The 72,089-nt window shown below is 40.7% G+C and overlaps 1 protein-coding gene across 1 annotated transcript; it reads right to left on the bottom strand.

Moving 5' to 3' along the window:
* Positions 1–12,059: 12,059 nt before the first annotated feature.
* Positions 12,060–49,295, bottom strand: RGS5 (regulator of G protein signaling 5). Its single transcript, XM_080919196.1, has 5 exons — positions 49,168–49,295; positions 28,514–28,624; positions 21,944–22,005; positions 14,089–14,255; positions 12,060–12,594 (listed from the first exon to the last, which is right to left on the bottom strand). The coding sequence occupies exons 1-5, from the start codon at positions 49,209–49,211 to the stop codon at positions 12,433–12,435; spliced, it is 546 nt and encodes a 181-aa protein (XP_080775322.1). The 5' UTR covers positions 49,212–49,295; the 3' UTR covers positions 12,060–12,432.
* Positions 49,296–72,089: the final 22,794 nt, after the last annotated feature.

Consider the following 72,089-nt stretch of genomic DNA (forward strand, 5'->3'; position numbering starts at 1 on the left):
CACCCTATCTGCTTCAGGATACTCAGGATATCAAGCATAGAAGGAAGGCCACAGCTCTGCCTGCCTGGTGGTTTTCAGCACATGCTGAGCGAGCATTTGCTCCTGTAGTTTGTCCTTCACTTCACCTCCATTTCCTCGCCATAACAGCAAGAAATTTCTATCTCCTCCACAAATTCTCTTCATTATAATAAAAAATAACAACAGAATCCAACCGATGATATGCTGATTTCTAAGAATGATTGGGACAGCTTCTATCCTGAAAAAATAAAATACTTTTATTTTCTTCAGACATATTTTTTAATTGTCTAGTAAAATTGCTTTGAATTTTATGAATAAACTTTAGGTAGTTGTCAGATAAATTTAGTTAATAGTACCATTTGTCTCATTAGCAAAATAGCAACAATTAATACCTTTCATCCCCCCATATCCTATCTCATAATTAAAAATATCAATTTAACAGAATCTGCTCAACGATATGCTAATTTCATCTCAAGGAAACCTAGCTTGTCTTACTTGGTAGTGACTTAGTATCAGGAATTCAGAATAAGTCCAAAGGTGTTTGGATTGAATACCTGAACCAGAGAAATATTTTGCATCTGTAGATTTATGTTAAGTCAATATATGATTGGACAGGGAGAGGAGGTGGGGAAAAGGTGAGGAAACAAAAGGGGAGGAGTCAGGGAGTAAAGCAAAAGAGGAGGAGTCAAGGGAGGAGAAGAGAGGAAGAAACGGGAACAGGAGGCCTGGAAAAACAGCAAATTATAAGGGATCTCCTAGGAGGGGAATAGAGGGTGTAGTGATAAATCTGCCCAATATAGATGCGCAGCTTGTGTTCCTAATTACTGAATTGTGTTTTCACTGAATGGGTTTATTGGGGTTGAAAAGGATATTGCAACACACATCCAGTACTGTTTTGAGAAACTCTGTAATGAGAATAAAGTGTGACTATGGAGTATTGGTGGTCAGTGACAATAGCATTAAGTGTCCTGTGCATAGGGCAGGGTGGCTAGATCAGTTGTCATCTCATATAGGCTTCCAGGGTTGATGACTAAGAACAATATCATGGACCACCATGTGTGGGAGGTCCAGGGAAAGAACATCAGAGACCTGCTTTGACATGATGGGGCCTGGTAGTAGAGCAGCTTTAGACTAGAAATCACAACATACACAGATTCCCAACTCATTTCTGCTTACAGAATTCACAAAGAGAGATTGCTTACTCTCTTGAATGACTTCGAATCGAGTGGGGGAAAAATACATCTGCTTTTTCCTACCTTACACAATCAGTTAAGTGGCAATTGTGTCTGGCTTCCTTTGATTGACTCCCTAAACAAATATACTTTAAACACATAATTTACCCCTGTCATAGTTCTGACCCATTTTTTTGGAATATGCAATCAAGTAACACATTGGGGTCACAGTCTAGACAGTTAAAGAAACATTGGCCTTGGCAAGCTATTAAACCTTTCTTCTCAGTTTTAAGGATTGCTAATACCACCACCTCTTACTTGTTCCTAGAGGCTATTTTGATGGTAGACAGAAAGCACTAGGTAAAATACCTCACATATAATATAACCAACAATTTTACTCTTATTACCAGGATTATTTTAGGAAGGTGCCATTGAGAAAAGAGAGTCCAATTTGGAGGAGGTGTGGTCTCTGTATGTAAATGACCTTGTGCCTGTGTGTTTACAGAATGTATGGAGAGAGCAAGAGAAGGGGGTAGGAATAAGACTGGGGGTGAGGAGGGGGTGGGGCTGTGTGCCCTGCATCACCAGGTCTATAATAGAAAGTCCATAGCAGTGATACTGAAACGCACTGAAATTCACTTGCTGGGCTGACTACCTGAGGATGGGGGATGGGATTCATGTCACCTGCAAGCTCCCTTCTCTCCAATCAATCCCAAACTGTGAGCTTCAGCATGTCCCTTGTCTCCTCCTTTGACACTCCATCTGCACATGGATCTTCTCAACAAAAACTGGAGTCCCAGATAGCAGAGACTTAGAGTTCCTTATGTCTGTATCTCTAGTTAGCACACAGCCTACTACACAGCCAGGACTCTTGGCACGTACTTATATCCTTGGTGTAACTGCAAATAGGTGAGCTTAGGACAAACTTTTAACATGCATAAAAGTGTGGAGCTCTGGGCTTTGCTCCTTCAAGATTCAGAATCAATCTGAGATTAAGATTCAGAATCAGTCTGAGATCATTGCGCTTATTCTTATAGACTGCATTCCCTAAAGTTTTTTTTTTTTTTAATTTTTATTTTTTTATTCTCCATGTGCCTTGTTCCAGTGATCACTCATGATGCAGAAAATTGAGCTGTTTGACTTTTGGAGCTTAGGAATGTTCTTTCTACTGCTGCTGATTGATTGCCATTGCTCCAGTTATACAAACATGGTGTCTGCGAGAAGTCAGAATGTAGCGGGAAGAAACAGAGTTCCTAAACTCACAGCAGGAACACGGAGTCTGACCAGTGCACTGCGAAGGAAAACAAGAGCATGTTTGACATGGCAGCTCTCATGGAAAATCTCTGTAACCCCTTGGCGCTTTCAGCATAGATCTTACTTCCTATGCTTGGAAAACACATGAATTTCTTGGATTCCTGTAGGACATTCTGTGAGGATGGTGATGATCTTCTAACAGAGGGGTGAGGTAGTGTCCAAGAGCCATTATTCTGCTGGGGAAAGCAGGAGAAGCACTCTGATCATAGAGCTCTGGGCACCGAAAGAAACACACCTAAGAAAACCTGAGCCTCTTTCCTAGTAAAATGGACTAGTTTGAAGTTTAAAGAAAGAAGGAACAGAAGTGATGGAAAGACTGAAAAAGAATACGTGGTGTTTGTTGCTGCCACTGACTTATCTTGGCTCTTCTCCAGCTGTGGGACTGGGTTACTGGTAACTTTCTTTGAGTCTTAGTTCTTCATTTAAAAAAAAAAGGAGCAAAAATTCACATTGTAGAGTCTGAAGAGATGATTAGCAGTCAAGAGCCCTTGCTGATCTCGAAGGGGGCCCGAGTTTAGTTCTGTAGGTGCATGGCATCTGTCATCACCTGCACTCATGTGTATACACCCACCCATAGACACACATACCAAAACATCACTAAAAATCATAAAGCAAAGTCTTTAAAAATTTATGTTGTAAAGCATCTGACGTAGCATCCACCAAGAATATAGACTGTTAATTTTTGAATAATAAGGAAAGATGCTGTACATATTGAATTCGTTAGCAGCACTCTGTAGAATCTGACATAAAATGAGCTCCCTATCAGCTAATCCCAGCCAGCACTTGTGAAGTAGAAACAGGGGATGTCCAGTTTGAGCTAGATAGCAAGAACCTGCCCAAAAAAGTATAAAGAGGAACAAGAGAGGAGTAGAGAAAGAAAGAGAAAGAGTGAGAGAGCTCTTCAGCCACAGGGCCCATCCTCTTGTCCTCTGTGGACTCCATGTTGGGCCTCTGTTAATTCTGCTGGTACTAACAGTGTAGTTTTGCAAAAATTCTTTAAATTTCTAAGTTTCATACTTATTATGCACAAAGTAAGCATTTTGAATCCTACTTTTCACATCACCAACTTACAATGGTGACCAAGTGAAATATAGTCAGGAAAAACAGCATAGGTAGTAGTTGTAATGAGGTCACAGGGTGTCCATAGCTAAATAGCCAAGGCATCTCCAGCAGACATCTGGTAGATCAGTTAGCTGCTCACAGTTTTTTTGTAAGCTGTTGAGATTATGTTCCTGGGACATAATGAATGAAAAACCGCTCTATGTGTATTGTAGCACACAGTTATAAACTAGCACTAGAATGGAAATAAAGACCTTTGTGCACTCTCCCTCTCCCTTCCCCTATCTCCCCTTTTCTCCTTCCCCCCTCCCTCATTCTCTCTCCTGCTGATAACTAATAATGTTTCTCTCCCTCTGATTATGCCTTAATAATTTGTACCAGAAGGGTGGTGCTCTAGTCAACTTTAGCTGTCAACTTGACAAGGTCTGGAGTCACCTGAGAAGGGAGGCTAAATGGAAGAACTGCCCAGATCATATTGGCCTACAGGCCAATGTCTGTTGAAAGCTGTCATTTGTTAGTTGATACAGGAGGGCTTAGCACATTGTAGTCAGCACTCTTCCCTATGTAGTTGATCCTTGGCTATAAAAGAAAGTTAACTAGTACAACCACTGTGGAAATCAGTCTGGAGGTTCCTCAGAAAATTGGACATAGTATTACCTGAAGACCCAGCAATTTCACTTCTGGGCATATACCCCAAAGATGCTCCAACATACAATAAGGACACATGCTCCACCATGTTCATAGCAGCCCTATTTATAATAGGCAGAAGCTGGAAAGAACCCAGATGTCCTTCAGTAGACGAATGGATACAAATATTGTGGTATATTTACACAATGGAGTTCTACTCGGCTATTAGAAACAATGACTTTATGAAATTCCTAGGAAAATGGATGTATCTAGAGAATATCATCCTGAGTGAGATAACCCAGTCACAAAAGAACAGACATAATATGCAGTCACTGATATTGGATACTAGCCCCAGAAAGCTCTGAATACCCCAGAAACAACACACAGACTCTATGAAGCTCAAAAAAAAAAAAAAAAAAAAAAAGAAAGAAAGAAAGAAAGAGAGAAAGAAAGAAAGAAAGCCCAAAAGTGGAAGCCTCAGTCTTTCTTAGAAAGAAAAAGACAGTAAGTTTATATTACCCTTTCATAGTGGGGTACACCTAGACCTTAAATCATTAATAACTCAAGAACTAAGAAGCTAGCCTTGTGGCAATTTTTTTGTAGTTAAAAATCATTATGTGTAATCTTTACACACCATGAAAACTTTGACTATTTCCATGTTTTGTTTTGTTTTACATGTACTTTATGCTTATGGTAACTAGTAAGATTTCAATGCATACTATCAAACATTTAAAATAAATCAAGTACTGACAATATATTCATATATTTTTATGCTAAAATGCTTTTAATAATCTGTACACGTATCTCTGTATTTTTTAAATTAAGTTGTAGGGAAAAAAAAGTAGAAAGCTAGCTAAGCTTCGGCTCATTTTGAGTGAGCCAACAAGCAACTTTGCTCCATGGTTTCTGCTTCAAGAACTCCTTGAGTTCCTGCCCTAATTTCTCACAAAATGACCCAGAAGTATAAACCAAATAATTTGTTTTCTGCCTTTGGTTGCTTTTGGTCACAGTGTTTTATCACAATTACCTAAAGGAAACTAAAACAGATAGAAAAAGAAGCAAATTGGCCTACTTGGGGAGCCCAGAAAAGAGATTTATTTCACAAGTTCCAAACCTTTCATATATTTAATTAATTTTATTTGCTCTGGATCACTTCTCTGAGCTACAGAATACCCTTTTGGCAGCAGAGAAAATGATTCAGCTCAAGAGTTATTTGTACTGTCTAAGGTCCTGGAGAGGAAGAACATAGCCTACAACTCAAACTATGTGAGTCTGAGCCAGAGAAGACTGCGTCGTCAAGAGGGAGATGATGGATGGTTGGGATGAGCTCACCATTCTCCCAGCCATAAGGTCGTCTCTGGATGTCTGCACTTAAGTTCAAAGAGCCCTGGATGTAGTCTGTATCAGTTTGTGCCTTCTTGATCTTTGAGGTCTTCTTTTAGTCAACTGTGTAGTTTGAGGAATAATTATGTAAATAAATGTGTCCATTTTGATTTCCTGTCTTCATCATCATAGGCAGATTCTTTACTGAATGCTGATTAATAAAATAAAAGACCCCCTTCATACAAGCTAAAAAATATATAGGCTGTTTTACTTCCTTCACTTAGAATTAGTCATTCTAAAAGGCTACACGGGGAAGTCACAAATCCCCAATGCCATTAAACCTTTTTTGAAGGAAGCAAGAACTGCCTCAAATGAGTGAGATTAGCCTTCTCTCCATGTTTACCCCCAACTGGGAGGTAGAAATGATATCAGAATGAAAAGTCACGCAGCAGTTACCTGCCAGAAAAAGAATCCAGACGATTCATTTACTTCTCTCCCTTTCCAGTTTCTACTTAGAAAATTGGCCGGGGGGCATGGAGAAAAAGAACGTGACAGATGCCTGACCTACTTATTTAGAAGAGGAGTTGGTGTCAGAGCCCAGGGAGTGCAGTGCAGACACCTTAAAGAAGACAAAGTAGGAGCTGGACCCAGAGGAGTCTGTGATTATTTACAGCTCCACTGTCTCCCATCTGGTTTTAGCTTAGCCTTTGCTATTCCTCTCTGAATAGATATTTATCACCGTGGATGTCAGTGTGTGTATGAACACCATTGCTTCTTGAGGGTAAAGCTAGATGCCATCCTAACTTTACTTTCTTTCATTTCTCTGTCTTCCTGAGAAATCAGAGGATGTGGCATCTGCACATTTTTGTGGGTGGAATTTTCCTAAATTAAAACTTCTCATTTGCTAACATTCTGCTAAGAGTATTCTCTGTCTGTTCTGGAGGGATGACATCCATTGTGGTTAGATATGGTGGCAGGGATTAAGACAGTGTCTCTGGAGAAGGTGACATTTGCTTGCTAAATTCTCTGAAAATGTCTATGCATTAATAGGGTGAAGGCAGAGGAACAACATCAGAGGCCTTGAATAGTAGAGGGACTGGCATGGTGAGAACTTTGAGAACTTTGGCTCCTGACTTGCCAGCTTAGAGAACCATGAGCAACACCAGAAGACTTATGATGTTCCTCATTGAGTGACTGTGGTAAACATTTTAGTTAGAATAACTCACTCAAAGTACAAGTGATTTCTGAGGAACTCCACATGAAACTAGGTAGTAATGTCATTGTATATTGATTTAAATTATTCAAAATGGCAGGCCCCCAATACTGAGGAATCTTGGAAGTGAATTTGTATTTTGCAGTTACTATTTCCTTAGGTGATTTGCAGTTGAGTCCATGGCAGACTCCAAGTCTTTATGACCCCAGCCGCTGCTCTCTCAGCTGAAAGGAACCTTTGTAGAGAGAAGAGAAATGAGCCTTAATCCTGTCTGGGTACATGAAAGTGACAAGATTTTCCAAACTTGCATTTTTAAAAATAATTTATCACCTTCTCCCCACTCATTTTCAGTCAATTGCTAGAGAAACTCAAATAGCTTGGGTTTTTAGTTGTTAAATTAAGAACTCAAGGTAAATGTTCTCTAAAAGGAAATAATGGTACATTAATGTCTGCTTGCCCTACGCATTGAACCCCTTGCTTCTGCTCTAATACCCTTTTAAGTGTCTTTCATGTTTTCCTGGAATTCTTCTCAGGCATGATTCACGGCAGACATCCATTTCCCACATGTCACAGATCCTTTGGTTGCATGAGGTGCATTTCTCTGAGCACAGTTGTCATCATGCCAACCAACTCCATGGTGAAGACAACTTGGAAATATGGTCTCAATGAGTGAGACCTGGTTACTTGGCGAGAAAACCTGTCTGACAAGCATGTACCAAGAGCTCAAAATCTTGCCTTTTAATAGAATGATAAACCATATCTTTCATTGTTTTAACAATTAACAGTAAGAGAATAGGAAATTAACCCAAAACATGGATAATTTGGAAACATCAAGAACTGGCCTGTGAAGATTTATTTAAACACAGACTGCACCAGAGAACCTGAAAAGAGAAACCACGAAGGAGGCTGCTGTGTTGGGATAATTGGAAGATACTTACTGTGGTGCTTTGAGTGAGAAATGTACCCCCCCACCTCATTCTCACTCCAGAAGTCTCAGGCATATGATCACTTGGTCCCCAGTTGGTGATGCTCTGTGTATAGTTGTAGAAGTTCCTTTGTTGAAGGAAGTTTGAGGTGGGCTTTTCTAGATTACAGCATTGCTCTGTTGGTAGTTTGCTCTCTCTGTTTGAGCTTGTGGTTCAAGATGTGAGCTTTCAACTTTCTGTTCCAGTAGCCAGGCCTCTGCTTGGTTATCATGAACTCTTATTTCTCTGAATCCATAAGCCAAAATAATAAACTCTCTATCCCCCCCCCCCGTTTGTGTCTACTCATTGTGTTCTATCATAGTAATAATAAAGTAGTCACACACCAAAATTCAGAAAATGTAAATTTAGAAAAAAATAGAAGACTAGGATACCTTCTAACTTAGAGAGCCTGCCTTAACTTTGTTTACCCAATTTGGATACACAAAAACATTGGGTTTCACTTGGATATAGGTTTATTTGTCCTGTTTTTCTCAAGTTAAAGCCAATAACCCCCAGGTCTCAAGGAATTACATGTAGTTCCTCTGATCTAGGCTCTAACAGTGTCACTTGAAGTGTCTGTGGTCTTTCTTAATACTTTTTGTCGGGAACTCTCAGAAACTCACCCAAGATGATTATAATTAGGAAATAATAAATGGTATTGAAATGATTTGGGGACAATTATCTATAGAAAATGCAGTGGGCCTTATGGGGACTGGGAATAGAAAATAATTTCTATTGCTTTTTAGGCCTCTCTTCTTCTTTGTCTTTCCAAAATTCTCATCTTTGCTTCTCCTTGGAAAAATCTGATTTTATTTATTTGCTCTTGCTTCTTGTTTTCATTTTTACATAAGCTCTGCCTTTCTATCTTGTCCCAATCTCACTAGCTGTGATCTTAACACTCAACTAAATGATCTTAGCATCAAATTTAAAATTATGGGATTTGACCTGTTCACAAAGATTTATGTTGGGTTTGGTTTTTTTTTTTTTTTTTTTTTTTTTTTTTTTTTGCCAATATAAGGAAAGAAGAGAATTAATATGTACATTGGATATCACAGGATTTAAATTGTACTGTTCCACTACTCAACCTATTTATGTGACAGCAACTGGGCCACAAAAGGTTGACACCACTACCCAAGGAGAAGTGGTCACTAGAAGATTTGATATTTTGTATTTTGTGTTTTCTGAGTTTTGTTTAACAGCCTCTGTTGGGATTGAATCTTGTTGGTAGGAAACCCTTCTATAGATCAAAGCTTCACATGTGAACATGATGAGGGGCGGGGAGGTATGATCCTTGTCTAGGAAAAAATGCTTCCTGAAAGAACGAAGTTAAGAAGAACTCATGGGATCATTAAATAGACACATATTTAACACAAAATGTGATTTCTGTTATAGGTTAATATTTATTTTTATCATCAGTAAGAGTGTGTTACATACTACACAAAGTATTAGATATAATAATCAGGAAACAAACACTATTGGTCCAGAATTTAAAATTTATGAGAAAAGTGCTAGCAAAGGACTTAATAAACCCCTCATCCCATTTCATTCTACCTGCCCCAAAAGAATAACCTCCCAAGTTACAGAATCAAAAAAACCAAAACTGTAGTTCCCTCACATTGCGATGACTTTATGTCCTGGAATGTTTGGCAAGAATTGCCTAGAGTTCTCACCTCCTGTCACATATTTCCCAGCATTTCCCTTTATTTTGGTCTATGCCTTTGCCTGTACCTCTTCCTAGGTAGGAACTTACATGTTCTTGAACACATTCACTATTACTGTGAGCCATGGTGTTTCAGAGAGGGAGGAGGGTGGTAGGAGGGAAAAGGAATATCAAAATGAGGGAACTAAACTGGATATGAGCAAGATGGCTACATAGCTACTCTACTTGATATGTGTGATTATCATTAAACAGTGAATGGAGAATAAAACTCCAAAGCTCTTGACTGTGGGATATCTTCATCAATCTCGGCAATAAGCTTCCATTTAGAGTCCCAGATATCTCCTCAGTGGGGACAGTAGACACTTGTCAGTTCCAGGATGGCCTTATTGGGGCTACAGAAAGCTTCGTCTTCGGTTATTGATTGCTTTCATTAGCCGCAGGACTTATTTAATGGGAGTAGCTTTGAAATTGTTGACTTTGTGTTGAGAATGTTAAATGAATGCCGAGATGCAAGTGGAATGGAGTCTAGACACCAAGACTTACAGCCCAAACCTGCCTAGAGTTGGCTAGCCCTGGGGTTTGGATGCTTGGATACTCCAAATTGAATCCTCCACTCTACTGTCCAGCACCCACAAGACTAATGGAGAAGAAGCTTTCTATAGTTGCCCTTTTTCTCTAATTTCCTGCAGGGTCTGAAGATGCACTTCCCTGGCTTGCCTCATTGTGAGCCCTAAAACACCTTCTTTATCCCCACAGGAGGACAGCAAGATGTGGTTCGATTATCCGTCACCCTGAGCTGTTCCCCTGTGTTTTCTAGCCAGTGGGCTAGTTTTCCTAGGCCCGAGCGCTTACTCCTTTGCTATTTCCCCTCTCTGCTTTATTGTCCTTCTCCTTGTGTCCAATTATCTTCAAAACCTGCTAAGTCCCCAGGAAGTGAAGGAAATGCCTGCTAGAGATTACAGTTTCAGGAGTGAAAGTCATTCCTCCAAATTAACTGGCCACTTAAATTATTCTCAAACCATCTCTTGTATGATGGCATAATTTGGTAAATCCCTAGAAGGGGGTACTTATTAGCTTATCAATTGATTTGTTAGTGGATGCCTATTGCTCTTCAGGAGATAATTGACTCCTCATTGTAATGGATCTTACACAGAGGAAGCATCAGTGAAGTCTATGTCTTTATGAGATTAAGAAAAAAAAACTTTTCATTAATTTACCTCATGCATTTGAAATGAAAATGAGCTAAAAGTTCAGTATATATAGTAACACATGGTGGTGTATGAAATACAATCAAAGAGAGTAAATATTTCCATACATTTGGTTCTGACTTTTGAAAGGTGTCCTCTAGATAAGAGAAAGTCTGTATGGGTGTGTGTGTGTGTGTGTGTGTGTGTGTGTGTGTGTGTGTGTGTGTTTACATGAACAATCCTACTATAATGGACACACATGGGACACAGACTCTTGAGACTGGTGGTCTCTATATCTATACTGATTTAAAGATTAATCTGACTCTCAACCCAAAACTATATCAGACTCAGACAGAAGCTGAGATTAGGGGCCAGTTCCTAGGTGAATTATAGGCCTCCTTCAAGAACAAGAAGTAAGTACTCCTGTCCATTGACCACAATTTAAACCCAACCCTTTCCTACATCCCAGAGCCATTTTCAGCCTGGCCGTGCTCTCCTGGAAGGGGGAGGCACAGCAGCTCTGGGCTCACACACTGAGTAAGCTTCATACTTTCTCAGGCAATTTACTCAAGGGAAACTGTTGAGCAGGGGAAGGAGGGGGAAGGGATGCTAAACAAACAACATATTCCTTTCCTGGAAAGGTCATCCCACATTTCCTACTTTCTCAGATTTAAAAGAATGTATTGTTTTCTTGTTACCATGGAAACTACTACTAACATAGAGGTTTGTTGCTCTTTTCTTTTTCCTCCAAAAAGTTTCTAGTCCAATTTTAATACATTTGGCTTCTCCTTTGGAGCTGGACTACTTATCTCCCATTGGCTGTCTTATATGTTAGAAGAATATATATGTGTATATATGTGTGTGTATATATATTGCTTTAAATTTAATATTACATAGAGATAGAGATACAGTAAATGTCTGGATATATAATGCAGCCATTAGACTGAAGAAATATGCCTTCCTGCATTGTTTTGTGGCCTCACAGCACTGCCCTAGAGGCACTCTTCCAGCACTCCTCACCCTCCACTGACAAGACTAGCCACTCACAAAGTTAATTTGTCAGCATAGTCAATTGAGGTCTCTATAACAGAAGCCATTTGGTGAGTTGGTTGGTAAAAGCTGGTTGGTTCTTTGGGTATTTTCAGACATTTGGATAGTCCAACTAATGTGAATAAAATATTTCAATTTAAAATTATTTTGTCCATTGCTTAAGAAACAGCTCAAAATGATTTTGGAGTATTTAGCATTTCTGATTGTTCAGGAGAGTCAAAGGCTGGTATTTTCCCTTCGTGATTTGGAAGCCTAAGGACAAAATTGAAATGAATTCTCTTTAGAAGCACACTATATTCATTGTGTCTCTTATTGAGAATGTCCAGCTAACACAGAGGTACTCTAGAAAGGAGAGTAATGTTAAATAATCTGTTTGCTTAAAAACCCAATGGTGGCTTACTGCTTTTTACTAACCAAATTCTGAAGCCATTAGAGGATAAGACTTAAAAAAAGAAGCAAGACCAATTCAAATTCCCATGAAAGGGGACACTTACATGTTTTTCTTCTCAGCCTAGTTTAAAAGCAATCTATCACCTATTCTTTGCATGAACAGCGTTATGTCAAAGAGGATATTTCCGTGACTTAGACTGCCAGCAACTTTGTGAACCTTTATTGCAAAGCATTCAGAAAGAAGAAAAGAAAGTGAAGGCCCTTAGACAGCAGAACAATATAACCAAACCAACGTGAGCAGAAGAGTTAGCAACACTATCTGTGGTTTGCCTAAGTTTGGGTATCTTGGAGCAAAGCTGCTATGGAGAAAGGTGCAGGTGCCTCAGGGATGCTGTGTTGCTCTAGAGAATGGAACTCAACTCATAGGGTGACTTTTTGATGCCTGACCAGATTACTACTTGATTAACTCCTTATAAAACTCAGAGCGCACAAAGCGGGGCAGAGAATCCTTCTCCATCAGAGCATAGATCCTCTTCTGAGCCAGGTCAAAGCTGCGAGGGGAAGGTTCCACCAGGTTCTTCATGGTGATGTCTTTAGTGAAGTGGTCGATGTTCACCTGTGGGCCAGGAAACAGGGCCACTGTGTCAGCTCAGGCTTCAGGGTTGGATGAGGGGACCAGAGGGGCAGAATTCTCACAGGCAAGATGAGAAATAGGAGGATGTCATGCAAAGTAAGAGCTGCCATTTCTGTTTCAGAAGAACTGATACTGGTGTGAACATGTGATTGAGATTCACATCCAACCACTATTGGAACCTATCAGGTGTCCAGACTATGCATAGGCTACAGCATCCTTCAGAAACTTTAGGACATATAGAGAAGGCTAAGTGGCTCAAGATCATCTCTCTGTTAAGTGTTTTGAAATCTGGAGAGACAGATTTGAATGCAGATGAATTGATGCTTGATTTCATGTTTCTATCCCAACAAGTTTCCTGCTTTCTGATCATAGTGACAGAGAACCAATAATCTGTAGCCAGGGACCCATGACCTATTTCGGAGCTTTAGAACGGTTGTTCCCTGACAACAAACGAGGAAACATTAGTTCTGATGTTCTCATGAATCTGTTTAACTTAAGTCTCACAACTTTATGGAACAAATACAGCCAGGAACCAGCACTTTATCTACTAAGTGGAAAGTCTTGAACCCAAGACCTTCTGCATACTAACAAGTGTCCTATGCTGAGCTATATCTCTATACCCACATCTCTCTCTCAAGAGGGCCAAACTAGTGATGCTATAATTATGCTATATTGTATCTATAAGATGTTTCACATGTGCAAAAGAAGAGAGATGGTAGGAATCTTTCCTTTTACAAGTCATGTATAACAGATCACTAACTGTGCAAATGGCTCACTCTTTTACCTATGTGCTTGACTCCAAACCTTATTGATTCAAAAGAACCAGGTAGGATTACAGGTCCTGCCTGATGAACTGGTCTGGGTGTGGCCATCCTGGAATTTTTCCAACAAGCTTTCCAACTTGGTTTCATCGATAGCAAAGATCAGAGTGGACATACTTCCCCAAAGCTCTTTGAAATATGAATACATCTGGTCTTTAGCAGTCAATTAGTGGTATATTGGCTTTAAATACCTTTTGCACTATTAACATAGATTATTTTGGTTTTCATGAATGGGAGTCATGTTGCTTCAACAAAGGACAAATGTCAAAGGCTAGCAACAGTGGACTCACTGGCATCAATTAGTTCAAACATTCATATATGTTTTTATATCTACTGTTTAACTTAATTCTCACAACTTTATGGAACAGAAGAAATCAGTCCCCTCATTTTATCCCAAATCTTATATTGGCCTCTTTCCTGTCTAAGGTGGGTTGCATGGTAATGAAGTGAGACTCCAGTTATATGAATGGCATTTAAATCAGGCACCTGACCCTATCACACTACCTTTGTATTCAATAGGTGCTTACTATGCACTCTAATCACAAGTATGAGTAGCCTTTAGCTCCACATGCTATGCCTGCAGCTCATGAAGCTGTGCCTGGAAATGTGATGTAGCTTAAATAGCTACACTCAGCCACCTCCCACCTATACCAACCTCTTTAGGGGCCTCTGTCTGGATGAATTCTTCATAAATCTGCTTTGCCTTCTCCGCCATTTTGATGGGGGACTTGATCTTCTTGTAATTCTCACAGGCAATCCAGAACTCAAGGTTTTCCTCACTGAATTCAGACTTCAGGAAACTTTTGAAGCTGGCAAGTCCATCTAGCAAGTAAAATGTCAATAGGGAGATTTATGCATTGATTTGACAATGAATCTATATCTAGCTAAATAGCCCAAACTTACTTCCAATACACTCCGTCATTGATGTAATAGTCTTAGAAATAGAAATGTATTTAATTCTCAGTATATACCCGAACAGATACTATAAGTGACCTATTTTGTAAATGAGATCACAGAAGTTAAGGGATTGTTTCCAAATGCCCAGTGAGTAAATATAGAGCCAGGACTTAGAACCAGGCTAATTCTGCAGTCGCAGAGATTTGTCTATTATCCTCAGTCAAGAGATGTGTGATTCTGTTTCTTGGAACAGAAAATGTCTATTAGGAGCTGTCTACTCCCTCCTGCACTTGAACTGAGAGAAAAGGCTAGAACAAAGGTGCTAGAGATGATGAGGAAAGGCTCTATGATGCTGTCCCATGCAGGGATTTCAGTCCATCCTCACCTGCCTTATCCTGTTCAGATGCAGGCAGGCTGGACCGAACCAGAGACAACAGAGAACAATTCTGCCTCACGTGCACTCTGACACTGAAGAGAGGGCTTTACCTCATAGTCTGTTATATACAGGAATGCAGTGTACATTCAGGTGACAAATGTGAAGAACACTGAGGACTCACGTCCGTGAGTAACATTTTCACATTTTAGATTCATTTGTGACCCAATTGTAATTCATTTCTCTTTTCCTTGAACACTTGTTGCTGTCTGGTCTGTAGATTGTAAATTTTTATTTATTGGCCATTGACTATTTCATGAATTTCACAAAATATATGTGATGATAAAACCAGAGACATGGATCTATTTTAATATGTATGTGCATGTGTGCCTATATATATACATGTGTGTGTGTGTGTGTGTGTGTGTGTGTGTGTGTGTGTGTAATCATGTGTATGGGTATACATGTTGTTCTTGGATCCTGATGCACATGTGTGCACATACATGTGGGGGCCCAAGGTTGATGTCTGGAATCTACATCGTTCTTCCACCTATTCTTTGTGATATAAACTCTCAGTCAGACCCAGGGCTTGCTGTAAGGCTAGTCTCACTGTCTAGTTTGCTCTGCGTTTTCCTGTCTTTGCCCCAAGAGGCTTGGAATTACAGACTGTCAGCACTCCCATTGGGTACTTACATGGATTCTGCAAATTTAGACTCTGGTCCTTTTACTTATATTACAAGCTAACACTTAAACACTGAGTTACCTTCCTGATACATTTTTATTACTCCTGTGCTGTTCATATTTCCATCAGCAGCACTCGATTCTTAAGAAAAAGAATGGCCAGGTTGGAAATTATCTGGGATTAGGTTCAGTATTGATTCCAGGACCCAAGCAATTTAATACTTCTTCTGCACTTCTAGGACACTGTTGTGGATCAATAGTAGAAATATCCGGGAACATGAGCTTGCCTGAGCAGCTGTTTCCTCTAGGAACCCGACTGGCTAGTTGAATTACTTTGAAATCATTTAGTAAAATCAGGCATGGTTCTTCTTCCTCACTGTAGTTTCTTCTGTACTGGACATTATTTAATGATGACTAGTCGACATATATGTTGAAAGAAATAAGACCCACCTTTATCCTTGTCGAGGCTGTCTCACTGTTTTTTTGTTTGTTTGTTTGGTTGGTTGTTTTGTTTTTTGAAGAAATGTGTTGGGTGCTCTTTATTGAAATGGACAAACTCTTAGGTTACTTTTTAGTGACCAGGAAATAAGGTCTTGTAGACATCCACACAACCAGATCTCAGACTTTCAGAGGATAAAGTAATTCCATAGAATATACCTGTAGCAAATCCTCAGCCACACAGACCCAGAGTCCCAGAGCCCCTCAACCCCTCAACCCCCCCAACCCCAGAGCCCCTCAGCCCCACAGCCCCTCAACCTGCATATTATCACATACTCTGAGTTGCTTATTCCATTTCTCTGTAAAATTTTGAGATAAAAATCAGTCCTCCCAAACAGAGATATTTCAGACCTGAGGGCATTTGTCAGGAGTTCTCAGTGACCGCAGCATTCACGCCAGAGCAGGAAATGAACTTATGAACTTATGAATCACTCCATTGCAGAGACCCATGTCCTGAACACCATTTTTATCTCTCTGGTGAATTCCACAACACGATTTCAAGGTTTTTGTCAATGTATGCACTTTAAACCAAAAGCATAAAATAGTTTTATGTCCTACTGGCCTGGGAGCTATTTACAGCTACTCTTTTTACATCTGGCTCCTCAGTGCTTACAGGGCTTCTCTTGGTAGAGACCTACACATTCCTTCCACCCAACTTTCTACTCCATTGACTTTAGTTTTCTATTGGTCATTTCCTCAGAAACTTCTACTGTTGAATTCCCATGATGCCTGACTGTATGGTTTGTTCATTAGTCAATCAGTCAGGTAGTGAGTTTTTTGAGTCAGAGTTGAAAAGACTCCAGGCCAAATATCTCTATTCTACAAGGTACACATATCTTTCACAAGCTACTGCTTTTTCTTTACAGAACTCCAGCTCATAGCCCAAAGAAAACATTATAGGACCTGTATGAGCCAGCACAGACCCTCAAAATACCTCTTAGCACACCCAGTTATCACCTACTATGTAGGACTCTGATGAAGCCCATCTAATGACTGGCAGTAAGTATTCTGTGGGTATGGTACTATATGTCATATGGCACCCACACATTGTAAATCTCTGCACTGGCCCTAATGAGTGATAGCAACTTTTGACATTAGGCAAATCAGTAATGTCCTCGTATGGAGAGTGGGGAGGGTTGGAGGGAACCATCTGTAAAAAAACCATTTCGAGGATAAAAGGAGCATTAAACAAATCCAAGAATTGAAGTCAGATTGTCATAAAATATTGAAAATGAGATTAGTACACATGCTTTATTAGAAACAGGGTAGGGATGAGACAGAGATGGCATTGGTAATTTACAAGAACCATGACATAGCTTATTGGTTCAAAGCTCAGCTCTGGCTTTAGACTCAAGATTGCCCAGTGGTGATTCCTCATACACCTTATGATGAAATAACACAGGCAAGTTATTTAGCCTGTTGGAGCTTCTGTTGCTTTGCAAAGGAAAGTGATAATGAAACCAACATGACAGGTAAAGACTAAATAATTCACACATGACTCTTTTATGGGGCCAAGCATAATTTTCATAAAGTTCAGTACACACTGGCTTTCATCATCATTATTTATAACAAATTAAAAATTACTGTCATCGTTACAAGCCAAACACAAATGTTATCTCATCTGTGACATATTTCCCCCACTGCCACCTACTCTTGAAGGGTGTTGTCCCTAGTCCTCTCCCCTGGGACTGTCTGCTTGTTCAACCATCGTTTTTATGAGGCTTTTAACTACTTGACTTCTCTTCCTCCTCACTTCTCTGTTTCTGCCTCCTTCCTCGAACATATGCACCTGTTATTTAATAGTGGATTTCAGTGAAATAGGAAATCCCTCCAACCTCCAAGACCAAAGAATTAAAAAAAAAAAAAAAAAAAAAAAACAGGGCTTCTCTGTGTAGCTCTGGCTGTCCTGGAAATCTTTCTCTAGACAAGGCTGGTCTTGAACTCAGAGATCTGCCTGCCTCGGCCTCCAGAGAACTGGGATTAAAGGTGTGTATCACCACATCCAGCAGAATATGAACTTTTTCTTTAAAAAGCAAATGCCTCAGGTTTTACTTTTGTACTTTATGCCATAGGCAAGGTACCCTTTTCTCTGAATAATGGATTCTTTTTCTGAAAAAGAGAGGTGATTGTTGCACCTATGTCACGTGATTACTGCAATCACTAAATAGATCAATATATGCAAATTGCTTAGAATAACATATAAAATGTATGAATGAAGGATACCTCTTTTATATCACGCATTTTATGATCATTGTCATAGGTGAAAACCATGGCTGCCCTTCAGTGAAATGATAAGAAGGTGGGCACATGACTCAGAAGGAAGAAAACTGGAAAGCAAAGAAAGAGAGCCAAAGACAACTCTGAAGATGGGAACCAAAGAATGAGCCTGGAGCAGCTGCGCCGTGCCTTGAGAGACAGTCCAACCCACGGGGGTGTCTGAGGAAATGCACTGACCTTTTGTAACTCTTGGGAAAAGGGAACCCAAATAAAGACTGTGCTGCCACAGACTGGGCTCCATCCCTGTTTTGCTCTTAAAAATGCTCATGTGGGAGAATCTATCTCCTTGGCGACGCTAGGATGGAATTATGCAAGCCCCCATGTGCAGTCTATTTTTGGTTTTAAAGATCAACATACTTGCTATGTGCCCTATAGACCTAACAAATGAAAACAGATGACTCCTGTTTCAGAACTGAAGGCAAAACTTGCAGGAATCTGATGTATTTTAAAAACAAAGTCAAAGACCCTCAAGTGATTAACAATCATTTTTAGGACCAGTGAGATGACTGACTGGGAAAAGCATTTGCTATGCAAACCTGATGGCCAGACTTTTGTTCTAGAACCCTCAGTGAAAAGAGAAAACCAACTCCTGAATATTACTCCCGGATCTACACACACACACACACACACACACACACACACACACACACACACTGCATACATTACTAATAAATAACATAAGTATAAATGATTTTGAGTAAGTAGATCCTTGCTAATGAGAAAAGATTGAACAGCAACTTGTATAGGGTTTATTTCTCCTAAAGAAAACTTGAATTAATGAATGCTTTTGTAACTATATCAACTCTGACAGGCAATAGCATAGGTTAACAAAAGAAATTCCAAATGTCCCTTGTGAATAAGAAAAATGTTACCCCTACTCCTCCAACAATTGAAAGATGCTACTGTTTTGTTTTGATTTTTAAACATGTTATTCTTTAAGTACGTGAATTGCAAGTATGAACAACCATGCTTAACATAAGATGGCTTAAATTTCTCAAGTCAAGCATGAAGAAAGGAATCATTATGCTTGGAATAGTGTGCCTCTTTAATGCACCTGCCTTTCCTACTTGCTTTGTTTCAATCACAGCCATCAGTTATCTCTGATTATAGATTATTAGTTTCAACAGATCCAAAATGGAATACTTCTTAAGAGATATTGAATAGCCATAGCTTAATTTACATTTATCCATGATGCATAATGGCTGACAGACAGGTAACAGGTCATACTCTGCTTCTCCAGGCTGAGGATGCTGATGTGTCTGAATGCTGGCATAGAACTTTCTGGGCATACCTGTGCTCTCTAGGTTTCCAGCTTAGAAATAACTGAAGATAAAAGAGCAGAGACAGAACAGTAAGACAGACATAGAGAAAGAAGAGTCTCAGTGATAATCAGAAAGGAGAGACAGTAATAGAAATGATTTGAGACAGACAGACAGTAATAACAGACAGTCTTACAGCTTCGCCCTCCTTACCAGCCACAGCTCCACTGATTCAGCTGAATCTTTCATACACGTACCTTAAGCCCTTCTATTGATGGAGCTACTTGGAATAAACAAATACCACGTTTAAGGAAAGCTTTGGCTAAATTAGCTACTGAATACTTTTCCATATATTGCTTTGAAGAAACTATACACATATATGAGCAAATGCTCAGAGATACAAGTGTAATTTCTACTCTGAGAAGTAGAAAACATTACAGTGCAACCTTAGCCCTTGCAGATGGAAAGACTGTGGTCCCTCAACAATGTTAAGGAGTTAACATTTCATACTTCTGGCTTAGGTCCCTCCCTTAGCTTTCTTATTCTAACAATTCTCTGTCCCCTTAAGATATATGAGTGTGTGGGCCTCAGAATTAGTGTGAGTAAAAAGAATTACATAAAGATACATGGGATATTTATTCTTCCCCTTAAGAATTCTGAAAACATAGTTCTGCTAACTTTTAAGTTTCTTTGTAACAGCAGTGAATACTCCTATAAAGACTACTTGACATTCATAACTTATCAACACACTATGCCAAAATGCTATTGACTCCAAAATTACTGAAATAAAACAATAAATCAATAAATGAACACAAATATTCTTGTTCTACATTCATGGGATTTCCAGTCCCAAAAAGTGAACTCAATTGAATTGTTCATTTATTTAAAAAATATTTATGGAACCCCTTGTATGTGTCAGGGCATGGTGCTCTCTTTAGCACGAGGCTAAAACTAAAAGGAGAATCAGAAGTGATTATGATTCAGGTGTTTCAAATTAGAGGCTTTGGGTCTCTGCTCCAAAAATTAGAGACAGAGTTTATTGCTTATAAACAAAAGTTACGCCACCATAAACAAACTGGAAAAATACCGACGTATGATCTAGAGAGATGGCTCAGTAGTTAAAAGCACTGGTTACTCTTATAGAACCTGAGTTTGGTTCCCAGCACAAACAAGGTAGCTCATACCCTTCTATAACTCCAGTTCCAGAGCATGAATGATGTGCACATTAGTATATGTAGGCAAAATACATACACAAAATAAAAATAATTAAAACTTTGTTGTAAAATATTTACATACAATTCACCATGCAGTGACTGTCAACTACTCTGCCCTCGGTACTCATGGTAGCGCTTATAAAAAGCACTCTTTAAATCCTCATCTTCTCAGGTTTCCTATTTCCTATTCCATGCTTGTAGAGATAAATAAGTAGGACATTGTAACTTGCTCACAAATTTAGAGTGAATCAGCCAATAGATATTTATTCCTTATGCACTTTGTCTTTTGAAGTTGCTCAGAAGAAAAAGACAAAATCTGGACTGTGAATGAGCTTATAACATGTCCCAGAAGGATAGCCAGGACAACACACCATAAAAGATGTGCTGACAAATGGCATTGGAACTTTTAGAGTGACTGATTCCTTCTAGACAGCCAAGGAAGACTAGGCATCTGACATTTGGGTTTGCTCTTCAAGAAAGAGAACTTCAGATAAAGATCTGAGAACAAGGTATGTCTGTCAAAGAGTTTACATAGAGATCTCACATAAACAGAGAACAGTTCAATATTCCTAAAGACCAACTATGTGGTTATTGTCATAAGTCTTGAACATTGGCAATTTGAAGTTGGTACTGTAAGCCTTAGGCACCAGTAAGGACTGAGAAGATCAGAGAAAAGGGTAAGTAATACTTGTATTAATTCCAGCTCGAAAAGCGTGTGCATCCTTGTTGTATCTGAAATGAAGCTCTCAAAGCGAGGCTAACAAAAGAGGAAGCAGAGTGTGGAGAGGGTCTGTCAAGGGGTGGAGATAGCATTCTTATAAGGTCAAAAGAGCATCTGATAACAGGTTGGCTTGTTGAAAGACATTTTCCATACTAAATCTAGCCTTTCTCCATTTATGAAGCAAAGCAGAGAAGTTGGTTTATCTGGCTCACTCATGAGACGGTAAAGAAACATACAGACACAGATAGAGTGATGCCCACTTGCAATCCCAGCACTTGAGAGGTGGAGGCAGGAAGTTCACAAGTTCAAGGTCATCCTCAGTTACATGCTGAGTTTGAGGGTCAGCCTGAACTGCTCGACCCTGTCTCAACCAGAAAGGAACGTGACATGGCTTATACAAACAAACAAGGACAGACATAGACACAGACTCAAATATCTGCCCTCACATTCTCCCACGGTGGCTTTTTCTAGCCAATGGCACAACTGCATTCCCAGGCTCCCTCTCCTTGCTCAGACCACAAATTGAAGAAGGATATGAGCAGAAGAAAAATGGTTTGTGTCTGTCCCTCCTGAGAACCGTGTGAACTTACAGCTGCTCTGGAGAAGTTTGTCCAGGGATTGTGGCCACTGCAGGACTTCCTCCAGTGTGGGCCTAAACCAAGGATAAGGACAAAGAAGGGGCACAGTGTAAGAATGAAGTAAACCACATGCATAACAATGACTTAATTGGTTTTCTTAGGTGGAAATGGCACAGCTGGTAATTGGTACTCGGGGTAGGGACAGGTGAATTATTTTCTCAAGGTTAGGTCTGATTAGCTGGTTTGCTGCCTGATATCTACATTCATCTTTATTGTTTCCTGAACAATCTGACTAGACAGGCTTCTTTTACGAGTTTATTTGTACTGAAGTTGTGTCCAGTTGTTTTATCTATTCCATATGAGTGAATCAAAAGATTATCTTTATTTTAAACATAGTTTAATAAAATGCAACTGTCTCTTCACAGAGGCTAAACTAATGTCGTGTTTAACAATGACACATATTAGTCACTGATGTAATCAGCAAATAGTATTTGGTAGAGACCCCAATGCCACAGTTATCTCACTAAGGATAATAGAAGACAGCTTTATTTTATCCCATACTGAAAGTATGATAGAAAAATAAAATCTACCTTCGTGTGTGTGTGTGTGTGTGTGTGTGTCTGTGTGTGTGTGTGTGTGTGTGTGTGTGTATCCTTCCCAGTTAAGACAGAATGATACTTTTTTGGAAAATATTTTTTCTCAAAAGAAAAGCCTGTAGTATTTCTTGAGTCAGAATGTTGAACATAAAAGTCGACTTCAAAGAAGGTTAATAACAAAGATATAATAATAATCATGATAACAATAATGATAATAATAGACTACTTTTTATTCAACATTTGAATCCATAGAAACCCCTCAGCTGCACTTTTTCACAACAATCCACTCCCCTCTTTCATTAGAATGAACCTTCCTGGGTTCACGGTGCTTGAACCCTTGAATCACCACTTTTGGTCTTTATCATTCAATTAAAGCAGACTGGCAAAGCATTTATTCTGAGATGAAAATGATGAAGTGGTTTTCCCAAGGTCTTAGGTTGTTCAGTAAGTGTTCCAGACAACTCAGAAATGTTGTTTCTAGCTCTTATGAAATCATATCTTTGGGCAGTTAAATCATTGACAGTAGCAATTGATGTACTGAGATAATTTTCAGTCTATATTTTATTTTTCAGGGATGTGCATTCTCATTGTATCTCTGTAAGAAATCCAAGATGGTCTTTCAACTTCAGTGTTGTGACCAATTCTCTCTTTGTAGGACATGTGTCAATTAAATCCTAAATCGATTTGATGTTTTTTTCTAATTTATGTCTTCTCGTTCTAAAAGCCAAACTAAGCAAAAATCAGGAGAAATAAATCTTGTGAAATAACCTTTGATGGGTTCTATTGTTCTGGCTGGACACATAAATCTGAGATCAAAAACATGAATTCCTCACAAGGGTATCTCTCCCAAGCGGACTACCTTCCCTCGTTCCCCGCCCCTTGATTACGATAGAGGGTCAGATTGAGGAAGGATGACATGAATATGACTTGCAAATATGTTCTCATATCTTTTGCACTCATTTCATTGATAACCACAAAACAATTATATGGCAGTAACTCCATTTGGCCACCTTTGCTACGTGTATATTATTTTGTATGTACATGTTCACAGTGCATTCAATACTTAACACATCACAGAACACTTTCAAGTCCAAGTGTTCTCAGAATCCAGAGCATGTTATGTAATGAAACAATAAGGAACTAACTCAGAGCAAAGGATAGGCCTGGTTCATGCTCCAAGACTCCTGACCGTGTATGTATTTTCATAAAATGAAATGGCTTTTTCTGCTCATGTTCTTTGTCTTGTATAAAGGCACACAGGAAAAATGCCATGAGCAGGTGTCCTTGACTTAAACATGTTACCAGATGCAATTTGTCCCAAAAGGTCTCATTATAAAACCAAGTAACAATGGACAATATCAGCAGCACATCACGGCCAACATTAAACTCCTGAAAGGGACATGTGCCGAGTCTGCTTGGGGGTAAAATTAGTCCAAATTGATTTAAGGGCGTAGTTGAACAGGACACATCCCCCCACGGCATGTGGCCCAGTGTTCTGATTACCAGTCTAGGATGAAACAGGTTCATCCTGTCCTGATTCTCAGAATTTGCCAGCCCTCATTAAGTGTGGCTTCTTTGGAAACAAGATAGATACAGGTCTACATAGCCAATGAGCATCCTGGTCCACAAGGTCACTACTGACCACAGAGGGCAAGCAGAGTCTCCTCTCCCTGTGTGGGTGTGATGGATGGGAAGGAAGGTAGACCAGATAAAAGACAAGATAAACATGGTTAGGAGTCATTAACTATGTGTTTTGTAATGCCCAGTGCAAATGCCATCTGATTGAGGAAGTGACCACATCAGTTTGGAAACAGGAGCTTTTTCTACTGTTACATACCCTTCACTTGAAGGATCTTTCATATGTTAACAGTGCACATAACTCCTGCAGAGACTGTGTGTTATTTCTGGAGAATTTCCCTCACTCCATCCTATGGCCACAGCATCAGTCTGAAGTAATAAATGAGGTTGGTTTCAAAGACAAAAAACATATGTTCAATCATGGACAACAAAATATGGCAAGATTTTTTATGTGTACCCAACTAGAATTTATATTTCACTGATTGCAATTGGGTAAGGACCCAATCCATGTTTATAGACTTAAGGGGTCATGGGTAGAGACATAAACAGGTGCCAAGTTGAAAGGCAAACAGGTTTGCCTTAGTTTACCCAGAGTTAACATTGTTGAAAGCCATAGCTAATTCAATACTTAGATATGAATAAACAAATGAGCCATTGCTACCCCTGCTGGCAATACTGGCCAACATTATCTGTAGCATTGGAGAAAAATGTAGCTTGGCTGGGGTTTGTAGGTTTTCTTTTGGTTTTGGTCTGGTTGGTCATCTATAGTGTCTTGTACAATACCTAATTATCCTTGATCATGTTTTCCCATGTTCTTGCTTTTGACAAGGGAATCAAACCTTGAGTTGATTAGTGTCATTTATGAAGACCTGCTTTATTCTTCCTTCCTGTCCTACAACGCACAAGCAGGTTCAAATCCATGCCGGTGATTGAGTCCTTGTTCCATGGCCAGTGGCATTCCTGCAGACTTTTGAAAAGCTACTTCTTTGTACATTGTATATAAATATACAAACTATAAAATTGTACACATTTCCTTCCAAGGCTTACTCTACAGTTAACCAGCTGCAGGAACACACAGGATGACTTGCTGTGACTAGTCATCAACCAGGGTTCCGACTGGTTACTTTTGGAGGCCATTCTTGGCCTTTAGAATGGCAAACAAAATGAGATCAACTCATTCAGTTAAAAATTGATAACAGATGTCAAGGAGGGACATTTAGAATTAAAAAAAAAAACCACTGAAAGACTATCTGCCCCTGACATTTTGTAATTCATTGTGTACTACAAACCATAATATTATTACAAACTCAATATATGTGGCTTACCTTCTTGGTTATTATTTATTCTGAGGACCTATAGCAGAGTCTCTGAGAATTCAGAGTTTGGGCAAAGTAAGACAGGGAGAAGGAGACCACTTTTAAAAAATGAGTTGGACAATAGGCCATGTCAGTCAGCCAGGTAGCCTTAAAAACAATACCTTCATCAAGCATGTAGGCCTTTTGGAGAAGGAGAAAGTCTGCAGATGAGCCAATGAAAGCAAAGAGAAAGGGTCAAAGGATGAAGCAGGGACCTTTTTTTTTCTCCTAATGGAAGAAGAACCAGGGCCAATTTTAGAATATCAAAATGATAAGAGAAGTTGGGACTGGGTAAAGGAAATAAGACAGCCTTTTTTCTATTTTTCCCCCAGTGGCTCAAGTTTTTAATCAGATGAGAATTTAAAAGATATTTAAAAAAATAGAAAGCACTTCTTCAAAGCAATTGCCTGGAGAAGATGAGAGAAGCTAAAAATACATACCTTCCATCAAAAGGTTTATTTTTTCCTCAGAAGATATGGGTTTAAAAAAAAACATACAGAGAAATGTGGAAATGAAGAAAAGAGTTTGACTGAGCTCACACAGAGCAAGGCCATTCCCTGAAGGCTGAAAGCACAGAAATCCACCCAAAGGCAAGAGGAAAAATAGGGCACTTGTGTCGGGAAAAAGCGCTTCTTTACTGTGGAGAACAGTTGCCACATATAAGCATCCCCTGGGGGTGGGGGGGGAAGGTGTTGTCTTTCCCAGAAACAAATAATATTTTTGGAAGACAAAAAGAGAAGAAATGAAAGGACAAGAAGAGTAAATAAGCCAGTAACTTTCAGCCCCAGGTTTTCTCCAACCATTTCTCTCTTGATTCCCTAAGAGCCAAGTGGTTCAATTGTCAGTGTGGTACTCTGCAATAGACAATCAAAGTAGGAAATAGAGGGCTACATTTGAAAATGTTAATCCCAACAGATCAATAATTAGCACACTGTTTGCTTCAAAACAGACCTTTTGACCTGCTGGCTATGATATGGCCCTCCGCTCTCCACTAGTCCAGGCAGCCTGCTGCTCCACATTGAATTAGCCTCTCCTTTTTAAAGGTAGAAAATTTAATTATGCCTCACTTCCGGTTTGTGAACACTTTGAAGTAATAAAAGGAAGAAAATGGAACTATCCACTTAGGATGTTGGGAAATGACTTTAAAACAGAATTGCCCAGTTCTGTATCCCCCTCAGCCAATCAACTATATTAAATTGAAGGTCATTTGGACAAAGGACAGGATGACCAATTTATACAAATATTAGATTTAAAAAGTGACATGAAAGTTAAAAGGGTACTTTACTTTTCCCACATGTCTGTGATCTTGAAGCTTTTAGAAAGCAGGATAAAGGAGTTAGCATCCTACGGGTGATCCATCTTCCCTTCTTCATTTCTATGGATACCTCTGCTATAAAGGGAGGATTCGGTGTATCTGTCTAGACAGTGAGGGAGCTATTGACAGACAGTGATGATGGTATGAGAGGCATTACTGACTTAAAGTAGGTGGAGTCATGGGCACACCCTCTTGATTCTTGGCAGTCCTACTTTCCTGCCATGCTTTCACTGGCGAGTAGGGATGGTGTGCTGTACACAGCTAAAGCTGTGGCACGGAGGACTCTGAAACCACTATAAGAAATAGGATCTTTTTTATGAGTTGGGAAAGCAATGCTTGGCATGCATTAAGTGGGAACAGCAAGTCTTCATCCCTCCCAGAAGTAGCAGTTTGGCTCCTCTGCCAGTCCTTGAAGGGAATCTACATCTTCAAGAAGAAACTACTGAGTCCTAAACTGTCTGCCTTTTCATCACCATGAACTACTTGTATTTCTCTTTCAAGGAAGAAGTCTTGGCTCTTTGTGCTGAGTGCTCAGGACTGATAATTAGTTGGGTCAGGGTTGGTTGACCCAAGCCAATAAATGATCAGATGTTTTGACCTTCCAGTCAATAACTGAGTGGATGGTGCTGTCTTATGAAGTACAGTTCATCTTTCCAAAAACAAAGGAAGCAAGGCTCAATTTCTTTTAATTCCATAACTATTTAATGTAAGGATCTAGACATGAAGGTGTTAAAAAATCCACTTTTAGAAAAACACTCCACCACTGTTGATGGGGTTGTAAGCTGGTACAACCACTCTGGAAATTAGTCTGGCAGTTTCTCAGAAAACTGGACATAGTACTACTGAAGACCCAGTTATCCCACTTCTGGGCATATACCTCAGAGACGCTCCAACATACAATAAGGACACATGCACCACAATGTTCATAGAAGCCCTATTTATAATAGCCAGAAGCTGGAAAGAACCCAGATGGATACAAAAATTGTGGTACATTTACACAATGGAGTACTACTCAGCTATCAGAAACAATGACTATAAAATTCTTAAGAAAATGGATGCATCTAGAGAATATCATCCTGACTGAGATAACCCAGTCACAAAAGAACAGACATAATATGCAGTCATTGATAATTGGATAGTCACTCCAGAAAGCTCTGAATACTCCAGAAACAACTTGTAGGCCATATGAAGCTCATGAATAACAAAGGCCAAATAGTGAAAGCATCAGTCCTTCTTAGGAAAAACAGTAAGTGTATAGCACCCTCTCAGAGTGTGGTACACCTAGACCTTAAATCATTAATAATCCAAAAGCTAGGAATATAGTCTTGTGGCAATTTTTGGTATTCAAGGATCATTATGTTTAATCTATGCACACCAAGAAAACTCCGTTTTTATGTTATGTTATGTTATGTTATGTTATGTTATGTTATGTTATGTTATGTTATGTTATGTTCTACATGTACTTCATCCTTATGATAAGTAGTGGGATTTCAATGCATGCTATCAAACCTCTAAAAGAATTGCCAAAATGCTTTTAAAAATCTGTACATGTATCTCTCTTCTTTAAATAAAGTTGTAAGAAAAACAATACACTGTTTTGGAAGCACCTCTCTAAGGACTCAGATGCTCTTCGGTGAATAACTGTAGGGGTAGTTCTACAGATGAATGACAGCAGCATACACTTGAAAAGCAGCTGCCATCTTGGGGAAAATGAGAGGAATTCATATTCAGGACTCACCTGTGGGCCTTGGCAGGCTTCTCCGGCTTCTCATTATACGGAATGACAAGGTCAACAGCTGAGTCTGGCTTCTGGAGAAGAATCCCCAACTTAATCTTGATCTCTTTGGCCCTGAAATGATAGATGTCGGAGGACAAGAATGACACATGGGCATGCAAATCTAAGACTAATTTCTCTCTGCATCAGAGGAAGAAACAGGCAAAGTACCTGTTTCGTTTCTTCCATCCCTGTTACAACCAGAAGAACATAAAGAGAGGAAATAGGACACGCGGGTTCCAATAATTGGTGTTTAGAAAACACCAATTTTTGCATTATCTCCTTTGAATCTTAATTGTTCTTTTCCTATTTTCTAATTTCTACATGGCAAGGAATATGGTATTATTCCCATTCTTCAGAGGGAGAACCTGAGTGACAGAAAATTTAAGTATCTTAATACTGCCCAGTAAGTATGTGATCAAGCCTGAGCAGGCTGCCTCCAGAATTCCCATGTGTAATTCCTAACTGAAATGTCTAACTGTAGATTGACCTAAAGCTGTTTATATTTTAATGCTAATTCCACTTTCCAAAGGAGGGCTGCCTAGTCACATACTCAGGACTTCATCAAAACCTTTCCATTTTAACTAGTAAAATAAAGGTGAGATCTGGTGATTGGGTAGGGAAAGGAGGTGGAGATAGAGAGGGCCAAAGGTCAGAGGACAGAGGAGGACAGGGAGAAATTTTAACACAGACCTCTCTTTCCAGCCTTAAAAACCTAATCTCAAATAGTAACTCACAGATCAGTTGTGTATTCGGAAACCACAGACTGTTTGTCCTTTGTCAAAGACGGTTTGTGGCCCTCTGCATGCACTTTTAGGATAAGGCTTATCATATTGCATTATGGCTATTGATTTATGCCTGTTTTCTAAGCTGTATAGAAGAACCCTTTCAAGGTAGGAGTTGAGTCTTAAATGCCTTTTAATCTCTGTGCCTGGCACGGTTGCTTGGCAACCTAGCAAATATTCTATCGTATTTGCCAACGTGAACTAAAATTATCTCGATTTTATTTCTGACCAATCTGTTAACATTTGTCTCCAAGTCAATGCCAATCATAAACAAAGCCTTAAAGAGCTATGAGAGAGGTCACATTATAACCAGACGGGATTTTGATATCACTAACACACTTTCCTATTTGATGCATAGAAATAACAAAGAGGTAACATACACAACCAGCATTGACTATTTTGCATCTTAAAGTCACAGTTCAGAAAGCTTGCATCTTGTAACTTACAAAAGCCACAAATACCCAGTTACTATATTGAATGTCCTTTTAGCTCAAAATATGATGTGGAAACTGACTTAGAAATAGTTAAGTCTGTGACATCTTTTTGTGTTTCTTTTTGCTTTTGTTCTTTCTCTAGAGACTTCCCAGTGAGTGAGCCCAGCTCTGAAGCTCTTAGTATCAAGCAGAGCTCAGCTAAATAAATAGGAATTGGGAATGGTTTGCTGCGGGATGGGAGAGGGAACGACTTACATCACACAGTGAGGGAGATACTCTCCCTTTTGAGTCCAGGCTCTCCAAGTTACAGACATTATCTGATGTTAACTGTTTCTGACTTGAAAGTCGGGACTGGTGAAATGGTTAAGTTCTCAGACTTGTGATGTCTAAATGTGCCAGTTTTAATTGCATAGTCATTGTTTTCAACCAGCTCTAGACATTCCATCTATAAGCACCAGATGAAAGGGTCAGAAAATGAGACAGGTTACTTTTTTAAAATCATAAAAGGTTCCTTGAGCATTTTAACTCTGGAAGTAAGACTATCCATATTATAATATCTGGGCTGTGTGTGTGTGTGTGTGTGTGTGTGTGTGTGTGTGTGTGTGTGTGTGTGTGTGTGTGTATTATTGGGAGTTGATTGGGCAATGTGTACAGCACTTGTGACTGCCCTCTGCTGGCCAGTATGAAGCACTACAGTCAGAGATACAAAGACTGTCTTCTCCCAGGCACACTGCTCCAGTAAGAAGAGAGTCAACTGCTTCCTAGCTTCCACATCCTTCTCCCTTCATGCACCTAAGGAAAGCTGTTACCCGTTTTGGTCTTGACACAAGATTGCATCCACCAACATTTATATAAAGACTAGCGATAAGCTCTCATGTTTGAGGGTTTTGTATTGTTTTGTCTTAGAATTTAGGCTTCTACCCTCCCCCCTCCTCCTCTTGTACTACTTTGTCCTTTTCTCTTTTGCTTCTTCAGAGCCATTTGCTTTTGTAAAAAGCAGAAAGATACTGGTTTATAATTTCTCATGCAAGAGCAATAGTCAAGAATCCATGGGTAAATGTAACAACAGAGTTTAAAATAGTCATTCATTTCTTGCTAATTTACAAATTAATTATGTTTGCTGTACCAGGTAGTATATAATAAACATACAAACACCTATAAGCCCTGATATTTGTTTTTAAGATGCCTAGAGACTAATGGAATCTGCCACTGGGGTTTCCAGAAGGGAGAAGACTCTGAAGACATAGTCCCAGTTTTCACTAGGGTAAGTCCAGGGAACTTCTCAAAAGAAGCAAGGGTAGAGTTGGAGAATGGCCAGTTGTCACCCAACTGAGCAAAAATATTATTTTAATTTCTCACAAATCTTTCAACAATAGCTGACTGACCTTTCAGGATGGAGAGAAGGCCATATGGTTGGGCTGCTTGATTGTGTAATGTAGAGATTCAAAGTTGTACTGAATGAGGCCATCCACCCTCCTCTTCTCAATGGAAGAAGGATGACAAGGAACCACTGTGCTCTACCTAGCTTGAGACATATTTGGCGTGTGTGCAAGAAAGAGTGAAAACTACAGAAAATGTGCTTCAAAAATGTTTTCTATATACAGAGGAGGCCAACTATTTTATTAACTTGGGTTTGTTTAAATTGTCTTTAGCTATCCATTTCTGGATGCATTTTTCAGTAATGAATGTTTATAAGTGACCACACATTTCCCAAGATGGTACACACATACACACACAAAAGAGGCAAACAAAACCCTAGCGATATTTCATCTACATTGATTGTCCAATTTTGTGTGTTTTGTGATCTAGAAAAGAAATACTGTTTATGACATCACCTTTTTTTTTTTTTTTTTTTGGAATCATGTTCTGAGACTGAACCTCAGTTGTCTGTTTATCTGGGGTATAAAGAGCCCTGGATTTGACCCTCAGAATCACATAAACTGGGCATAGTGACAAAAACCTATAATCCCACCATATAAGATGCAAAGGCAGGTAGATGAGAAATCCAAGGTTACCCTTTTCTCCATAGACATCCTGAGATGTGCAGTATTATTGTGAAAGCATGCACACAAGTGCATTCTTCTCCTCAGACCTGACACATATACCAGAACACCAGGTACTCTTTTCCTCTTTGCCTTGGGAATGCAGGAGAGGGAAAACAGTGTGCTTTGGAGAGCATTGTTACCAAGGCTTTGTTCCTGCTCTAGTGTATAGGCTCAAGAAGAAGACGTTGAAAAATCATCAGGAAGTTCAAATGACCTACTTATTCATTTGTCATCACGAAGAGAAGAATGAGTATGATTGTATTCACTTTCATCCAGCAGTAACCATTTAAAATAATCAGGGATAAGCTTCCAGCCACCCTGAGTCCTTAGCATCTTCACAAAAACAAAACCAGCAAGCAAACACTCCCTCCCCCAAAAAATAAAACCACAGACTTGCCACATGGCTCTCAAGAGTTCCTGGAAAAGAGCTTCACCCTCGATTGCCTTCCTTCCTGTCAGAGCCTCACACAGTGTGGGAATAGTGCAAATCAAAGGGGAAACCAAATAAGCTCAGATTTACCAAATTTGTTTCCTGTTTCTAGATAAACTTGAACATATCTGACATTAATTTAATTTTAAATCATCTCTATCTGGAGAGGAGAACTTTGTAATGTGTTTACCGTATCAGCTATGGTCTCTAGCTTTCTTTGCACACTGGGCATTTCTCCCTGGCTAAATTTCATTAATGCTGATTAACAAGAAAGAATTTGTGTCTCCTTGGATCTGTTATCCTTTTGCGTTACAAGGAAAAAGAGAACTTGATTTGAAAGAATGTCAATTGGAAATGCCTGATGGAGCATTTAATCAGAGAAAGATAATTCTGAAAATGAGTCACACCTTTCAAGCTGCAAAGATCTGAATAGTAATAACCTCCTACAATGCCGAATCTGCTCCCTGTGTGGGACATTGGCCAGGGGTTAGGAACTCCAGAAAGTCACAGACTACCTCACTCCTTCCTGCCAAGGAGTATACTGGATGCAAGTTTTAACCTTCAGATGTATGTATGAGTGTGAGAGGCCAGCACGAGGGCTCACTCTAAACAAAAGCATGACTGACATTTTAGAAATAGAACTATATTCAGAAAACTTGATTGAGAGCCTATAGAGAGGTTCTGATTCCAGATGTTTCAAGGATTAAGATGGTGTTTCTGGCCTTGGTGGTATCTAGAATAACTCCAAAGGGTTCATTGTGCACATGTGAACTACATAGTAGGCATTTCCCCATCATCGGAAAGTGCTGGCGGGCCACAAGAACGAAGAGATGATGTGTGTTCTTGCTTCCTAAAAACCCATCAAATTCCAATGCTCACTCAAGCACAGACACACACATGCACACACGCACACGCACATACACACTGTTAGCTACCATCTTCAGCCACCCCCCCCCAACTCCCTGAGATCTTCTGAATATGACTGCTTAAAGTTACAATTTCCTAGTATGATTGAAGGCATGTAAGGCCACTAGGTGACCGCAAAGATTATAAAATGTCTGAGTTCTGTTTCTATCTTTAAAGTAATCAGAGTCAGAGATGTGAGGTGCCAAGGCTGGGGGTGAATCTCCGTGAGTGCTTGCCTAGCATGGGCAAGGGCCTGGGTCGACTTCCAGCACCGGAAATCTAAACAAGAGAAACAATGGAAACCAGATGAAAACTGGTGGGCGGGGCTTAAGTGGAACACGCATTCAGTTATTCGTATCACTTACCTAGGGAATACTTTAACGAGAAGAGAAATCTGAACATAATGAGAAGCCCACATCCCACCATGTTAGGGGGACAGAGGGACTGGAAGGGTCCTGTGCTTGAGACACAACTGACTATCACAGGCAGATTTAATTCTAGACGCCAGACACATTTCAAGAACACCCATGAAGAAAGGCACTCTGCAAGCAGCTTGGGAAGGGTAGGGCCTTCCTTGGACACAGTGAAACACAACAGAACCCAAATCTGTGTTGCAGATGCCCCCTGCTGGCCGCGAATGGCATGAGCTATAATTGCTGTAGAAAGAACCCTGATCTGGCTAAGGAAACCCTGCAGACTTCTTCCACAGAGGTGAAAAGACTATGTTATCTCGCTTCCTCAATAAATACTCATGAAAATGTACGTACGTACACACACACACACACACACACACACACACACACACACACACGATGCTTGTTACTTACCATCTTCTGCAACCCTCTCTCAAATCTTCTGAACCTGACTGCTAAAAATCAAGATCGACTCTCAAGACCAGGGAGCAGGCAGAGCTGGACCATTTAGATGGAGAAAGGTTCAGCTTCACTGCCCTGTTTCCATCTCGCTAAAACCAAAACACCCACTGCTTTCATCTTAGCCATCTAACATAGTGTGTTACATGAAAATGTATACCTAAAATTTTAATTAATTAATTAGTTCTTATTGGATTTTTTAAACTTACATTTCAAATGATATCCCCTTTCCTGGTTTCCCCTCTGGAATCCTCCTATCCTATCCCACCTTCCCCTGCCTCTATGAGAGTGTTCCCCCACTCACCCTCATTCCTTCCCACCTCCCCACCCTGGCATTCCCTTACACTGGGGCATTGAGCCTTCATTGGGCCAAGGGCCTCTCCTCTCATTGATGCCTGATAAGGGAATCCTCTACTCTATATTCGGGTGGAGCCATGAGTCTCTCCATGTGCACTCTCTAGTTAGTGGTTTAGTCTCTGGGAGCTCTGGGGGGCTGGGTTGGTTGGTATTGTTGTTCTTCATATGGGAGTGAAAACCCCTTCAGCTTCTTCAGTCCGTTTTTCTAACTTGTCCATTGGGGACCCCAGTTCTCAGTCCAGTGGTTGGTTGATAGCATCTGCCTTTGTATTTTTCAGGCTCTGGCAGAGTCTTAACTGATTTTCATAATTTAGTTACAGTATCTTAAGCAAACGACCCTAGGGTGAAACTGTATAAAATATCCCTTGTGATGTAAGAAGTAGGAGGGTGAATAAGGCTAGCAGAAAATGCACAGTGTCATCATTGTTAAATGACTGAGATGTGGCTTCAGCGATGACAGCTCTCCCAACGCTCATGTGATTAATTATGTGAAATAAGATGGTCGGAAGATAATAGAATTGACAACACCAGCTGTCAACTGTGGCATATTTGCTGCAAACATATTTATCTCTCACATCCTTCAATCTCTTGCTACCTGTGCTTCTCTGTGCTCTAGCTCTTGTCTGAGCTGTACCCAAACTGATGTCAGCCAGATTCCCTCACAGACGAAGGCCAGAGAACACTAGGGAGGGGTTCGGGCCCAGGGAGTGTTCAGTTTGCATGCATGAAGAATCCAGAAACTAGGTATAAAAAGGAATGTCAGATGTGTATATAGTCCGCATTCAGGATAGCTGGGGACATGCAGGTCCTCAGGTTTCACTGGCTAGCTTGGGCTACTTTGTGAATTAAGGGTTAGCAACAGGCTCTGTCTCAAAAATAAATAAATAAATAGATAGATAGATGATAGATAGATAGATAGATAGATAGATAGATAGATAGATAACCTGGGAGAATGACAACCAGGGTTGTCCTCTGGCCTCTCCACAAATGTGTACATATATGTACAGACCACACACACACACACACACACACACACACACACACACACACACACACACACGTAGTCAACAGAAAACTTGTCTAGATAAGGTAACTTCTTCATAAGACAGAGTGCCAATTAAAAGCCTAGGCCATACTCAGTTTCTGCTTCTGCTCACTGACTTACTTAAGAGACTAAGGAGCACTATCTTTGCCATGTGCCTGCCCCATACCACACACTACAAGTCATAAGGAACTCCCCTGTGGAACCGAAGGACTAGAAACAATGAAACCTGTTAGTCTATTACACTTGTAGCTGCTTACACTTGGCACACTGTGAGATGGGTGTAGGTCACTGGGCATCTGCTGTAACCAGATATGTGCTTCTCAGCGGTGATCAGCAAGCTTTGAACAAAGTCCAGGCTCTGTGCAGGCTGTCTATAACTAACTGTTCCTGCTGGTCTGATCAAGAGAATTGATAATGGAATGTTTGCTAGAAATGACTTTAAAAAAAAAAAAACAACAAAAACGTGCCTTTAATAATAATCTCTCTCTAGGCATAGGAGTTATGCTCAGATTTGGGAATGGTAAGCCTACTGTGGACCCTCAGATTTTGAATTGGTAAACCTACTGTGGACCCTCAGATTTTGGATTGGTAAACCTACTGTGGACCCTCAGATTTTGGATTGGTAAGCCTGTTATGGACCCCTGTCCGTGTCAAATCAAGTTTGTAAAGACAGAGCTAACCTTTCACTCCTAGAGATGGTTGGATCATGGACTCTGAGGTTTCTTGTTGTCTAATATCTACCACAAGTGCATCATAATCTCAACTCAGATCCTCTCATGAGTTAGTGAATCCTTCATACATGTGCAAGCCGAACACAAACACCCAGGCCTTTGTTGATAGTGAGGAATAAATTATATAACCACTTTACATCAGCTTGTTAGCAAAAAGTATATGTTCACTTTGGCTCCATTGCAGTGGTCCTGCTTTCATAAACTGATGGTGAAGCTATTGAGAAACAGCTATGAAGACAGCCAATAGAACCATGACTAGCCACTAATAGACTTGTTTATCTGCCAAAAATAACCTAGAATTGGTCTTGAACAGATAACCTCATTCTCCTTTAGCTGCTCACTATCTGAGTGAACTTAGCAAGCTGTGTATCCCTGCACCTCAACAACAGATCTATAAAATTAGGATGAATTAGGAGAGGATGTAAGAAGTTTCTGCGAGTAGAGCAAGGGATGACAGTAAAGGCTGGTCCAGTCCCTGGTACATAAACAATGTCATTGTTCCGGCCACTGTGGTTATTGCCATTGTTACCACGGTCGTCATTTTCATCACCATGTCTATTCATTTAACAGTTCCCTCCCAGTGCCACCAGCTCTAACTCTAATAACCCTTGTAACCCTGAGCCTCTACAAAAGTGGATGAGTGGCAGGAGGGCTTTATTTTCCTCCACGGGGAGACACTATAACTCCCTCCAATAAGCAGTATTGGAGAAACAGAAATAGATAGATAGATAAATAGATAGATAGATACATACATACATACATACATACATACATACATACATACGTATGTACGTAGGTAGGTAGATAGATAGATAGATGATAGATAGATAGATAGATAGATAGATAGATAGATAGATAGAGATAGATAGATAGACAGACAGACAAACAGATCAGATAGATAGATAGATAGATAGATAGATAGATAGATAGATAGATACTCCCACAATACTACTACCAGGCTGCAGAACTAGTCCAGTTCCATCTTACTGCAGCTACACATCTCTGCCCATTTTCACGCACACTGGGGTGGTGGTGGGACTGCTCATGTGAAAAGATGAATAGTCAGTGCCCATAGTAATTCCAAACCCAAAGCAGCAGAACTTGCAGCTCGGCCCAGGATAATACCTACACCCAACCTGAAGACCCTGGGGTGGCAGTCAAAGATGCTGGAGCTTCAAACAAGACACTTAAAAATAATGGTCTATTTAGCATGATTCAAGAAGTCAGTAATGTGTGTGTGTGTGTGTGTGTGTGTGTGTGTGTGAGAGAGAGAGAGAGAGAGAGAGAGAGAGAGAGAGAGAGAGAGAGAAAGAGAGAGAGAGGGAGAGAGAAGAAAAATGTTTCTGCAAAAGAGAGCAAGATTGCTCAAATTTAAACAGAAGACATTTAGGAGAATTTATGAATCGTAAGTGTGATGAAACCGTGGAAACACTGAACAGTAAATGTGGAGAACTTTCCATTACCAAGAAAAGCCATCAAGGCCAGAGTAGCAGGCAGCTGCTTTGGATAACCAAGTCATGTGACCACCTGGAACCATCCCAGTGACATCATAGGACACTTTCCAGATCAGCAGTCCATCTTATACTTACAAACAATCCATCGAACCCTCTTTAATCTCTTCCCCACACTTGGCAGAGAAGACCCATCTGCCTTTAACTGGTCAGAATCTCATCTCAAACCATGGGACCAATAGCAACAGTGAACATGATGAAAGGGTTGTTCCTTGAGAGAAGTCGAGTGGAATACTGGGTCCTGTCCAGACAGCTCCTCTCATGTCCTAAACAAGCTCTTTTTGCTCAAAGGAAAAGAGAGAATAGCATAGTGACCCAAGGCAGACATGGCAAGGCTTTGGGTACTTCCTGATTTGTTTGCTTCTTTTCAGATCTCTAAAATACAACAAGAATAACTGTGCCTACGTTTTAAGCATCTTTTATGAGAATGAAATGAGTTACCGTAGGTGAGGGCTTTCTGTCAGTGCCCGGCACATCTTCCAGGGCACACCATAAATTGCAGGGTTTATAATTTATAACGTTATTACAGAAAGTCCTGTGCTAAGGAAGGAACATGTCTAGTGCAGCCACAGAACAAAGTGCAATCGGCAGGAAATGGAAACACGTCATAACAGTGAGCCTTGGATTAAATCCTCTGACAATCTTGCTGGGTGATCTTGGATAAGTATTTGGGTTTTCTGGTCTGGTCAAAAGAGAAGGTGTAGGTGATTAGACTCCAGCTGGCCTTCTAGCTATAGTAAGACTTCATGATTTAAGCATTTGGCATATTTGGCATATACATAAGAAAACGAAGGGCCTGAGATCTTCATAGGCTGTGAGTGGTACCTTCTACACCTTCCCGGTGCCCTGTTTCATCTGTAACTACAACCACCTTATCCCCATAATTTCTATGCCCTGATCCTTATAGATTGTCTTCCTCATTTCAACAGCTGATTGGTTGCTTTCTTTCCAGAAAATTCTTTCGGTGTGTCCTGACTCTTCCACACTTAATTTTACCAGTCCTGAAGAACTGAACTACAGGCTATCCTGCCTGGGGTGACATCCTGCCTTGGGTGACATCCTGTCTCACTATTCTCATCCTCCCCCTTCCCATACCATCCCCTACCACCAAGACACACACAGCCTTATGGTTGGATGAGCTGCTGGTCTATCCCAATCCCAAAACATCACTTTCTGGCTTTCCACTGCCCCAGTTACCAGTCTTCTTTCTCACTATTCTCCCATAATTTCTTACATGAGCTCCCCACATCTCTCTTCTACCACACATCAGTTTAAAAACCCTTCTGATCTCATGCCCCCCACCCCCAAATCCATTACCACTTCAGCCTATCAAGTTGCTTTAGTTACTGGGATGGACTGGAGAATGAAAACTGACCCAGTCACACTACATGGCTGTACCTTCTACTTCCCACCCTCCAACAGGGTCCCTTGCCATTTAACTGAGTCTCATGACTCACTTTGCATAACATAATGGTGACAGAGACCCATGGGGATGATAGTAAACCATCCCACTGAGGTGCCTACAGTAGCCCTATGTGCACAGTAAATATTTGATGAGCATGTGTGTTGTGACTATGATAGCATTCTGTGCACAGGTTCCATACAGCTGGTCTGCACTAGTCTCTATGTCAGACTGCAGTGGAACAGCTGCTGTCTGTCATGGTCTGTGTGGATTGATTGACATGAATCGAGGAAGTGATAGTATACACTCAACAGGTCTGTGCTTAGTTGGCACTAAGGTCAGTTTCTTTCTGATAATCTCTACCTCACAACGTGAGCCAGTCTAAAAGCATGGAGGATGTGTTGGCATTGGTCTCACTGAGGCTGCCTGCTCTTAGGGTCCTATAGCTGCCCAGTGCGACACAATCATATTGTAGTATCTCTTTCCTTGTGTTGTTGGTGTACTGCATATTTGCACAATGGTGTTTTTTTCCCAAGCTCTGTCTACACCCTACTCAATGATTCCCAGGATATTTGGGACATTTCCCAAGATTTTATGGCTTGTCTCTGACCTACTCATCACTCAGGGTAGGTTACTGGGGGTAATGAAGAGACAGTGTAGGAACAAGATGGTCAAGCCAGAAACAGCTCATTTCCCTTTGACCTTCAATTCCCCATCTTCTTCAAAATAGTGTCGGCAGGAATGAAGGACTTTTGGTAATTACATTTGGAAGCCAGATAATGGATAGTGGGAAATGGTCCTGCAGTTGGGGAAGAGAGATTATTGTGGAAATTTTGAGCTCCAGAGGTGGAAGGGTCAGCAGCGTTTCCACGAGAGCTTCTGTAGACACAACAACCACCAAGCATCCTTTTATGTTCAATTACAGAGAGGCTCCTCATACTAAACACTTATTCCTGCATGTGGCTTCAACTTTAATATCATTTAGCATATCCCAAATGAAAGAATAAATAAAGGGTATTAATGAAGGAGAAAAAGAAAGAGAAGATCTTGTTAAAGTCCAGCCTGCTTCTATCATTTCATAGACTTTGTCTCTCCACATGACACATATGGGGTCTTATTCAATGTTTCTCTTTGCCAAATGACTAAATGGGTCTGTCTGTTCAGTAAAATAATGGTTTGGCAATGAGGAACCTGAGAACAGCTTCTATGGCTAGAATTAGAATTTAAATAATCTTTTTTTTTTCTGAATAAAAATATTGAAACAGCAGTTTATAATTTCTCAGATTTCTCTTTTTTTTTAAGAGTTATCCATGCTCTCTCTCTCTCTCTCCCTCATCCTCAACTCTTATGCCCATGCCAATGTCCTAAATAAACTCGATTCTGTACTTTTAAAAAGTTATCTATTGATTCATACACTTATTTCTATAGTAACTTAATTGTCCCATTTTAATGAAGCAACTGCTACTTGCCATAGTCTATAATAAATACTGTGAAAATACTTTGTATTATTACAAATATTTCTGGCTCTGGTAGCTTCCCTTTTATATTGAGACAAGGATAGGGTAAGCTATTTAAATGCAGCTTGAAGATGATTTGGGGTTACATACTTGCGGCTAAGCTGAGGTTTGTGGGGTTTAATGTCTGACTGTGGGGACCAGGGTCAAGGAACCAGGCAGACAGTCAGTCACTCAGCTGCCACAAGACACGAGCCATGATGTTGACAAACATGTGAGAATATTATGTCTGCCTGTGCGCCTTCCTCTAGACTGGGGACTTGAACCAGCTTAGGAAGATAGAAATCTATCTAAGCTGTTGTAAATGTCAGTGAGGGTTGATACAAAGCATGTCCAAGAAAAGAGAAAGGTCTGGGGACTTAGAGGAGCAATGCCAGAGGAAACCTAGGAGCATCTCACAGACGACAGAAGGGATGAGCAACATCTTCTCCATGGTAAAATAAACCTGTGTAAAGTCATGAAAAGACATGGCCTGTGACTGAGATATTTCCTCTGAAGATGATTAACAGCAGACAGGATAGAATAGAAACAGACACAAGAGGAAAGAGAGCCACATCAAGTTTAATTCTATATCTCCAACATGAACCCAGAGTTTTTTGCAGATATGAAAAAGTTAAGGTGGGCCACTGTAAATTAGCTATTGTCTAAAGAAGGCAAAAGGGCCAGGTCTTAATGTGATGTGACAACAAGAACAGAGATGCTGGAAAATTGCTGGTTTTAAGGATGAAGGTAGGGCCATAAGTCAAGGAACACAGGTCAGTCACCTCCTAATGCCATAAAAGGCCATGAAATCAATTTTCTTTACAACATCCAGAATGAAAACAGCCCTTGGGATCCATTCTAAACTTCAGCCTCTATGACTGCATGAGAATAAATGTGTGTTGCTTCAAGCCACTGAACAGGTGGCAACTGTTACAACAGCAAGAGGAAGTGACTACATCATCGTATCATGGTTGCTTTTAAGGATGGTTAGCTACACATAAAGCCCAGTCTGAAAGCCAAGCTAAGTGTTGTTAGCTCCTTGAAGATCTGATGTCTCTGGCCTTCTAGGGCCTATACACCCCACAAACACATACATGCACACACAGACACACAGACAGAAAGAGAGAGGGAGAGGGAAAGAGGTACACACTTGCAAACTCTCTCACACACACTCACACATACAGAACAGAGACAGAGTGACAGACAAAGAGAGATTTCAAAATAAAGTAAGCCTTTTTTTTTTTTAAGAGAGATTGAGTAAAAGATACAGTAAGAGGGTTCAAAACTAAAGTCCAAACGTTAGGGTTATGTAAATAGTAAATGAAAGTCATGCTCACCAGCCCCCTGCCCCAACATGAGAAGGCCCGAAATAAAAATGTATATGACAGTGGTCTAATGAAACACGCACTGCAATTGCTTGAAGAAAAAGCCAAGATAAAGATCAATAAAGAGGCAGGGTCCCTAGGCCTAAACCTCTGCTGAGGACCCAAGTTTTTAATGTTATTGGGTAAAAATTATCATGAAGATAAGTTTCCTGGACCCCTTCATTTGAGAGCCCCTTGCACTCTGATGATGACACAATCATCCTGGTGATGATCTGACTCATTTCAGTTGTCCAAGATCACAGAGAATTAAGGGTTCTTTAGATTACCAACGTGGTACTCTGTGTGAGGCAACCATGTTTCTTTTCCATTTATGGACCCTGGATCTGACAGGAAAATGTTTCTCCTGCCCTATATGCTCTATGGAAACCAATATGGTTGCCTCAGCTGGAACAGTACATAGTCAAAACAGAGAGGAAAGACTCTCTATGACTCTGTGACAGGTTTCCTGGTGAGAACCTCTGAATAGAGCTGGCCAGTGAGAATGCACTGGTGGTCTTAGAGGCTACAGATAGGACTTATCATACACCGAGTCTGACCTGGACCTTTCTAATCAGGAATTAGATGTGAATGCTCAGAGTTCATAGAAATAAAAAAAAAAAAAAACAGATTTATCTAAGATAAAAAAATAGATTATCAATACATGATCATCTTTGGCAAAGAAGTTATTCCCAAGACTAAAAATCTAACCTCCATCTTCAGGACCCATAGGATGGGAGGAAAGAACAAACTCTCTTAAGCTGTTCTCTAGCCCTCACATAAGCACACACACACACACACACACACACACACACACACACACACACACGCACACACAAATAAATGCAGTAAGAGAATGTCATTCAGTTCTCCAAAGTGTCTGAGTAAATCCCTGATTTTAACAAAAAGATATCTCATTTATCAAAGTCATAAAATTACCACACAAAGATTCATGTATTAATCTACTCATTCAAATGGCATACTTGTTTGCGACACTGTGGACTCAGAAACAGGTGTAAGATTCTAGAAACTTACCACACAGAAAGGGCCAGACACTGGACTATTTACACAGTCCCCTAAAGGCATGTTAGATTTCACACTTCCACAGACCCAAATGTTTCTCATAAGCCACCACTTAAAACAAGCTGCCAAAATACAGGAAGACAATTTTTAGATGGAATGTCTTGATCCTTTCCAAACTTCTTGAATCCTGTAGATGAGTGCTTTGTCAATAAACAGATGTTCATTCCATGCACACACACAAATCAACAGCAGTCACAGTATGACCAAAATAGCTGTCTGCACTTCACTGCTAATAATACATGCTTGGAGAACAGGGTGCTTTACACTGTCACAAGCACTTTACTTCTTCCTCCCCCTCCTCCTCCTCCTCTTCCTCCTCGTCCTCCCCTTCTGACTCTAAAGGAAGGGATCCAACATCTTTATAGAAATGGGGTTTACAGAATAGAAGTGAGAACTTGTCCAGATGAACTTGGTGCTACTTGAGAAGTGTCAGGAGAGGCAACTAGAGAGGATAAAACACTCGTCTTAGTCTAACTTGATATTCACAGTAGACCAGTTTAAATTGTTACTGTCCGAAATATTCAAAGTTGTTTGGCTCAACCCTTGGAGCATAAGGTGCCTAGTTGACTCATCTTACCTGGATACAATAGCAGTAGAATGTCTCTCCCGAAGAACCCTGTGGATATTCCTGGAGCTCTATGGCCAGGCGAATAGCCCAGAGCTACATGTAGATTACATGTGTGAAGAATACATGCTTCTGACCTTCAGGCTTATTAGATACCCCGATATTCTAGGAAAGACCCAATTGCCCAGCCCCATCCAGCTGTGCCTAGGAGCTGTGGGGTGCAGACAGATAGGAATGTGTGTGTGTGCCCATGGAGGTACAGTTGCACCTACAGTAAATAATCTACGCTCATGCAATCAGTGTCAATGAAACCACATGAGACACATACACACCAAACAAACAAACAATCCTCAGATAAGTGGGCACCAGATTTGTTGGAGAAAAGACAAGAAGCAGTGAGAGTCAGAAGATGAGAGGGTGTAACAGGTGATTATGATCTAAGCATATTTTATACACATATAAAACTGTCAACAAATACATGCAATATTTCTTAAAGTCTACATTCCAGATAGTACTATGGATAGGTACGCATCTAGTGAAATATAATTGCTTTTAAATATGTGACTGGATCTAGGTACAGAAAATCATTAAATTAGAATGAAAAATAGTAATATATATAGTTCAAATTCAGAATAGCAATGTGATAGGGCTAGAAGGAGTGTGGAGAACCATGCATGGTCACATCTATTTGTAAGTATGATAAGACTGGCCCTTGGCCAAGATGATAGTCAGGACTCTAACTGCTCCCCATCTAAAAACTGTCTAAAGCACAGCATAGCTTCCTAGATTGTACCTATAAATTGTGTTAAGCGGTGGAAGGGGATAGGGAAGCATTTATTATGAGATTTAAGAGTCCCAATCTCAGGTGTGTCAAGTTTCGGATCCTAATTCAAACAGTCCTAACAGCAAAATGGTCACTAGATGTTTGAATGTTTACAAAGTGGTTCCAAGTGTTAAAGAGCAGTACTGTTAATTTCTGTATACGATTGGTGTTTTTTTCATGAGCTTTCTTATATTTTATCCAAAGTGCACAGTGTAATTTCTTAGTAGGGGGGTCAGGGGGGAGAAGCACAAAGAATACTTCAGGATGGTGAATGATTATGAATGAAATAAATGTTTAACAAAGGCTTTGATACAGAACTAATTATAAAGAGTGTTTTCAGGGTTTCCCACAATACAGAGAGAGAGGGTGGTGGAAAATTACTCGGTAGGGTCTACCCATGATTCCTGTCATCTTGTGGGTTTTATTGTGTTTTTTTTTTTTTCCCCTTGAGGTTCTTCTTTCCAACAACTTGTTTTCAGGTGAGAAAATGAGGCTCAGAGAGAGTCAGAGTTTCCCAGGCTCCCCAGGGAGGAAGTGAGAGGAAGAGTATGTGGTCTCTGCTTCTGCATCCCTGTAACTGTTCCAGGACTAAAGCAGATGCAGGGACGGGAGGCTGCAAAGCTATCCTTACTTACCTGCATCCTCTTCTTCCATGCTGCCAGTGTGTCTGCCCCCACTCCACCCCCAGTCACTTTCTGGGGGCAGTCAGAGGGTCAGGTTATAACCATGTTACAACTGACCTCAGCCTTTAAAATATGGTCCACAGTCCACACATTATCTGGGAAATGATTGAAACTCAAAAGGAGAGAGAGAGAGAGAGAGAGAGAGAGAGAGAGAGAGAGAGAGAGAGAGAGAGAGAGAGAGAGAGAAACCCAATGTTGGCTGGCCTCCATTCACATCCTGCTTCCTGTTGCTAATGGTTGATCCTGCCTGGATTAATTAAAGTTTCACTTCTTTTCTCTCCAGCCAGCAAGACAAGCCATTGACACTGGCCCAAGAAACATAAATAAACTTTATTTTAGTATCATCTAGCCATTTTAACCTGCAGTTCTTACTAGAAAAGGACAAAGATATTAGATGGCCTTCCAAAGTCCCTTCTGGACTAAGCTTCTGGGATCTGACAACATAAACCAGCATAACGGAGACCGAGAGTGAGGAGAGGTGATCAGAGAATATAGAACAATAGGAAGCCACAAAAGCAGCTCTGATGATGGCTCCCAGAGAAACAGTCTGGGCTGTGAAGTTACTTAAAGTTCATAAGCCAAAGGCTTGCTATACTTGGACACAAACCACCCTCCTGTTGCCCAAACCTTCCCTGCCCAGGTTATAGAAATACTGAGTTTCCTTTCTTCCTCTACACCTCTCCCACCCCTGCAGGAAATCTTTCCCATTGTGACCTAACATGTCCCTGCTAATATTTGTCTGCCCCTCATACACCCCGGAAAGCAGACAAAAGTGCCAAGCTGACACTGGGCAGCCCTGTCTCCAGCTATTATCAATTAGTCAAGAACTTTCACAGGATCATATTTATCAAGAGCCTACTATGTACCAAATGCTGATTGTCTTTGTAAAATTTAGGCAAAGAAGGAAAAGAATCCTATTCAATAGAAATGTCTTTACTTCTCAGAGTCAGCCTTTGGGTAAAGCATTATTTATCTCTTCTCTGATACTGTTCTGCAGGATCTTCAGGTTTTGGGGCATGGTCCTTGTATCAGCTTGGACCTGGTGAGGGTCACATTACAAACATGTGAAAAGAAGACACCACACATGCACTGTGGGGAGGGGTCCCAAAAGAACCACTTAGTAAGCCTTGTTATGATCTGTGTCTTTAATATCCCCAGAGATCCAAAGATCCATACAAAATGCTGCAGAAGGTGCTAAAGGGAGGTGGTGCGGTAGTTAAGAGGAAGGACCTAGAGCCAGTGATGGTACTTCCTCACAGTGGGCTGTGAGACATCCACCCTTCCATCCTTCTCTTTGTAAGGTGGGAATGAGGTGGGCAGCTTTGCTTGTTCCATGCACTCTATCTTGTAAATGGGCCCAAAATCAGTGTAGCCATTTGATTATGGGTTAGAACGTCCAAAGCTCAGAGCTAAAGTAGATCTTTTCTCACTGTAAATTCATTTTCTCAGGTGTTTTGTTATTGTGATGAAAAGACAACTGCCACAGTCACAGCTCGTCAATATTCTAAAGCACTATTGGATAATTTCTATCGTACACATCCTTGGGGGACAGAACCAATCCAAACCATGGAATAATGAGTGAGGTGTGCTGCCTATGAGCCTGTACCAACAATAGCGGAAAACTTGGAGGTGGTCCTCCTTGAGAAATGTCTTCCCAAGGATAACATTAGAGGTGGTGTAATAAGAAAGGAAGATACCTCACAATGAGGGAAAGAGTCATATCAGAACCTCTTTACTAAACCCTGCTATAGTTTGTATCTTTAATGCCTCCTCAAAGATCCATCCAAAATGCTCGCCCTGCAGGAGGTGCTGATGGGAGATGGTAGACCCTTTCACATGCAGGACCTTGAGAGTCATGATGCTATGTCCTCACAGTGGATACGCAACAGTGTTGCCTGAGTCTTGGTACCGATTGTGTTAACATTGGTCAAACTTTCTGTATCCTCTTGCAGTCTTGCTTGTACAGGCAGCCTGTCCCCTTGGCCCTTGAAGGCATCCCTCACATCCTTTTCTCCTACACGTACCTGCCTGACTCTTTTGCCCTGTAAGATTAGTTTAAGCATCATCACCAACTTTTAAAAGCTCTGAGCCCATCCAGGCCCCCACCTTTTACTTCTTGTAAGTTACTGTATTTACTGCTCTCTGCTGGCCCGAAGTGATATGCACACTCATTTACCTTCCTACCTGGGGGACACTGTCCTGTGAGCGACGTATGACGTGTCAGCCAGATGCCTGAGAGATGTGTAAAGGCTTGAAATAACTGATGTCTCACCAGTAAGAATCCACAGTTTCTCTGTGGCCTTTCCTCTACATTAGTAGTTGACTGTGCTCTTAACATGATGAATTCCACAGTGTGTTCAATTATGTCACTAGTTTAGTAGCTACAGTGGGTTCCAAATGAATACATTCCCAGCAAGAATAATTGCAACCCCCAATTAGAGGGTCTCAGCTTTACTGAATAAATGATAAATGTAAATATAAATAAAATCCGCTGTTGATAATGAATCTAATACATGTCAGTAATAGAAACAATGGCAAAAATATCATTGCAGCTTTCTAAACACTGTATTATTTAATTAAAAATTTAGAACAAGAGGAGTAACAATGTCAAGATGCCCGAACCCTTGCAGGCTGTCACATAATGGTGTCAACTGTTCACCAGTGTAATGACATAAGTTCCATCCACTGCATTAAGATGTTAAACTGCAAATACCAAGTGAGCTAAAGACGTTCATCCATCCGTGCTGTGCACAGTCAGCGTGTGACTCTCACAGTTGGAGAGAAAGCAAAGATGTATCATCTGATCTTCAAAGAAGTTGGGGTGCCACTCAGCTCTAAGTACTCCGCCAATCTGAAGCTTTCAGTAGAGGAGGTGAGAGGGGATGGGGTGTAGGAACGATGAACAGTTCCCAGCCCTGCAATCCACTTCTCTCCTCCTGGTCCAGGGGATACTACTACAGACTTCACTGCTACTAATTTCATCTATTCTCATCTGCTTGAAACATCATACCTTTGACTCAAGAAAATTGTTTTTTTTTTTCTTTTAAAAACAAAATCACTTAAAATTTGTTGCTGTGGTGAAAAATCAACAAATAAAATGTGACATTTTAAATAGGAGAAAGTCTTTGATGGCCCACTCCACAATATGACCCTCTCAGACAGACACTTGCCCTGAGAGACAGAGGGGGCTGTACAAGAATCAGTTCTACTTCCTTTAATGATTAAGGGTCAAAGCAAACCCAATCAGGACCGTTTCCTAACAGTGCAGGAACTTTCTACCTACATGGATCACACTGGGTGTTGGGTTGTTAAGTTTCTAGTAAGATGACTACTTTAGAGGGAGGGTTCTCTACAAACTATATAGCACAGTCCTGGACAACCCTGTGTCTCAGGGCTCCAGGTAATAGGCAAACCTTGCATCCCAGGGGCTTTTCTTTTGCCCAGTAATACAGCTGTTCTATCTAATGATGAATAACGCCCCGTGCCCCACTGCAAACCTGCCAGCAGAGCCCTCACGCCATCTCTGTGTGTGAATGACTTTTCCCACAGTTTACTGTGTCAGACATTCTTCTGAGCACTTCACACACATGAGCACTCACTCAGTCCTCAAAACCAGCCTGTGAGACAGACAGACAGACATGCTTCCTACCCCCACTTTACCTATGTGGAAAGTGAGAGGTTAAAGAAATTGCTCAAAGCTACCCAGGAAATATGTAAGGGGAGAAAGAATTCACACCCAGATGCTTTTATACTTCTTCAGTGTTGAAAGTTACCTTTTAAACACACACACACACACACACACACACACACACATACACACACCTGCAGAATAGGCATCCTTTGGGAGGAAACAACCCTCTGACACTCTGTAAATTAAATGGCACGTGGGTTATCTCCTGTTGAATCTCTAGCTCAGAACTTTTCTGAATCTCTGCAGTGCTGCAGGTAAGACAATGCCAAATCTGTCACCAAGCATCCGTTTCAATTTTGTGTGACTCCCCCCATCCCACATTGCCTCTGGGTATTCTCCCTTGAGTGAAAGGCTCGCCCCTGTCTTCATGTCCTACACTGAAGAAGTTTGGTTCTCACCTTTCCAGGCATGAGTGTGGCAGAGCTGCCAGTCCCTTACACATTTTGGCAGGCGACTTAAGTCCTCAACTTGAGCACGAACTTCTTAACAGCTGAACACGCGTCTGTGGAAACTTCAAGGCTCTCTGGGGCAGCCTTTCCCTTTGTGGAATATATACAAGCTCTCACACAGCTCTGTGGCTCCGAGGACCAATCAGCAGCCTGGGAGAAAATTGTGGGCAGGAGAGAGGCAACAATCTGCCTTAGGTGGGGGCTGGGAGCCTTTCCTGGCTGGAGGCACTGCTGGGGCAGGCTCTGACTGCTCCTGTCACTATGGCTTCCTTTGTTTAGTCAGGGCTGAGTTGGACCCTACGTTGAGATAAGATCATTAGAGTCTGAAGACTGAAGTTCCACATTAGCCTAAAGAGTGATGCGGGCTTTCTTCAAAAGCAGGGTACCTTGAGCCACTTGAGATCTGCCAAGGGTCCTGGGATACAGCACTGAGGATACAGTGGAGGAAACTGCTTCTTCTCACAGCGGATGGAGTGTGTACCGGAGGATCTTCCACCGCCTGAGCACTCAGAGGCTAGGAATTCAGAGCTAAAAGGCCAGCCAAGGTGCAATTAGGTGTAAGCAACAACTGCCCAGACACTTTGTTACCAGACTTAGGGGTGACAGCCTGTGCGCCTAACAAGTCCTACTCGGTCTCTTTTCTTCAATTACAGCAGCCAAGTTAATGGTAAAGAGCAGAAAAAGGAGATTTGTTCAATGTGGCCCTACTCCGTCTACCAAGGGTCTGTTATGAGGTAGGGTGTAAACAGAAAGCAAGGACACACATAACTAAAGAGACAAGGTAAAGAGTAATTCCCCTGCCCACCAGTGTCCCAACTCCAAGCCAGTGTAACACAAGGTCAAGGTCATTGCACAAGCTGTAAATCTTTCTCCTAAAGACAAATTCCTGTTCTGGATGCCCCAGGGCTTCAGCCATTTCCTCTCCCTGAAGGAGATGGGGGGTTGAGGGGGAGTAATTGCTTAGAGTTCTTTCTTTCAACAGTCTGGTAGTCAAAGAGGGGAACCCAAATGTCTCCTTAGAATGTTTGTCCCTGGCAGATAAGTCGCTAACCTGCTCCCCACTCTGCTTTAACATCCCAGTGTTGAGGTGAAATAGGCCTTCGACTGGAAACAAAATCACAAAGGGAACACGAGTAGGAGCCAAGGTTAAAATACTCTCAGGTACTGTCTGGCTCCCTGCTAAGTACCACTTCTGCATAATTCTTGAGTTTAGTTTCCTTTGGAAGGCTGGAAAGGGTCTCCTTACTAGGAAACGCAGGCTGGCCTCAAGCTTCTGTTCCTCCTGTGTCAGTCTCCCAAATGGTGAGTATGCAAGCAGCCACTGTTCTGCCTTGCCTGACTCCTTTTCAATCCTGACAGCTTTCCTCTGTGTCTCTGTGCAGTGTTCTCTGAGGATGAGATTAAGTATCTGTTTGTTTTCCACTGTCCCTGGCAACTGTATAAACTGACGACAGGACCACTCTATGGTCTGGGGAAGAAGCAGGAGCTGATTGGGAGGAGGGAGACAGAGAGGGGGTGATGGAGAGAGAGCATGCATGCTTCAGAAAGCAAGCATGCTGAAAGTACCAGGTTTATAAGGATAATGAGTAGTCCCAGGGAGGGAAGCCAGTGGAGTTGGGAAGTTTAGGGGAGTGGAGGGGGTGAGAAAGGCCAGCATGGAGTCTGAAATGTGTGACAGGTTCTTGTGATACCAAGTGATTCTGGAGGCCAGAATGTGTTAATAGGCCCCACAGATAGCCATGTCTCTCTTCTGCTTTTTGGAGTTTGGGAAAATGGAGTTTCCTTTTGATCTGACAGTAGCCACGTTTAGATTAGTCCTGGTTGGTCTGACTTGATCCCATGTATGTGAGATATCAAGAGGTTGGTGTCAGTAAACCCTTTGGGCCAATTTTAACAAATCCCTAAGAGGTGTAGGAGTTCCTCTTATATAAGGTATAACTGGGATCCTTTCTGTTTGTCCTGTGGAGAATACCTTAGTTTCCTAAAAATCTTGTTTAGGTTCTGAGGAGAAATCACCCCCATAGACTCTTGTGTTGAGAGGTGTGACTTTGTTGGAGTAGGTTTGTCCTCGGCAGAGGAAGCATGTCACTGGGGGTCAGGTTTGAGGTCATACAAGCTCAAGTCTGGCCAGTGTGCCACAGTTTCTCCTTGCTGCCTGCAGATTACGATGAAGACACTCACCACCATTTCCAGCACCATGTCTGCCTGCACACTGCCATGTTTTCCACCATGATGATAATGGACTAAACCTCTGAAACTCTAAGCCAGCCCCCAATTCAATATTTTCTTTTATAAGAGTTGCTGTGGTCATGGTACCTCTTCACAGTAATTAATAAACCCTGAGTGACACAGACTCTCTTTTCAGAGGCTTTCTGTAGAGTCTCTTATAGCTTTTGTGAAGCTATAAGGCTTTACAAATTTTTTAAAATGTTTATTCATTTTACAATTTTAAACTTTTACAAATGTTTATTCATCCAAACATTTCTTATAATAGCATGTTAATATAAGAGTTAAACAGACATCTCCCTGAGCAGGAAACAGTTGGTTGGGCAGAAAATGCTGCTGTAGGTTCCACTGGAGAATGCTTCAGTGAGGATGCATCAGAAGCTTGCCAGCTCAAACCATGCCTGTCATGAAGTCCTTTGGCTATGACAGGCCCTAGGAAGATGGCTTTGGTGGATGTCCAGAAGGTCCTTGAGAGTATCTGACCAGCAGCTGTCACTGACAGGTGGGGGCATGTGTGAGCCCAGCAATGGTGCTGGAAGTTCAATGGTCACCAAACCCAGGGACACACACAGAGGCCATTTCAAGGCCTCTTGCCAATGGGTAACAACATGTGTTAGAGATGACTTGTCTTGGGAACAGAACAATGCAATCTGCAATCCCAGAGATCATTTCCAAAGTTCCACTTTTTGTATGATCTCATAGGGCAGTAGCTTTGTGCTATCAGGGCTCACATCTTGAGGCTGGTTCACTAACCTACCAGTACCACCTTGGGGTGAGTTCCTTAACCTATCAAAACGTCTTGACCTCGGCTCTTATCTGAGCTGTCCTATGAACACTCCTGATCTTGCCTCTGGGGCCTGCCTCTTATCAGAGGTGCCTGGTGGCAAGCTCCTGCTTTACAGGCATTACATTATTTCAAGCCACACAAAATGGATTCACTTAGGTTTGTAACACTAAGGGACTGAGTACAGTCTTGCAAAGATCTAATGCTGACCAATCTTTACAAGGCTTCCACAGTATAGAAAGCACATATATATTATGGGAAGAGCTAGTAGCAATTAACCTCGTTATACAGAAAAGCTACATGGAAACCTATTACATACTGATTTAACTTCTACTCCTAAAGGAAAATCTAGAGTCTTTGGTTTAGTTGACTATGTCTATAGCATTGATGATCAAATGTTAAATCTCTTATCTGCTCAGGATCCATAATGTGTGTGTGTGTGTGTGTGTGTGTGTGTGTGTGTGTGTGTGTGTGTGTGTGTGAAACATGTACAAGTGAAGCTCATACATTAACAAAAAGTTTATTTAGTCAAACAGGTTTATACCAGCTTTTCAGAGGCTATCTAGATGGCAGTTTTCCAAGATGTCCTTTCCAAGTGTTTTCGAGTCGAAAAGTCTGAGGACACTAGGAAGTCAGCATTACAACATACATGTAGTGAAACCTTCCTTTGCAGGGTGGCCAGGAGCTCTGAAGATCCAGCATTACCTGTTTTAAGCAGGTTCCAGTTGGATTCTGGAACAAAAGAACTAAAGAAAATTGTTAACAAGTGGCTCTGAGGAGTTTCCAAACTAGCTACCCATAATCCACAAACTCCATGAGTTGTCCCAATCTAGGGTACCATCATATGTTTTGGGAATTGCCTTTCAGTTATCCAGGGTGACCAGAGGTAACACAAGGTATTCAGCCTGACCCGGGGCTAGACCACTATGCTTTGGTCTCTGTGCCCATTGTTCCAGCTGCCTCTGGCTGCCGCTGTGGTCACTGACCTTCCTTTTGGCATATGTAGTTGCTAAGGAAGCCCTGTGCAAAGCTTTTGCACATATGTGTAAAGTTCAATTCACAGCTCTACATATTTCCACTGACAGATGCATAGGGCATTAAATATATTGAAATACTTGTTTGCAAAGTGGCCATTTAAAAGACTTTAACAGATACTTAAATAAATCTTGACTTTGTTAAGACAGTTCTATAAGATAAAAGTCTGAAATGTAGACATAAAAATTATTTTAAAGAAACATAAGAATCTTGCCTTTTATGTCAATTGCAATGTGTCTGATGTTATAAATAAAGTATTGATGTCATGCCAAGGAATACACAAAGAGTCCGGTAGTATGGAAATTATTTTTGTAAAACAGGCATGGTAAGACCCAAAACTAGGCTAACAAGCACACTTGCCCCAGATGGCTTCCATTCCTATTCCTGTCATAGGTGGTGGCTGTCTTGTCCCATTCATTGGGGTTCGGCTTTACAATGACTAATGTGTACAAAGGGGAAGAAGAAGACTCAGTAAATATAAATTCTTGCTGGGCTAACTGTCTTTGATAAAAACAAACTTTTTTACACAAAAGCAGAGAATGTTAACTTTTATAAAAATAGATGAATCTTAGATATTTAGTAATGGGGGTATACTAATTGTTTGATTATATTCTTCTTAACCTTCTTTTAAAAGCAGAAAAAAACTTCTCAGATGTCCTAGTTAGGGTTAATACTGTTGTGATAAAATACCATGACAAAAAAAAACTTAGAAAAGAAAGCGTTTATTTGGTTTACACACCCACACCACTGTTCATCTTTGAAAGAAGTCCTGGCAGGACTCAAATAGGGCAGGAACCTGGATCTGCTTACTAGCTACGTCTCATAGCTTGCTTAGCAAGATTCTTATAAAAAACAGACCACCAGCCCAGGGGTGTTTCCTCCCACAGTGGGCTGGCCTCTTCCTCATCAATCACTAATTATGAGAAATGCCCAACGGGTTTGCCTACAGACCCAGCCCAATCTTATGGAAGCACTTTCTAAACTGAGGCATTCTCTTCTCTGAGGACTCCAGTCTGTGTTAAGTTGACATAAAACTAACCAGCATACCAAACAAATACAGAAGGGTTCACCTTTATCAACTATTCATATTTAAGTTTCCAAACACCAGAAGATGACAGGCAGTCCTTCACAGAAGTAGATTGTCTTGTAGTCTTTTCTAGCCTTCCAACTGACAAAACCTATACAAAGCACATAGGTTGTTTTATAAGCAACCACGTGTACCCACCCACTACAAATTTAATAGTCAAGCAACTGACCAGCCATGTTTCTTGTGGGTTTCACTGTAACAAGACAATCCTTGAATGACTTGAAAATTTTAATATTGAGACATTTTTAAGTTTTGGGACAGGGGAATTAAGAACATGACAGGGAAAGAATCCTTTTATCCTAGAGTTCTAGTAAAGCTTCTTGCCACTGAAAAGCAAGAGTTCCAGCACAATTAACATGAACTGTAAAGACTTCCCACAAAAGTTAAAGTTCTTGTCACAAATATATTTTTTCCTCCCTTTCATTAGCTCTTTGAGGATTTTGTATGATGTATTTGATATATTTTCTCCCTCCCCAAACTCCTCCAAAACCTACCCTTACTCTTTACCCACCCAACTTTGTGACTTCTTTTTATTTTCAACCTACCAAGTTCAGTTGGTGCTCTCCACAGATGTTTGGATGTGTGGCATTGCCTGGAGTGTGGTCAGTCTACCCGGACCACATTCTTAAAGAAAGCTGACTTTTCCTTTCCCAGAAGCTATAAATGGCCTAGAGTTCCTAAGCTATGGGTGGGACTTTATGCCTACCTCTTTCCTCTATACTAGGATTTTGTCTAATTTATAGAAGTCTTGTGAATGCATTCATAAATGCTGAGATTTCCTAAGTGCAGGTGCCCTCCTATGTCCTGACAACACAATCTTCTTGTAACCCACTTCCTCTGGCTCTTGTAACTGTTTTGTCTCCCTTTCTGCAATGATCCCTGAACCTTGGGAGGATGGGCATGATGTAGATTTTTTTTATGCTAAAATAATAGTGGCTCAGGCTGAAGGCCTGAATACATATGGTTTAGAGCAAGACCACATTCTTTTTCTATGACATTTTCCAAAAAAAAAAAAAAAATCTTAAACAAGCTTAAGCCTATATTAAAAATATCTGTCTTCCCAACTCTGCCTTACTACCTTATACTGAAATTCATTTGCAGCATCAAAAGCAGGAATCATGACTAGATTTGAGTTTAGGCCCCTAAAACTCCCAAGAAGCACTTTGGCTGCAAAGGGTATCAGTGGGGAAGCATGCTTTATCTGCTTCTCCTGCAAAACACTGACCAAATTATGCCCAGTCTATAATTCACAAAACTAAAACTTTGATAAAAGACTAAAAACTTGAAACACAGGTCAATGTTAGACTGAAGATCATGTTTTCCAGCAAACAAGGCAATAGACTAGGATGACCAAAAAGGGAAGGCAGAGAGGGGAGGAGCAACCCCTTGAATTACAAAGAGGCATTAGAGTTTATCCAAAGTTAGGAACAAAAGGCAAGTTCCCAAATGAATTTTTGATGATGAAATTCTACTATAGGATGCTTGTACCCACAAATGCTCTTGTATAGTCACTGTATTTTAGAAATATACACAAACAAATAGATCTAATACCATTTTCATCACGTTTTATCTGCCAAAGTAATAGAGCATGCTGCATATATGGTGAAAATGTACTATCTATAAATATGAATATGAAGTATAAATAAAGCAGAAGCTTTAAGACTGCCCCTTGGTGAACAGTATCTTTTTCTTAGATAATTTTTGGTGTATATTTACAACAAAGAGTTAAACTAGAAAGGGAAAAGCAAAAATCAGGCTTGGAGTTTAATGAGGATGGGTTCCTCTGTCTTCATGGGCACCTGGAACCCCTTCTAACATTATTTTATGCATGTTACACACACACACACACACACACACACACACACACACACGTAAAGTACTATGATTGTCCATGCTGAAGATCCAAAAGAATGGCCCTCAAGTTCTATCTGTGGTCCTAGGTGGCAGCCTCATACTCCAATCTGTCCCAACGATGTCAGACTTACCCACTGTGGTCTGCTTCCTGGGTACCACTAGGTACTGATCTTCTCTGTTAAGCTTGTTTGCTTCTCTCATTCCAACTCAAGAAGAAAACTTTTCTTCTCACCTTTCTATCTCTTCTATAGACACTGAACAAACTGCCAAGCATGTCTGTCTGAACACTGGACATTTTCATTTCCTCTCTGAAGACTTCCCAATCCTCCATGTCTGGCAGATCAAAAGCTCCCTTTTGGCTACCATAATTAACATGCCCAATCAAAATTAACCAATTCATCCTAACAAGGGATTTCTCATTTTACCATATCACCTGCCATTTGCCTATGGGCCATGTCTGTTTCCTCTCTATCCAGACACTCCTTTGTCTCTTCCAGGCAAATAACCCTTTCCCCCTCCCTCGTCACTTTTTTTCTTCTTACCTTGTCCTCTATCATCTGACTTTGCTTATTTCCTGCTTTTTGTCTCTCTAGAGCAGATAAATCTTCTTTTTGCAGATAGCTTGGTTTTAGTCTGTTCTGTACTGAGTCCTTTTTAGTCCCTAAATTGCAAAACACACTCACACATACTCTATCCCAACTGTAATTTTTAGGAAATAGAACATTTACAAAAAAAAAAAATAGGAACAAGACAAGCACACACACATACTCAGAGAGAAGGGAAGAGGGAGAGGGAGAGGATAGAAGGAGAATGGGGCAGAAATTTTCAACTCTAGGACAAAAACTGTAGGTTTAGAGTTAATGTGTTCTTACAAAGCATTCTGAATTTATACAAAACCAGCCAGCCACAAGTCTTTCTTTCTAAGGAGTACCAAGATATTAAAGACTATATTTTTATAGTCAAATAAATCCCCTCAACACCTTTGTTTCTCTGTCTTAAATAGTCAACAGAATACCAAACCATTCCTAAAACATGCAGATGCCCCAAACCGTTCATCAGAACTCCAACGTTGTTGAAAAGAGCTTCTCATTTGACAAGGCCTGGCCCACAAACAGTACCATTTGTTGATTATTAGTCTGTTTTTTAGACAATTTACTCTAGAAAGTCAGACCTCATAGTCCAAGAAAGCAAGTCATATTTTCTTCTTGCAAGCCTGCCTCTGTGAGGATTTTGTTACGCATAAACTCGCAGTGGGAATAAAAGAGCCCTACTGCAGTTAGAGTGTGTGCAAAGGCAAAACTACTTCTGACCAGAAAGGTGTGCTCCACACAAGAGTGGAAGAGAGTATGCACAGGAGTGGGATGTGCCTCTGGTTTATATCCCAACCTGGGAATGACTGTATCTTTTCTCCACTGACTGGAGTGTAACTTCTTTATTGGGTATCTACACATATTCCCAATGGAAATGTAGACAAGCCAGAAAACGGTTGGCCACTTGACACTTAAGTTCTGAGAAGGCAGTGAGGCCTTTGTGTAAACAAAAGTTTGACTGGGAGTTTGGAAGTCGATATTAACACATTTTTATAAAGGCCGCACAAAGAAGGGAAGACAAAAAGACTTTAATTATTTGCCATAAAAAAAAAGTTTTAAGTTTTCTGTTTGTTTTTTCAGAATAACAATAAATATTTAATCTTTGTATAGTTAACATCTACAGGTCCTGGCAGGGAAAAAGCAAACTCAAGATAAAGAAGACTCAAGGCTTCTCTTGAAGCCTCTGTATGAATGGCAGAGCAGTGTTCCCCAGCCCCACAGTTCCTAGTGCCTCTAAGAACTCTCTTTGTGTCCTCTACTACTGTGGTCACAGTGCTTCTCTAGTTAATAATATCCCTAAGAAGCCTAGAGGACAAACATAATCACCAAGTGTCAGCTGCTCAAATAGTTGGAAAGAACCCAAGCTTGCTCAAAAAAAAAAAAAAAAAAAAAGCCCCCAAATAAACAGGAAAGCAAAACCCAAGGTATACTGATTGAGGAGAAACTTAACAAAGGTTTGACTCTCTGAGACTCCAAACCAAAGTTCAGACACTCATTTCTTTGTTTCATGTAGTAGAGTTCAAAGGTAGTTGGTGCACACTGAAATGGAAAAAATGAGAAAGTGTCCCTGGAATAAAAAGGACTTCTGTAGCTGCTGGGGCAATCCATCCTTCCTCTTCATTTGGGACCAATGTGCTATGGCCAGCATACTTCCAAATGTGTCTTTTGAACCATCATGGTCCCCATATTGTCACTGGACTTACTGGTCACAGCCTTTGCCCCCTACCAGGCAGGTTCAGCCACCCATTCTCAACCAGTCAACTAAAGGAGCAGAGTTAATAGTGAACAACAGTGAAGGGAGGTTTATTTATTAAGAAGAGGGGACACAAAACCATCTTGAGAGGTTCTTCACGTGAGGGGAGGGTCTACACAGAAAGCAGCAGCTATACAGAATTAGACAGGCTGGCAATGTGTAGTTTCCCTGCCTACAACTGTCTCAGCTCTAAATCTCACCTGTCAAGTCGTCTACTGCACAATCATCTGCTGAAACATTACGTCTCTCTACTGGGGACAAGATCCTGTTCTGCGTGCCTCCAGGGCTTCGGCCACTTCCTCTCCCAGCTGCAGATACCTGGGGAAGTTTTAATTTCTTGAAGACCATATGGGTCTGTTACCACTTTAGGGAAGATTTTTCTGGAGCTTAGTGGTAGAGGAAACAAAAAGACCATTTATATAAATCAAAGCACATATGGACGCTATTGATGAATTCATATATACCTAAAAGCATTTTGAAATGTGTGGAAGACGACATACCAAAATCTTAATGAGGACCCAGTGTGCTGCAAGTGGCAAGAGAAGAGAATTCTCTCCAGCAGATACTTTCCCAGAAGGCTGCTAAATCTGTTAGACTCTTACTTACTTTGATGACTAGATAATCTCTTGGACCCTCTGATGTCTAAGCTTTCAGTAGAGAAGAAAAAAGAAGAAAGAAGAGAGCTCCCCTCTCTCTTCAATCTTCCCTGCCCTGTGTTTAGACCAAAGTTCCCCTTAACAGTGTTTTGGGCCATTGAGGCTCAAGATGCAGAAAAATCATCAATATGTAAATGTATGTAAATGCAGATGTCTGAAGTAGGGGGGAGTGAAAGCTCAGTGCCATTGCATGATCCCCAGGAGGAACTGAATCTGGTGTTAAATTTTATTCTCATGACCCCTGAAATTATTTTTATTTTTTCCCCTGAAATTATTTGTACTAAATAATTTCTTCCTCGTGCAACTTTTTTCGGACATCTATGTATAAACTGATGATGTGACTGTTCCCTGGGACAAATACGGGGAAGGTTTTCACTGTAGACCTGAGAGACTAACCAGAAGCATCCCGAAGAGTCCAGAACAGAGAGACTAAGCATGGTCAACACACTCAACACTACTGGGGCTGTCTGCGTGAGAAAATACAGTGAGGGAGGTAGGAGCAGGGAGTGAAGGGGTGCATACAGTGAGAAAATCAGAATTATGAGAATGAGTAGTGGGGGAAAGGGGTGGAAGGCTGTGAGCTGGGGTGGTTTATGGTAGGCCAGGAGGTAAGAAGGGCTAGGATGCTAGCTAGCATGAACTTTGGAAAGGAGAACAAGTGTAACAAATACTTGTGGTTCTGAGGGAGCCTGACACCATGGTAGCTTACATAGCTTCTCCCAGAGCTGAGGGAAATGACCCCTTTTGATAGAGGAAAACCAGCTTGGCAAGTTCCTGAGGAAATTCGGGCTTTTATCTTACCAACAGAATTTCTCTTTTAGTTCAAATCTTCTTTCTGGATATTCAGGGTGCCTTTCAGAGTCTGGGGAACTGGAGTTTCCTTTGGACCTAACACTCTCCGAGAGTTTTAGTAACCTACAAAGTCAGCATATTTCGACTTAATGCTTTAACTCAAACAAAGAAAACAAATACTCAATTGTGTATCACATGTGAACCAATTTTTTTCTGGAAAAAAATGTGTTTATAAGCTTGTATAAACAGGGTCACTGAGTACTGTCAACCCAAAAATCACAGCTCTCCTCTCAAATGGGAGACCATGGCTTGGATAGACTTAAATCTCCCCAAAGAACATGTTGAAATAGAGAGTAATTTCATGACGTTTTTATATAATAACAGAACAACAGCAAGCCAGAAGTCATCTGGACACTTTTCATATACATGAGCGGGTACATGCGGTAGGCAGGCAATAGAAAAAACAGGTAGAACACTCCTACAGGCCTTAGATGCTATCTGACACTGGTGTTCAAGTTACTACATTCCAAAGGTTTTTTTTTTCAGTCGGCTAGTCACAGGATGTTAGGTCTGACACTAAAGTAGGTAAGGAATGGCCAATAAGAGACCTAAAGAGAGTCCGAGATAAGTTAGTTTGTCTCTAGCCCTGAGCAGGACTTCAGTTTGAAGGTACAGTTTAGTTCTGGGGATGTTTGTTCACAGATACACTTATTTCTTTCTGTGGGTCAATATCAGACTTTTTTTTTTTTACGTCACAACTAACAACTAACTAAGCAACTATTGGATATTTTTCTCTCTAGGGTGTCCACATGCACTTGTACATTTTAGAACTGAGTCGTCCCGTAATTACTTTCATCCCTCTATTTCTGAGCGCACTGGGATCTTCTCAGGAGTGTAGATGTTTGTAAATACTGCTTGAATGAAACAAATTCTCCAAATTCTGCCATTTGCAACTTTATAAACAACAGTCAACCCATTAGCCTGGTGTTTGCTAGTTTTGCAGTGATGCGAAACCACTGTTAACCACAAAGCTTAATACTGCGAATGGGAGGTATCCATTCGTGATTCCTTGTCAAATGTTTGAATTGCTCTGTAATGGGCAAAGGACCTTGAGGTGGTGAGAATGTTTGCCAGGGAGGAGGTATAGGGACGAGCAATGGGGATGCTTTCTCAGGGCAAAGAATAAAAGCAGGTTTCTGTTTTCCCAAAGTTCAAGCATCAAATTTACTAACTCATAGATTAGATCCCAAAGTGTGAAATTCTCAATTCAATGTACATTAATTTTAGAGAGGAAATGGGGGCACCCCTTTATCCCAAGACCTAGCCATGTATTATTGTATCAGTAGGAAGGTGTTGCTAGAGCCTGGGGAGGAAAACTGAGGACTCTTTACTCCTTAGGTGTAGCGGTTCAATTATAGAAGATGGAAACTCTGGAGATCTGTTGGAAGCATTGTACTTAGAGCTGCCAACTCTACTGTGCAGGACACTAAATGGTTTAGCGAGAAACTCCATGTGTCTTAATCATACTCAAAAAGGAAAGCTTACTTATGGTAAATTAATTTGAAGTATTTTAAAAGAAAGTGAACCATTTTGTCTCCTTTTGCCTTCTACGACTCCCCTAAAAATAGTAAATGTGTAGAAATGGCACAGAGGCAAAGTAGCAAGAATGGGCGTGGAGGAATGGGTCAGCAGTTAAGAGCACACACTGCTCCTTTAAAGGATGCCACATTCAGTGCCCATCACCTGCAACAGCTAGTTCATAACTCCCTGTAACTACAGTTGAGGGATTCATCACCCTCTCCAGGCCTCCACAGCCACCTGCATGCATGCCATGCTCGTAAACTCAGGTAGGCCCATACACATCAAAATCAATCAATCAATCAATCAATCAATCACTTTTAAATAGCAAAGGGGAGAACCAGACTGACTTTCCGAAAGATCCAAATCTGTTCATGCACAGTGGAGGGACGGGCTAAGAAAGACTAATGTGACTGGAGAAGAAACGGAGAGATGCTCCAAACAGGTGTCCAGCTTAGAGGAAGCCATAGGATTATTGGACACTTTGCAGAGCAAGTAACTAACCCCAGAGAGCAGGAAGTGGGAATAGCTGCGTCTTCATGTGATGAAAGAGTCTCCGGTTTATAGCCTGTTCTGATTTACTTCTAATTCATTTTCTTTTAAACATTTTAAAAGATTTTATGTGTATGACTGTGCCTTTGTGTATGTGTATGCGAACGGGCACATGTATCATATGTGTGCTGGTACCCATGGAAACCAGATAAGGATGTCAGATCCTAGGACTAGAGTCATGGGTACTTGTGAGCCATCTTATTAGGATGCTGGGAACTGAATCTGGGTTCTCACTAAGAGCAGTCAGTTCCCTTAACCATTGAGCCATTGTTCAGGTCATTATTCATGTTTGGAACTAAAGTATTGCCTTTAATTATGGTTAGCAATATCTTAGTGTATTTTATAACGTTTGATCTGGGTTATTATGTGACTGTGTGACAAGGACCAGTCACCCACAAGGTGTTGGTGCCTTTCCTTCCCCTCTCAAGTTTCTGCAAAAACTTCATGGAACAAACAGACATGCTGCTTTGTTTGTTTCTTTCACACTGATATAAAATTTAAGCTATATGTGATTCATAATTAAACTACAAGCTCAATTTATAATCCTACTTCTCTGAAGAACATATTGCCAACAAGTGGCCATATTTGCTTCCAGGCTTTTCACTTAAGTAATAAAGCAACCGATAAAATTAAAGTCTGGGCATGGCAGCTGAGGCAAGAAGAAAATTGAAGATAGGGTGCAGGGTGCTTTTAGTCCCAGCATTTGGGAGGCAGAGGCAGACAGATCTCCCCGACTGAGGCCAGCCTGGTCTACAAAGCAAGTTCTAGGACAGCCTAGGCTATTCAGAGAAAGCCTATCTGAAAAAACAGAGGCAAGCGAACAAACAAAAGTTTGAGGATACATTTGCTTTTTATTCTTTTCCTGTTTCCCTTACATCTAATCCACATTAAAAATGTAATGTAAGGCATTATTTATCTTTATTTATTTACTTATTTATTTAAAGTTCTGGGGGTTAAACCCAAGGTCTTCCTAGTACCGGGCAAGTGCTCTACCGTGGAACAACATACCCAGTCCCTGTGATAATTTTTAAATACTTTCATATACATATAGGTTGTGCTTTCAATGGACCCCTAAGATTCATGAGTCAAATCTCACTATCCAGTGTTATGATATGAGTGTGACTCCAAGAAGTTACTAAGCCGTGAGGGTAGAACTCTCAAGCATGAGATGAACTTAAGGCTGCATGAAGAGGCTGGACAAGGAGAGTTTATTTTCTTTTTTATACAATGGAGTGTGATCGATAAGGTGATCTCAGAGAATTCAGGAACAGCTCTTGTCACCTACCAAACCCAGCATGATTTTAGGCTTCTAGCTGCCAGAGCTGTGTGAAAAATATTTTTTTCCTGATGTTCTTAAGCCCCCTTAGAGTCAGATGATTTGTTATAACAGTATAAACAAAGCCAATATGAAGTCACAAAAAGCATGTGACAGTTACCTACATATATCATGAGCCCTGTTGATAGTGATGTAACCTGCATCTTACCTTTCCATTCTTAACTATGACCTTTTGCTTTTAGCTTTAGATTATAATGGTAGCTTGCATTATAAAACATTTTCTGTGTACCAGGAGTTTGACAAAACTTTCTTTCATTTAAATATTTAGTTTCCACAAGAAGGCATAAGATAACACTTATTGCCGTTTTTGAAACTGAAAGCGTGTTTTAGTCTTCTTAATAAAAACCAACTTATTAATGATTAAAAAGCATTGATTACAAATAGAGCAGGCACAAAGATTACACCCCATGTAAAGTTTATGCTTTCAGGATTAAAAAATCCTTTCACTTTTGGAAGTCTTATACACTTGTACAATAAAATTTGATCACATGTATTTCCTCTTTTCATTCAACTACCCATACCCCATCCCCCATCACAGCATCTCCCCAAATTCATGTCTGTTTTTCTTTTTCTTTTTTGTAACCCACTAAGTCCAGTTTGTGCTGAATGTCTGTGCTTGGGTGTGGGACTGTGTATTAGTTTGAATGAGAATGGCCCCCAGAGGCTCATATATTTGAATGATTAGTCACCAGAGAATGGAATTGTTTGAAGAATTCGGAGGATTAGGAGGTATTTACTTGTTGGAGGAGATGTGTTTTGAGATTTCCAAAAGCCCACACTAGGCTCAGGGTCTACTTCTCTGCCTGTGGATAAGGATGCAAAGCTGGCAGCTATAGGGCCATGACTGCTCAAAAGCCACCAGGCTCCCCATTGTGATGATAATGGACTAACTTTCTGAAGCTATAAGTAAATCCCTAACTAAATGTTTCCTTCTGTAAGTCTTGCCTTGGTCCTGATGTCCCTTCACAGAAATAGAACAGTGACTAAGACAATACATAAACAAGAGTCATAAATTTAAAAAGTAAATATAAAGGGGTAAATAGTAGTTTAGTCACATTAATCTATTACTCCAATAAACATTTTAAAATATTCAGAATGTAAAACATAAAGATGTGATTAAATGTCTTTACTGTTTCTTAACTTTTTCCTCTTGAATGCTTACATCTTAGCAAGGCGCTAATGTCATGGTTTAGAAGTCTAGCTATTGACACATGAGCAAAGCACAGACTAAAACATAAATATTCAGTTTATTAGCATTTTATTTTTAATGCAGTGACCATGCCTTGCAGTGGGATTTGACAAAAGAATCAGAATCTATCCGTTGTAAATGTTCTTGTTCCAAAGAAAGCACTTATGTTCTATATGTAAAAAAAATGTGTAAAAAATGAATGTTTATAGCAAAAAGGAAGACTATATGTCAAATGAGTTAGGCTTCCAAAAGTGTAGATTGGAGCCCTACTATGCTAATTCAATACTGTGAATTCCTTGTAGCCCTCAGTCGAGGGTAAAACCTTCTAGCTAAGACTCAAAACCCTGAAGATGAAGGGAAAATATTGCCAAATCTGGCGACCTTCTTAAAAAGCAAGAACTAAAGTCTAAACAAAATCAAAGGAGAAGGGAAAGATCTGTATAAAATTTATAGGCAAGTGATTAATTTTCCTTTAGATATCATACGTTGTTTGAAGCGTTAATAGCAGAGCCAGGCATAATGGCACACCCATGTATGTAATCAAGCACTTGGGAGAAACAGGCAGGAGAATAGCTTGCTCCTGCTCACAGTGCGCAGTCCAGCCGTGAGACCCTGTCTCAAATGAAAGAAAATGAAAAGGGTTTAAAAACTAAAAACCAGCAGATCAAAATATAAATGAAAGGTGCTCCTGCCTCCACCTCCCTAGTGATGCTGGATACACGTGGTGCCAGGGACAGAGCCCAGCACTTTGTGCAAACTACGCAAACCTTCTCCCGAGTGACACCTGCAGTCTTTGTTTTGTTTTCGTCTTTTGATGGGAGAATTGTCCTCTGAAGATGGGCTCACTGCGTCTAAACACCCGTCATGGCTGCAGTGGGAATCTGAGGACTGGCTCACTTAAGTATCCTAAACCGGAAGTTGGATGCTGCTGGTCCCTTCCCGCCTCCAGGAGATACTAAAAAACAAGGACTCCCACTCCATCTCTAAAAGGAACAGACAGGAGTCAGAGTTCTGTGAGAGCAGCTCCACTCGCATAATTACCCTAATGCAGCATTTATCCTCGAGGTCAGCCCTGGCTGTCAAAAAGCCTGTCCCTCTCCCTGGAGAACAGTATCCGTTCCCTAACAAACAGTTCTTGCCGCAAGAACATTCTGTCAGTCTGCGTCCTTGCCACACGGTATTATCCAACATAGCATTGGAGGAAATTTCCAAAACGAGGTCTTTCTTGATTTTTCTAAGCCACAATGTCTTGGACTCAATTCCCACAAAGTAACCAGCATTTTTGCTTTAAACCTTTCTACTTTTAGTCTTTCTGTTCTCGATATTTTGTAAGGGTTGGTTTTTTTTTTTTTTTTTTTTTTTTTTATTCCACCTTCAAGTTTCCTTCTGTTTCCTTTGAATCTGGATCATCACAGAGATCTGTGTCCTTATTCCTCAGGTTATTCTTGAGAGGAGACAGGACTGGTTTTCCTTCTTGTCTTTGTCACCAAGTTTCTGTTACTGAGAGTGGGAGCATTGCAGTCTGGCTGTGCTCTGGGATGTTAGTCCACATTGTGTAACCAGTGGTTTCTCAGGCTGTGCCTGGCCCCAGGATATACTCTCCATGCAACAATTGACTGTATTTTAAGGATGGAGGAGAACTCTGAACCTCAGTAGACACGTAAGTAGCATCATCTGTGGCCACACCGTCTGCCAGACACAGATAGATGAATAGCTTGATTCTGAGAGTAGAGAGACCACTACCCTTTAAACAAGCAAAGTAAGTTGGGATCATGGATGCTCACGAGATACTAAAATTCTATCAGGATAACTAGGTCCAAGAATTTATTAGACACACCGGACTGAGGAAAGGGTGAAATTCCTTCTTGAAGACCTCATAAAGAAGAGGACGTCTACTACAATGAAGATCGCTCCATTGACCTGTCCTCTAATCATTCAATGTACAAGCCAAGATGGGGGCAGCGGTGGGGGGAGAACTTGCAACTGTCTCATGGGTTTCAGTTGGTCCCCACTTGTGGATAATGTATACCACAATTGGCCCACACAACCTTCTGTTAGATTATCCATCTAGACTCAACAAATATTTGACTGTCTGTTGATGTGGTTAGACCTGGTTCGTCCCTTTGTCTCTGAAGTCTGTGGATTCTCACATGTCTCTTTGGAGGCTCAGGTCCTACCTAGGACTTGGTAGCATCCTAACTCTACAACTACATCTTGAGTAGAGTTTCAGTGGGGTCCTTCATCTGACCCCCTACCACTCCCTATTCCCAACCCCACAAAGACTCTCTTTGCTTTCCTATCAGCCTTTGCCTTCTTTCTAAGCCCTGTACTTTTCTGTGGCCATTTTTCCTCTTTGTAGCTATTCTATAATACTGATAGATAGATAGATAGATAGATAGATAGATAGATAGATAATTATATATCTAAATATATTGATTAATTTACTTTATGATGCTTAATGAATGAGCTCAAAGTGAATGTTAATAATTAATATTGAAATAAAAGAACCTTGGTTTTGGCTAGCTATCAAGAAAAGAGGGATTATTGTGTAACTTGTTGCCAATGAAACCACAGGACCTTGTAAATTAGTTGTTAGAGAATAGATTTTGGCTTTTCTGGAAATCAGTTGATCAGTGGAATACTGACTTTATTTTTGTTCCTACCTTCTTCTTGGGGTCATGAGATTCTATGCAGATTATCTCTTCCAGAGCTTTGCTGAGCATATCAGATCTCACCTTACTCTGAGCAGGAAGAACAGGCTCCATACTAGATCTATAATTAGTCTGCATGTATCAGGAGGGAATGGCTCCCCTAGAATCACTAACCATGGACACAAACTATATTCATCTTCATCTGAAATACTATTAGTGGTTGGCATTGTTATGCACTGTGTTCCCATTATTGTTTCAATATGATTTATCATCAATAAAACTAAGAGGATCTAAGTGGCAATGTAGAGATAGATATGCAGCACAGTCCAAGGTGGGCTCATGCCAGGGAAGCCCTCATAAATGGAACAGCATCTTTCTTGTGTGAGTTCCCACTCTCACAGGATGTTCTCAAGAGAGCTGTCCCTTATGCAGTGCCCTTCACATGTCCCTGCTTAGTCTTGCACCTTCTACGAGAGGTGAAGGTAAACAAGACCTTACTACATGTGGCTTTTTAAATTCGGACTTCCCAGATACTGACAGCATGAATAAAAGTAAACTCCTGTTCTTTATAGGTCTTCCAGTCTCAGGTAGTTTATGATAGCAACGGAAGCCGGATTAAGAAACTGTTTACTTCAGACTCCCAAAAGAAAAACTGGATTCTTCATTGTCTCTTTACAACTCCCTTCCCATCTTACATCCTCCCAGCAGCTCTTCTCTTTCTGTCTTTAGCAAGTCCTTTATTCTCTTTATCTCGCTCTCATCATTCCACCCACTTCCTGGACTTAACAGAAGTTAAACAGTCTTCTCTGTTGTTTGATTTGTAGCAGCTATACTGTGGGTCACAGTGTCAAGAGTCTTTCCCTCACTCTAAATCATTACCCTTGGGTTTCTTAGTTCCTTGGCTTTCACAGAACCAGTTCATCCCCAAGTCACATCCTATACTTCTCAGGCATACAGACTCTATCAATGGCTTCTTCTGTTTTTCTTTCCAAAAGACAAAATTAATTTTGTTTGTAGTAACAAGGCTAGCCCTGCCCCAAAAGAAATTTTTATTGTGACTGAGATTGGCCAAGTCAAATGATTTTAGGGAATGGGAGTAAACCAAAAGGCATGGGTAGAATTTTCAGGAGCTCACTTGGAAAGGGGGTGGTGGTTGTACTGGCTGGTTTTGTGTTAACTTAACACAAAGTGGAGTTACCACTGAGAAACGAGCCTCTCTTGAGGAAATGCCTCCATGAGATCTAGCTGTAAGTCATTTTCTCAATTAGTGATCAAGGGTGGGAAGGCCTATTGTGGGTGGTGCCATCCCTGGGCTGGTTGATCTGGGTTTTATAAGAAAGCAAGCTGAGCAAGCCAGGGGAAGCAATTCAGTAAGCAGCACCCCTTCATGGCTTCTGCATCAGCGCCAGCTTCCAAGTTCCTGCCATGTGTGAGTTCCTGTCCTAACTTCCTTTGGTGATGAACAGCAATGTCGACATGTAAGATGAATAAATCCTTCCTCCCCAGCTTGCTTCTAGGTGATGGTGTTTTGTGCAAGAATACAAACTCTAAGACAGTGGTGCATGAGATCCTCATGAGCTATCTTCACTTTAGCTCTTCTCTGTTCCTCCTAGCTGGAAGTGATGCTGACATGACGGTGGATCTTAGTAACTATGGGGTGGCAACCATGAGCTCAAAGGCCACCAACTAAATGCAATTAACTTCAGAAAAAAGAACTAAAGAAGTCTGGTGGCAGCTTAGAGGAACTGCAGCCAGAACTCTTAGTGCACAAGAGAAACAAAAGGCATGGCTTTCCTGGTTGAAACTAAATGAATCAAAGCTGGCTTCTCACTCCTTATTTCTTCTCATCCCCAAGGGCTAAACCTGGAATTCATTATGAGACTGGTATCTAGAGGGTAGCCTCAAATCAACATTTTCTTATAGATTGGTAGGATCAAGACTCAACAGGATAAAGAATCATCCAGAAGAAAAACCTCTAAGCACACATATGAGGAATTATCTTAATTATATTACCTTGAGGCATGCCTGTGAGATATTATCTTGTCTAGGTTAATTTCTACTAGAAGACCCACCCTAACAGTGGGTGTCACCATTCCCTAGGTTTGGGTCCTGGACTGAATAAACAAGAGAAAGATACATGAGAAGAAGCAAGTATCAGCACTCTGATCTCCCTCACTCAGGACACGGTGTGTCCAGATTCCTCAGCTTTCTGCCAGCCTGACTTCCCCTCATGACAGACTATGCTCCCAAACTATTACAAACAACCCTGTGTTTCCATAAGACAGTTTGTCTGGAAATTTTTTCAAAACAGAAAAAGTTTCCCAGACCGGATCTTTTAAAAGTTCATTTCTCTTTGGTACTGTTTTACACCATCAAAGGCTCACACCAGGGATTTTTCCATTTCCAGAAACTGACTCTGCTTTCTCCCTTCCTTCCTTCCTTCCTTCCTTCCTTCCTTTCTTCCTACCTTCCTTTCTTCCTTCCTTCCTTCCTTCCTTCCTTCCTTCCTTCCTGAACACTGCCTCTTGTTCATCAAGATTTCTTGGTCTATTAAAACCATTTGTGGACAATGTTAGACTTGTATGCATTGAACTTTGGTCATCTCCCTGGCCTAGAAGCTCATTTTCTACTTCCCTCCTTAGCAGTTATATGGCATAGTTGAGAAGAAAGTTTGTTCTTTGTCACCACCAGTTCACCTGGCTCCTGTTCTCTTGGAGCAAACCAGTGTCTAATTTCACCAATCCATTGAGTGTTTTTAAAGGAACTCACTCGGGTCTTCATGCTTAGGACAGGCTTTGTATGAACTTGTGACTAAGTCCTCCTCTGCAACTCTTCTAGAGTGCTTTAGTAAATTTATTTCCCCCACTTAACATAGACACAGTTTCATAGGATTTTCTTGAAAACCTAACATCACACTACAGAAAGGGTGTCTCAGTTGCAGTTCTGTTGCTTTGAAGAGACACCATGATCACATAGCAACTATTTCCTGATCCACAAGAAAAGAGAGGGGGGAGGGGAGGCATGCTGGGTCCGGCTGGGTATTTTGAAACCTCAAAGCCCACCACTAGTGACATACATCCTCCAACAAGGCCACACCTTCCAATCCTTCTAATCCTTTCAAATAATACCACTCCGGAATAACTAAGCATTTAAATATATGCACCTTATAAGGACCATTCTTATTCAAACCACCACAGAGGTAAGGAAGATGGACCTACTCTTCCCACATTGAGGTCTTCCCATTTTTGTTATCATATCTGAAATTCCTTATTGGCAGCTAACAGGACCTGGCTTCTTTAATATTCATCATTTTCTCCCCCTTTCTTCTAGCTCTTCCTCGGTTACCATGCAAGCATGGTCTAGACTCTATTGATCCAGCCTTGCTAGAACTTCTTGCCTTGTCCAAAGCTACTATCTCTCTGGCCATCACTTTATGGTTGACATTTTCTAAAATGTTTTGCTACATCTAAACTCCATACCTTCCCTTGCACCTTGCTTATTCATATCTGTGTGCTTTTGTGGTTTATTTGTTATTGTAGACATTTTATTTATTTTTAATTGAACTAAAAATGCTCATTTTAATGCAATGGAGGCTATGAGAAGACCCTATTATTCATGCCAAAGATATAAAATGTAATTTTCTTTCTTTTTTTTAAAGTTTTAAGTATTTTTTTCATATTTTTTATTGGATATCTTTTATTTACTTTCAAATGTCATCCCCTTTCCCAGTTTCCCCTCCATAAACCTGAATCTACTCCCCCTCCCCTTCTTCTATGATGGTGCACCCCCACCTACCCACCTTCTTTCTCTTCCCTGCCCTGACATTCCCGTACACTGGTACACCAAGCCTTCACAGAACCAAAGGCGTCTTCACCCATTGATGCCCAACAAGTCCATCCTCTGCTATGAAGATGGGGCCATCCATCTGTCTATCTGTATGCTTTAGATAGTGATTTGGTTCCTGGGAGTTGGTTGACATTGTTATTCTTATGGGGTTGCAAACCCCTTAGGCTCCTTCAATTCTTTCTCTAATTCCTCCATTGGGGACCCATTCTCAGTTGAATGGTTGGCTGTGCGCCTTTGTATTTTTCATGATCTGACAGAGCCTGTCAGGAGAAAAATGTAATTTTCTTTTTCACCAGATTCTTCATTATTTTATTGTATTGAACAAATACTAAAAGTAAAGTCAAAATCTCTTTATTCTTGTTCCTAGAAAAGTTTTCCTCTATTATTAGGAAATTCATTATAGTACACTTAGTTAATTTCCAAATCATATTATCCACATTATCTATAGATACAAACATGGAGACATTTATACATACACAAACTCATATATAGATGCATAGACACACACAACACACAATCAAACACACATATATATACACACACTCACACATAATGTCATACACATTTTACAGTAAATGAGTGGACACATGTGAAATACAAGTCATCTTTGCCCCTCAGAGAGCCAAAGCACTAATGTATTAGAAAAAACAGCAGGTGTCAACACTCACATGAGGTAACTGAAGAAAAATGTCCATGTTTATAGAGAGCCACTGCCCAAGTATAGGAAGAGAATAGGAGACTCTGAGGAATATGCTATGTTGCAATGGCAGTGACAGGGACTGGGAGCTGCAGGCACAGGTTGGGCTGAACAAACCAGGACTGTCCTCAGGAAATAAGCTATCATGAAGCTTGGTCACCAAGCCCCTACCAGCCCTTTTCTTGATTACTGCCAAGAGATGGTTTTATTTTCAATTTTGGTCATTTCCTATACTTTGAGTTCAG

The sequence above is a fragment of the Micromys minutus genome (genome assembly GCF_963924665.1).
Source record: "Micromys minutus genome assembly, chromosome: 1".
Lineage (NCBI taxonomy): Eukaryota > Metazoa > Chordata > Mammalia > Rodentia > Muridae > Micromys > Micromys minutus.

Excerpts from the sequence above, each read along its gene's own strand:
- RGS5 (XM_080919196.1), bottom strand. The coding sequence starts at position 49,211 with ATGTGTAAGGGACTGGCAGCTCTGCCACACTCATGCCTGGAAAG. Across the intron at positions 22,006-28,513 it reads AAGCCTGCCAAGGCCCACAG|GCCCACACTGGAGGAAGTCC; the intron begins GTGAGTCCTGAA and ends TCCTTGGTTTAG. Across the intron at positions 14,256-21,943 it reads CAAACTTCTCCAGAGCAGCT|ATGGACTTGCCAGCTTCAAA; the intron begins GTAAGTTCACAC and ends TTTACTTGCTAG.